Genomic DNA, 71,388 nt, shown 5'->3' with positions numbered 1-71,388 from the left:
ACTCGTGACAAAGCGAGTATAAACACCATGGGACCACGCAGCCGTCATACCGCTCAGGAAGGAGACGCGTTCTGTCTCCTAGAGATTAACGTACTTTGGTGCGAAAAGTGCAAATCAATCCCAGAACAACAGCAAAGGACATTGTGAAGATGCTGGAGGAAACAGGTACAAAAGTATCTATATCCACAGTAAAACGAGTCCTATATCAACATAACCTGAAAGGCCGCTCAGCAAGGAAGAAGCCACTGCTCCAAAACCGCCATAAAAAAGCCAGACTACGGTTTGCAACTGCACATGGGGACAAAGATCGTAATTTTTTTAGAAATGTCCTCTGTTCTGATGGAACAAATATAGAACTGTTTGGCCATAATGACCATCGTTATGTTTAGAGAAAAAAGGGGGTGGCTTGCAACCCGAAGAACACCATCCCAACCGTGAAGCACGGGGTGGCAGCATCATGCTGTGGGGGTTCTTTGCTGCAGGAGGGACTGGTGCACTTCACAAAATAGATGGCATCATGAGGAAGGAAAATGATGTGGATATATTGAAGCAACATCTCAAGACATCAGTCAGGAAGTTAAAGCTTGGTCGCAAATGGATCTTCCAAATGGACAATGACCCCAAGCATACTTCAAAAGTTGTTGCAAAATGGCTTAAGGACAACAAAGTCAAGGTATTGGAGTGGCCATCACAAAGCCCTGACCTCAATCCTATAGAAAATGTGTGGGCAGAACTGAAAAAGCGTGTGCGAGCAAGGAGGCCTACAAACCTGACTCAGTTACACCAGCTCTGTCAGGAGGAATGGGCCAAAATTCACCCAACTTATTGTGGGAAGCTTGTGGAAGGCTACCCGAAACGTTTGACACAAGTTAAACAATTTAAAGGCAATGCTACCAAATACTAATTGAGTGTATGTAAACTTCTGACCCACTGGGAATGTGATTAAATAAATAAAAGCTGAAATAAATCATTCTCTCTACTATTAGTCTGACATTTCACATTCTTAAAATAAAGGGGTGATCCTAACTGACCTAAGACAGGGAATTCTTACTAGGATTAAATGTCAGGAATTGTGAAAAACTGAGTTTAAATGTATTTGGCTGTGTATGTAAACTTCAGACTTCAAGTGTATATACACACATTTAGGGTAAGACAGGAGTCACTATTCCATTCTGAAACATTCTCCATAACAGCTGTAAGCTTGGCAGCCACATGCTTAGCACTCTTTCCATGGGTGTAGATGGCCGTGTTGTCAGAGGAATACATCTGGATCACTCCCTGACACACAGAAGGAAGGTCATTCACGTATAGACTCACTGAACAACAGGGGGCCCAGGATGGACCCTGGAGCACTCCGGTGGACCCCTGGGGCATTCCCATGGTGCACCTCCTTAGTGGTGACAGGACATCGTTTATTCGTACACACTGGACCCGGTCGGCTAGATAGGCCTCCATACAATCAAGAGCACTATGTGAGAGGTTGAACCTGGAGAGGTTAGAGAGAAGGACTTTATGGTTGACGGTGTCAAAGGCTTTCCGTAGGTCGAGGAAGACCACCCCTACAATGCCTCCTTTATCCAACTTGGCCTTGAGCATCTCTAGGAGGTAGCATCATGCTGTCTCTGTCAGTAAAGGCTCCTCAGAGGAGGAAGTGGAGGACCATCCTACTCACTGGATTTCAACAACAAAAAAATTTTGAAACATTAACAAAGTTATCCTTTTTAGAGAAACCTATACAAAATATATTCACATGACCAAATAACTGATTAAAACACACTGTTTTGCAATGAAGGTCTACAGTAACCTCAACAGCACCCTCTAGGGTAGCCCCATGGCGTAGCCAGAGGACAACTATTTTCAATCTTCGTCTGGGTACATTGACTTCAATACAAAACCTAGGAGGCTCATGATTCTCACCACCTTCCACAGTAATTATGACAACTTCCGGAGGACGTCCACCACCCTATCAGAGCTCTTGCAGCATGAACTGACATGTTGTCCATTCAATTAAAGGATCAGAAAATGTATCTAGTACTGAAAGCATTAGCTACAGCTAGCTAGCACTGCAGTGCATAACATGTGGTGAGTAGTTCTCAAAGAGAGAGAAAACTAAGGTGAAGCAGCTGTGTGAGAGAGAGAGAGAAAAGGCGCGCACGAGAGAGAGATATATATATTACATTGTATTTTCATTGTATCATCTTAGTTTACCTTTCACTTAACTTAGCTACTTACTGGGCAGGAATCATGAGGATAATGCAGTGCTCCAGACTGCGACCATCAAGTCGCATTTTGCAACCCTTTAACTTGGCTGTGCAAGTTTTTTAATTGGTCGCACTGGTGCGAGCTTGCGCATTCTACCTGGTCACCTCAATCAAAACTTTCTGTTTTTGGGGCGGCTAAAACTATTAATTTGTTAAACAGTAAAGTGCGTTATCTTCATAATTCCTTTAATAAAAGTGTATGCCCTGCCACTGGCTGTTTCGCTGTAATAAGCCTTTCACACTCTCTCTCCCCCCTCGTGGGTATGTGTGCCCCTCATTACATTTACATTTTAGTCATTTAGCAGACGCTCTTATCCAGAGCGACATACAGTTAGTGAGTGCATACATTTTTCATACTGGCCCCCCGTGGGAAACGAACCCACAACCCTGGCGTTGCAAGCGCCATGCTCTACCAACTGAGCTACAGGGGACTCTCATGATTGTATAACATTTAAAAATGTAATTGCATGAAAAAACAACAACTTTGTAAGCAACTACTTGCCCATATTGAATATTCTTAAAAGAGGGGGAGGGGGGTTCTAACATATGGAATTGTTTTAGGAAGGTCATACCATGGATCATTTAGCTATTTGAGTTAGAATTTTAGGACCCCTTTAGGTATCAAAAATGTATTATTGAAAAATGATTTGATAAAATATTGAATTTGGCCTTTGCTACTATAGCCCATAGTAACACACAGAATAACACATTCATAAATGGCAAAAAAGGGTTAAATCATAAGGAATAAGGTTTTGAAGTGTCTGTTCTATATCTAGGAGATATAAGAAAGCTCAGGAAATATACAGTACCAGTCAAAAGTTTGGACGCACCTACTCATTCAAGGGTTTTTCTTTATTTTTTACTATTTTCTACATTGTAGAATAATAGTGAAGACATAAAAACTATGAAATAACGCATATGGAATCATTTAGTAACCAAAAAAGTGTTAAACAAATCAAAATATATTTTATATTTGAGATTCTTCAAATAGCCACCCTTTGCCTTGATGACAGCTTTGCACAATCTTGGCATTCTCTCAACCAGCTTCACCTGGAATGCTTTTCCAACTGTCTTGAAGGAGTTCCCACTTATGCTGAGCACTTGTTGGCTGCTTTTCCTTCACTCTGTGGTCCGACTCATCCCAAACCATCTCAATTGGGTTGAGGTCGGGGGATTGCGGAGGCCAGGTATTCTGATACAGCACTCCATCACTCTCCTTCTTGGTAAAATAGCCCTTACACAGCCTGAGGGTGTGTTGGGTCATTGTCCTGTTGAAAAACAAATGATAGTCCCATTAATCCCAAACCAGATGGGATGGCATATTGCTGCAGAATGCTGTGGTAGCCATGCTGGTTAAGTGTGCCTTGAATTCTAAATAAATCACAGACAGTGTTACCAGCAAAGCACCCCCACACCATGACACCTCCTCCTCCATGTTTTACGGTGGGAACCACACATGCGGAGATCATCCGTTCACCCACACCGCATCTCACAAAGATACAGCGGTTGGAACAAAATATCTCAAATTTGGACTCCAGACCAAAGGACACATTTCCACCAGTCTAATGTCCATTGCTCGTGTTTTTTGGTCCAAGCAGGTCTCTTCTTCTTATTGATGTCCTTTAGTAGTGGTTTCTTTGTCTGAGATATAGGAACCTCCCATATCTCAGACTCCTGGAGTGGACCACCTACCACCGGCCTGAGGAGAGACACATGGAACGAGGGGTTAATACGATACTCAGGGGGAAGCTGTAACCTATAACATACCTCGTTCAATCTCCTCAGGACTTTGAATGGCCCCACAAACCGCCGACCCAGCTTCTGGCAGGGCAGGCGAAGGGGCAGGTTTCGGGTCGAGAGCCAGACCCGGTCCCCCGGTGCACACACCGGAGCCTCACTGGGGTGGCGGTCGGCGCTCGCTTCTGCCGCCGGCTGCAGGCGTACATGGGCAGCATTCCAGGTCTCCTGCGAGCGCCGAAACCATTCATCCATCGCAGGTGCCTCGATCTGGCTCTGATGCCAAGGTGCCAGAACCGGCTGATAACCTAAAACACACTGGAATGGAGTAAGGTTAGTGGAGGAGTGGCGGAGTGAGTTTTGGGCCATCTCTGCCCAGGGGAGGAACACCGACCACTCCCCCCGCCGGTCCTGGCAATACGACCTCAGAAACCTACCCACCTCCTGGTTGACTCTCTCCAGCTGCCCGTTACTTTCGGGGTGAAACCCTGAGGTCAGGCTGACCGAGACTCCCAGACGTTCCATGAATGCCCTCCAAACCCTCGAGGTGAACTGGGAACCCCGATCAGTCTATATCCTCAGGTATCCCATAGTACCGGAAGACGTGTGTAAATAGGGCCTCAGCAGTCTGTAGGGCCGTAGGGAGACCGGGCAGAGGAATGAGGCAGCAGGATTTAGAAAACCGATCCACAACGACCAGGATCGTGGTATTCCCTTGTGAGGGATCCGTCACGAAATCCACCGATAGGTGGGACCACGGTCATTGTGGAACGGGTAGGGGTTGCAATTTCCCTCTGGGCAGGTGTCTAGGAGCCTTACACTGGGCGCACACTGAGCAGGAGGAAACATAAACCCTCACGTCCTTAGCTAAGGTGGGCCATCAGTACTTCCCACTAAGACAATGCACTGTCCGACCGATGCCAGGATGACCAGAGAAGGGTGACGTGTGAGCCCAATAGATCAACCGATCGCGGACCTCCAGTGGGACATACACACGACCCTCTGGACACTGGGGAGGAGTGGGTTCGTTACGCAACGCCCGCTCGATGTCCGCGTCCACCTCCCACACCACCGGTGCCGCCAGACACGACGTCGGAAGTATGGGAGTGGACTCCACGGAACTCTCCTCCGTGTCATACAGTCGGGACAGAGCATCTGCCTTACCATTCTGAGAACCTGGCCTGTATGACAGGGTGAAACAAAAACAGGTGAGAAACATTGACCACCTTGCCTGGCGAGGGTTTAATCTCTTTGCCGCCCGGATGTACTCCAGATTGTGGTGGTCAGTCAAAATGAGAAAAGGGTGGTTAGCCCCCTCAAGCCAATGTCTCCACACTTTCAGGGCTTGGACCACGGCCTACAGCTCTCGGTCCCCCACATAATAGTTGTGCTCCGCCGGACTGAGCTTCTTAGAAAAGAACGCACAGGGTCAGAGCTTGGGTGGTGTGCCCGAGCGCTGGGAAAGTACAACACCTATCCCAGCCTCCGACCCGTCCACCTCAACCGTGAAGGCCAAGGAGGGATCCGGATGAGCCAGCACTGGAGCCGAGGTAAACAGGTTCTTCAGATGATTGAACGCCCTGTCCGGCTCAGCTGACCACCGCAGAAGCACCGGTCCCCCCTTCAGCAACGAGGTAATGGGAGCCGCTACCTGACCAAAGCCCCGGATAAACCTCCGGTAGTAATTGGCAAATCCCCCAAATTGCTGCACCTCCTTCACCGTGGTTGGAGTCGGCCAATTACGCACGGCAGAAATGCGGTCACTTTCCATTCTCACCCAAGACGGGGACATGTGGTACCCTTGGAAGGAGATGGACTCCTGAAAGAACAGGCATTTCTCCGCCTTGGCATACAGGTCATGCTTCAACAGTCGTCCAAGTACTTTACGCACCAGGGACACATGCTCGGCCCGTAGAGCGGAGTATATGAGAATGTCATCAATATATACCACTACACCCTGTCCGTGCAGATCCCTGAAAATCTCATCGACAAAGGCTTGGAAGACTGATGGAGCATTCATCAACCCGTATGGCATGACGAGGTACTCATAGTGTCCTGAGGTAGTGCTGAAAGCCGTCTTCCACTCATCTCCCTCCCGAATACGCACCAGATTGTACGCACTCCTGAGATCCAATTTCGTGAAGAAGCACGCCCCGTGCATTGATTCCGTCATACATGCTATCAGAGGTAAGGGATAGCTGTACTTGACAGTGATCTGATTAAGCCCACAGTAATCAATGCACGGGCGTAACCCACCATCCTTCTTCTTCACGAAAAAGAATCTTGAGGAAACAGGTGAAGTGGAAGGCCGAATGTATCCCTGTCTCAGAGATTCGGAGACATATGTTTCCATAGCCGCCTTCTCCGCCTGTGACAGATGATACACGTGACCCTGGGGAAGTGCAGCGCCTACCTGGAGATTTATCGCACAATGCCCCGGACGATGGGGTGGTAATTTAGTCGCCCTCTTCTTACTGAAGGCGAGAGCCAAATCGGCATACTCAGAAGGAATGTGCACTGTGGAGACCTGGTTTGGACTCTCCACCGTAGTAGCCCACAAGGAAACCCCTACACACCTCCCTGAGCACTGACTGAACCATCCCTTGAGAGCCCTCTGTTGCCAGGAAATAGTGGGATCATGAGTGGTTAACCAGGGAAGTCCCAACACCACAGGATACGCAGGAGAATCAATCAGATAGAGACTAATCCTCTCCTCATGACCCCCCTGCATCCTCATTAAGAGTGGTGCGGTAACCTCCCTGATTAGACCTGACCCTAGCGGGCGACTATCTAATGCGTGGACAGGGAAGGGCACATCAACACGAACAGTAGGAATCCCTAACCTATGAGAATATTGACGATCAATAAAATTCCCAGCTGCGCCTGAATCTACTAGCGCCTTATGTTGGGAATGAGGAAAAAACTCCCGAAACACAACCTCTATACACAACTGACCAACAGGGAGCTCTGGGTGAGTCGGGTGCCTACTCGCCTGAGATGGTCGACCAGTGCTCTGCTTACTGCCTCGACTCCCTAGGGACCCTCCCCAGCACCCACCCGCAGTGTGTTCTCTGCGGCCACAGTTGGTGCAGGGGACGGCACCTCTCCTGGTCTCCCTAAGCGCAGCACCTCCGAGCTCCATGGGGGTAATGTCGGAGGTGCTGGGGGATGGAATGAATGGGCCCTGATCAGAACGTCCGCGGGTCTCCAACAGGTTATCCAGCCTAATGGACATCTCCACCAGTTGGTCCAGGTTGAGATTGGTATCCCTGCAGGCCAGTTCCCGCCGAACGTCCTCCCTTAGGCTGCACCGATAGTGGTCGATCAGGGCCCTCATTCCATCCGGCGCTAGCTGCCAACGTCCTGAACTCCAGCGCAAAATCCTGGGCGCTCCTCCTCTCCTGTCGTAGGTGCCGCTCTCCCCTCCGGTGGATGATCGAATACCACCCGGAAGCGGCGGGTGAAATCCTCGTAGCGGACCGATGCAGCGTCAATTCCTCCCCACTCGGCGTTGGCCCACTCGAGCGCCTTCCACGACAGACAGGTGATGAGGGCGGACACGCTCTCGTATCTCGAAGGGCGCCGGGTGAATGGTTACCAGGTAGAGCTCTACCTGGAGAAGGAAACCCTGACACCTGGCTGGTGTACCGTCATATGCCCTCGGGAGCGAGAGCCGAATCCCACTGGGCCCAGGTGGAGAAGGGGTGGACTGTGGTATGGGTGGTAGAGTGGTTGGAGGAGGTGTGGGAAGGCCACCTCTCTCCCAACGGTCCATAGTATTCATCACCCTCTCCATGGCGGTGCCGAGCGCCTGGATGATACTCTCCTGTCGTTGAGATTGTTCCTCCATCGATTCGGACTGACGGGCTGTACCTGCTGACTCCATAAATGGTGCGTGGTTCTGTAACGAATGGATCAAGTCAGGCGCAGGACACAGAACTCGAAGAAACGTACTTTACTGAAAATGAGTAAAGAAATAAACACAGAAATACCTCCACACAGGAAGGAACTAACCCGCTCACCAACGACACACGAAACGAAAAACAACCACGCACAACACACATTGGGAGCCACTGGGTAAATAGGGAAGGCGTGATTACAATAATGGGCAACAGGTGTGTGACATAGACAACAGGTGCAACATAGAAACATAGAACATAGATCGGCAGTAGCTAGTATTCCGGTGACGACGAACGCCGCAGCCCGCCCGAGCAAGGAGGAGGGGCAGCCTCGGCAGAATCCGTGACAGAGAGCCAGTTTCATCATAGCGCTTGATCGTTTTTACGACTATTATTGTATAAAGCTAGTTAATTATCTCACATCTCTGAAAAGATTTGTAATGTTGTGCGTGTTCACGTAATTAATGCTGTTATTTTTTTTTTGCTAGCACCCAGTTGACTTCCATTCACTCCTTGAAGGAGAGCACTCCTTGGGAGATACTCAATTGGAAAAAGTCTGTCCTCTCCTCGACTCCTCTGTCAATTCATTAGTAGGAGTACGAAGGAGTCTGCTGCCCACCTCGATTACCTACTTTGACAGAGGATGCACAAGAGTGTCCTTGTATCAAGTAGTGTGGAAGTGTTATAAAATCCTCCAAACCCCCTTTAAATCAACTATTGTTTTCTCAAAGGAGAAAAGCATGCACATATTAAGAAATTATACGCTACTTATTATTTTATCTCTAAAATGTGTGGCACAAGCTAAATGTGTTTGTATCACTTCATACATTTATTTTGGGAATCCACCCCTGTAAAAGTACTTTGCCTGATTATGGAAAAGGAGTCTCATTTCATACAAGCGCATTTGTTTCCTCTCCTCGCCTCCGCTCCTGGATTACCTTTTACCTTTTTCAAAAAGAGGGGAGGCCGGAGGACAGAGAAGGCGAGCAAAACCAATTTACATTCTCCCTTTGTCCAAGAATCGCCCAGAATGCACAGTGCAGCCCATTGACAACATATGGGCAACGTCATAGAGAATGATAGAAGACTCTTATTTTCATCTGTCACATTATGGCGTCTGTGAGCACCCACAGGCAGCCATTGAGGCCATCTCCATTTTAAAGTAGTCTATTTTCTCCTTCTACTACACTGAACAAAAATATAAAATGCAACATGTAAAGTGTTGGTCCCATGTTTCATGAGCTGAAATAAAAGATCCCAGATATGTTCCATACGCACAAAAAGTGTATTTCTCAAAAATCTGCACAACGCCACAGACATCGCAAGTTTTGAGAGAGCGTGCAATTTGCATGCTGACTGCGGGAATGTCCACCAGAGCTGTTGCCAGAGAATTGAATGTTCATTTCTCTACCATAAGCCGCCTCCAACGTCGTTTTAGAGAATTTGGCAGTACGTCCAACCGGCCTCACAACCGCAGACCACGTGTATGGTGTCATGTGGGCGAGCGGTTTGCTGATGTCAACGTTGTGAACAGAGTGCCCCATGGTGGGGTTATGGTATGTGCAGGCATAAGCTACGGACAACAAACACAACTGCATTTTATCAATGGAAATGTCAATGCACAGAGATACATTGGACGAGATCCTGAGGCCATTCATCCGCCACCACCTTTTATTTGTCACATGCGCCTAATATAACAGGTGTAGACCTTACAGTGAAATGCTTACTTACAAGCCCTTAACCAACAATGCAGTTTTAAGAAAGAGTACCAAAGAAAATCACAAAATTATACAATCTAGAATAATACAAAATAAAAGTAACTAATAATTAAAGAGCAGCAGTAAAAATAACAATAGCGAGGCTATATACAGGGGGTACCGGTACCGAGTCAATGTGCGGGGGCACCGGTTAGTCGAGGTAATTGAGGTAATACAGGAGAAGAAACGGTCACTACCTCAAGAAGTCTAATAAGAAGCTGAGCTGAGACTAGATGGTGAAATTCGTACGCAAGCTACCTGGATAGCTACTAAACAATGGCTGGAACGACCTAGCGAACAGACGCGAACTGGCTGAGTCAATTCAGTGGCTAGCTTTGCATTTGGCTAGCTAACAGTAGCTGCTAGGGGTAAGTTATAACCTACATTTGTGTTTTGTTTTTACATACTGGTAGCCAGAGTCGTTCAAGGGAATTCGGGACATGGGTGACTAGTTAACGTTAGCTTGGCTCTCTCTGTGTGTTCGTGCCGTGGGAGGAGGGGTTTCTTCTTTGTCTGAAAGCAATGGCTAGCTAGTATGCTAACTATTCTAGCTAACTAACTGGCTGAATAAGTTGAACGATGGACTCACTCAAGCTGTCGGGACTAACCCACAACGTTAGACACGGACACGAATGATCTGCTTGGCGTGTTGACACACTGGTGGTTTGTTGTGGCCGAGTATTGGTGCTAAACCGTGTTGTTGGAGTCCGGCATGCTAGTTGGCTGTGGCGGCATATGACTAGGTGCCCTGGACGATTTTCACGGAAGTTAGCTAGCTGAATAAACTAAGTTAGTCTATTCCTAGAAAACATTGAACCGCTGTAGTTTACAACAATTATAGTTTCTGAGGTGGAAGTTGGGAGAGTTATATTTGGGTGTTTCAATGAAATGTAAGTGAGGGAGGCTCTCTCCTTTCCCAGATGTTTAGTTCATTTCATTCCGATCTCCTTTGCATTATTGTAGCCATTTTCTGTAGCCTGTCAACTATGCCTCTGTCTATCCCTGTTCTCTCCTCTCCGCACAGGCTATACAAACGCCTCACACCGCGTGGCTGCTGCCTCTCTAACCTGGTGGTCCCTGCACGCACCACCCACGTGGAGTTCTAGGTCTCAGGCAGCCTCTGAAACTGCCGTTCTGCTGCCAACAAGGCAGAGTTCATCTCAGCCTATGCTACCCTCCAGTCCCTCGACTTCTTGGCGCTGACGGAAACATGGATTCCCACTGAAAATACTGCTACTCCTACTGCTCTCTCCTCGTCTGACCATGTGTTCTCGCATACCCCGAGAGCATCTGGTCAGCGGGGTGGTGGCACAGGAATCCTAATCTCTCCCAAGTGGACATTCTCTCTTTTTCCCCTGACCCATCTGTCTATCTCCTCATTTGAATTCCATGCTGTCACAGTCACTAGCCCATTCAAGCTTAACATCCTTGTCATTTATCGCCCTCCAGGTTCCCTTGGAGAGTTCATCAATGAGCATGACGCCTTGATAAGTTCCTTTCCTGAGGATGGCTCACCCCTCACAGTTCTGGGTGACTTCAACCTCCCTATGTCTACCTTTGACTCATTTCTCTATGCCTCCTTCTTTCCACTCCTCTCCTCTTTTGACCTCACCCTCTCACCGTCCCCCCCTGCTCACAAGGCAGGCAATATGCTTGACCTCATCTTTACTAGATGCTGTTCTTCTACTAATCTCACTGCAACTCCCCTCCATGTCTCCGACCACTACTTTGTATCCTTTTCTCTCTCGCTCTCCTCCAACACTACTCACTCTGCCCCTACTCAAATGGTAATGCGCCATCGCAACCTTCGCTCTCTCTCTCCCGCTACTCTCTCCTCTTCCATCCTATCATCTCTTCCCTCTGCTCAATCCTTCTCACTCCAATCTCCTGATTCTGCCTCCTCAACCCTCCTCTCCTCCCTTTCTGCATCCTTTGACTCTCTATGTCCCCTATCCTCCTGGCCGGCTCGGTCCTCCCCTCCTGCTCCGTGGCTTGATGACTCATTGCGAGCTCACAGAACAGGGCTCCGGACAGCCGAGCGGAAATGGAGGAAAACTAGACTTCCTGCGGACCTGGCATCTTTTCACTCCCTCCTCTCTACATTTTCTTCATATGTTTCTGCTGCTAAAGCCACGTTCTACCACTCTAAATTCCAAGCATCTGCCTCTAACCCTAGGAAGCTCTTTGCCACCTTCTCCTCCCTGCTGAATCCTCCTCCCCCCCCTCCCTCTCTGTGGTTGACTTCGTCAAACATTTTGAAAAGAAGGTTGACGACATCCGATCCTCGTTTGTTAAGTCAAATGACACTGCTGGTCCTGCTCACACTACCCTACCCTATGCTTTGACTTCTTTCTCCCCTTTCTCTCCAGATAAAATCTTGCAACTTGTGATGGCCGGCCGCCCAACAACCTGCCCGCTTGACCCTATCCCCTCCTCTCTTCTCCAGACCATCTCCGGTGACCTTCTCCCTTACCTCACCTCGCTCATCAACTCATCCTTGACCACTGGCTATGTCCCTTCCGTCTTCAAGAGAGCGAGAGTTGCACCCCTTCTCAAAAAACCAACACTCGATCCCTCTGATGTCAACAACTACAGACCAGTATCCCTTCTTTCTTTTCTCTCCAAAACTCTTGATCGTTCCGTCTTTAGCCAACTCTCTTGCTATCTCTCTCAGAATGACCTTCTTGATCCAAACCAGTTAGGTTTCAAGACTGGTCATTCAACTGAGACTGCTCTTCTCTGTGTCACGGAGGCTCTCCGCACTGCTACACAAATCTGAAACATTTAGCTCGATGTCTCAACCATTGATGTGTATAAACCTTGGATAACTGACAGGGGGTGCTGTATTGAAGCCACCGGGCAGCCATATTGGCACTCCTTCTCAGTTATAAAAACTATTTTGGAAGCTATAGCAATGCATTTATTAATGTCTGCATTCGTTTTTGACACTTTTATTTTATTACAGACACCTTAATGCATACTTTTAAATTATATTATGTGAGCTAAACATAAATATGAAAAATATATAAAAACATTTTCCTTAAAGTATTTTTTCAGAGAGTATTAATGTTACAGTCCTCACTACAGCAAAAAAAATCTTTAATACATGTAATTTTGTCCTTGTAAAATTGTATTGAAATAATGTAGAATTCCATTCATTCCCATAGAGTACCACAGCATGAGTCATAATAGCCATAAAACGTAGCAGTCAAACAGGGAAATGGTTCCAATCGTCTTTCCACCATTAATCTTTCCCATAGGGGATTTTAGAAACCCTTAAAATAAGGGCTGTGTTTCGTGTAGGCTTACCCTGGCTTGACGTTTTGATAACCATGTAAATCTATCTAGGACGTGGTGACTTTTATCAATATATTTGTCTGTATTTACCCCCCAAAATGAAATGCTAATTAGCTGCTAATGTGGCTATAATAAAGAACTGCAAATGCCATGATGATCTGGATCGAGTTAAAGGTAAGAATCTCTGGATTAACTATCTAATGTTAGTTAAATGTAGTAATTAATAAATTGGCTAAATTTATTTAAATGGACAATTCTGTGAACTGTCTTGTGCAAGTTTTAAATTGACACAATACCTGTTAGCAAAGGTGTCAGCTAGAAATGAAGTGCAGGAGCTTGCAGGGATTTGTCATTTTGCATGATGTCTATTTTGACACTAATTATCATTTTCTATTCTTTTTTTATTTATTTATTTGATTTCACCTTTATTTAACCAGGTAAGCCAGTTGAGAACATGTTCTCATTTACAACCGCGACCTGGCCAAGATAAAGCAAAGCAGTGCGGAAAAAACAACAACAACAGAGTTACATATGGAATAAACAAAACGTACAGTCAATAACACAATAGCAAATCTATATACAGTGTGTGCAAATGTAGTAAGTTATGGAGGTAAGGCAATGAATAGGCCATAGTGCAAAATAATTACAATTATAATTTAGTATTAACACTGGAGTGATAGATGTGCAGAAGATGATGTGCAAATAGAGATACTGGGGTGCAAATGAGCAAAATAAATAACAATGTAAATAACAATATGGGGATGAGGTAGTTGGGTGGGCTAATTACAGATGGGCTGTGTACAGGTGCAGTGATCTGAGAGTGAATAGAGCTGAATATATTGATAAAAGTCACCTTGTTTGAGAGAGATTTACATGGTTATCAAAATGTCACACCAGGGTAAGCCTACACAAAATACAACCCTTATTTTAAGTGTTTCTAAAATACCCTATGGGAAAAATGAATGGTGGAAAACCGATTGGAACCATTTCCCTATTTGACCTCTAGGTTTTATGGGTATTATGACACCTCCACTGTGGAGGACTGCTGCTCCTAGGGAGTGCCAATATGGCCAGTACATAGGATCAGCATTCCAGGGTTTATTTACGTCATTGCTCTAAACCATGCATCACCTCAAAATGTCATTTTTTAGGATACGGTTTTTCATGAGTGTACGGTAATGCCTACTACGCATGCGCAATGTCCTCAAGCGTCCTCAACGGTGCTTGGAAGGGAGGATATAAAGTTGGATCTATTTTTCCTTTGTCATATTGTCGATTGGTTTATCTACAGTGTTCATACGTGTCGGTTGTCGTTTATAACAAACAGTGTTTCGTTATCGAAGAGTTCAATATCCTGATTTCAGCGACTGCACGGTACGTAACGCTAGCTAGCTAGCATTACTAGCCTAGCTGGCACTTGAGCCAAAGATATGTGCTTGAGCTGTAGGTTAACGTTAGCGAGCTAGTGTTGTATTCAAGAAGGAAGCTTTATGAGGATAGCGACGATTGTTAGTTAGCCGGCTTTGTACTGTAACGTTAGTTATGCTACACATTATGGTCTAACCTTAGTGGTATTGTAATAGTAGTCGAGGTAGCTAGATTACCTACATTCTAAAGCTTTTGGTAGCAATCAAGCTAACGTTAGCTAGCTAAACCTCAAGTGGTAGCGCGGTAAAGATGGTTTCCCATTCACGGTGTGGTTGGTGTGCTCCTTGACTTTCCTCGCGCCTGTCTTGTTTAACTGCCGTATTTGTTGATAGTGAGTAGCTAGGTTACTATTTAATTACTAGCTAGAAAAATGATCATCCTTCAGAAGCTAGTTATGGACTTAGCCACTGGTTTACAGGTATGTATGATGCTGCTGACTGACGTACCGGTACGGCAGTAGATAACTAGTTGTCACTGATAATGTGACTTGGTAACGTTAAACTTAAGCTAATGCTGTTCGTGTTACAGTTGAATATCTGGCAGGTACAGTTTCCCATATCCATCGTGTGATCTTCTCCGCAGCGAACCCATGGCTGACTCGGTGGAGACGTTCCAGACCCATCTAACCTCTGTCATGGACAGTTTGATCCGCGCATCGGTGTGCGAGATCACCAAACTGTTCCAGGACACGGTGAATGACTACCTGGTGGAAATATCGCTGAACAGGAAGGAAATGGACGCTCTAAAACTCCGACTCCGATTGACCGAGAACAAACTGAGAAATGAACGCAAGTACGGGATGGGGTGGGCAGAGAATCGCCGCAATGCTGGTTTGATAGTGTCGGAGGACGGTGGGCGGAAAAAGCGGAAAATTGAAGTGCCTCGTAAGTGTTCATATTTAGTAAGTACAGCCACAAAAGCATCACATACCATAAAGTAGTTTGTTACACATTTGTCTTTCCCTATGTATAAAACTGACATCATTCATCATATTATGATTGTTGAAATGATATGTGATTGCATTTCAAATCAACACAAGTTGATTTCTTGTGTACCATTAAGTCGAAAGCCTGTAATGCTTGTGTGAAGAGGTACTTGTTATGTTGGAAGCCATCTGGCAGAGGCTGAGCTGTCTCCTCTCTCCTTCCCTCTCTACTCCTCCGCTCTCCCTCCCCCACCTCCTCTTCATGTTCTCTCTTTCACCTCCCCCACTCCTATCTCCGCTCTCTTCTCTGCTTCCCTTCATCACGACCTCTCTCCTTCTCCCTACCCCCACCTCCTCCCTCCGCTCTCTTCTCTCCCTCCCTCTCTGCTCTTCATCACGCGCTCTCCTTCTCCAATTCTCTATTTGCTTTCCTCTCTCCTTTTCACTCCCACCCCCTCCGCTCTCCTTCACTCTCTCCCTCTGCTTCCTCTCCCGCTCTCTACTCCGCCTACTCTCCTTCATGCGCTCTCCCTTCCCCCAACTCCTCCACTGTCACTGCTCCCCTCTCACCCCCTCTCCTTCATGCTCTCTCCCGCGCCATACTGGCCCTCCTCCTCCCGCTCTCCTCCAACATGCTTTCTCCCTTCCCCCAACTTCTCCACTTCTGTCACTGCTCCCCTCCCTCCCTCATGCTCTCTCCCACGTTCCCCCTCTCCTCCGCCTCTCTCCCGCTCCCTGCCATCTCTCCTCTTCTGTCTGCTTCCCTTCCTCTCCTTCATAATGCTCTCTCCCTTCCCCCTCTATCACCGCTCCCCTCTGTCCCTCCCACTCTTCTCTCCCTCTTTCCTTCATGTTCCCTTCTCCTCTCACCCCATCCACTCCCCTCCCTCTCTCCCATCCTCCGCAGGAGGAAAGCAGACGCTGGCCCCTGCCTTAGGAGTCGCGTGGGAGGAAGGAGGCGGAGGAGCAGCAGCAAGGGTAGTAACGGGGGGAGGGTGGAAGGAGGCACGCGAGCTCTACCTTATCCAGTTCCCTGGGGAGGAGGAAGGAGAACTAGAGGAGGAGGGGGGCTGTGTTTCGGGAGAGGGGGAGGAGACTGACAACATCAAAGAGGAGGTGAGGGAGACGAGGAGTCTGAATGTGGCACACACAACGTCACTGCATCAGAGACGACTACACTGAACAAAAATATAAACGCAGCATGCAACAATTTCAAAATGTTACTGACTTGCAGTTCATATAAGGAAAACAGTCAATTGAAATAAATTCATTAGGCCCTAATCTATGGATTTCACATGACTGTAAATACACATGTGCATCTGTTGGGCACAGCTACAGCACCTTAAAAAAAGGTTGGGGCGTGGATCAGAAAATCAGTCATTATCTGATGTGACAACAATTTGCCTCATGCAGCGCGACACATCTCCTTCTCATACAGTTGATCAGGCTGTTGATTGTGACCTGTGGAATGTTGTCCCACTCCTCTCCAATGGCTGTGCGAAATTGCTGGATATTGGCAGGAACTGGAACACGCTGTCATACAAGTCGATCCAGAGCATCCCAAACATGCTCAATGGGTGACATGTCTGGTGAGTATGCAGGCCATGGAAGAACTGGGAAATGTTCAGCTTCCAGGAACTGTGTACAGATCCTTGTGACATAGGGCCGTGCATTATCATGCTGAAACATGAGTTGATGGCGGCGGATGAATGGCACAACCGTGGGCCTCAGGATCTAGTCACGGTATCTCTGTGCAATCCAAATTGCCATCAATAAATTGCAGTTGTGTTCGTTGTCTGTAGCTTATGCCTGCCCATACCCCACCACCACGGGGCACTGTTCACAACGTTGACATCAGCAAACCGCTCTCCCACACAACGCCATACACGTGGTCTGTGGGTGTGAGGTCGGTTGGACATACTGCGAAATTCTCTAAAACAACGTGGGAGGCAGCTTATGGTAGATAAATAAACATTCAATTCTATGGCAACAGCTCTGGTAGACATTCCTGCAGTCAGCATGCCAATTGCACGCTCCCTCAACTTGAGACATCTGTAGCATTGTGTTGTGAAAAAAAACTGCACGTTTTAGTGACCTTTTTTGTCCCCAGCACAAGGTACACCTGTGTAATGAACATGCTGTTTAATCAGCTTCTTGATATGCAACACCTGTCAGGTGGATGGATTATCTTGGCAAAGGATAAATGCTCACTAACAAGGACGTAAACAAATTTGTGCACAACATTTGAGATGTTTTTCTGTGCATATGGAACATTTCTGGGATCTTTATTTCAGCTCATGAAACATGGGACCAACACTTTACATGTTGCGTTTTATATTTTTGTTTAGTGTAGTTTATCAAAATAACAATGTGTATCTGCATGTGGTGAGACAGAACAATGTTCTTAAACTGCTGTGTTTGAGTGACTGAGACACTGCAGCAGTGGTCTGGTAGATGGTGTGGATGTTGGAAACACAATTTGATATTCAGGTGCAGAAGTGCTTGTTCAGTAGGGCACTCAAGTGTGGAACATTGTAGTCACTAAACATGAACATAATTTTAGGAGGGAACAGTTTTGTATTCTACCAAGTGATTGAAAGAATACAATTACATTTCTTCATGTCATCTTAAACTGTCTAAACGTATGTTTACAGAAAATGCCCAGTGTAAAACTTGACCAGTGTTCTTTGTGGCACTTGTGACTTGGGGATACTTGTGACTTGTAAATACTTATGAAAGTGCACTTTGCATGAAATGCTGGGTGTGGTACTGCACTCTGCATTGCAATCATGTGTACTGTATTGTAATCTATAGGGCTGTAGTGGTGTGTAATGTAGTTATTTTTGCTCTGTCTGTAGTCCGGTGACATGGTGGAGGGGGGCTACCAGCCTGCGTCTCTGCGGCTGATCAAGGAAGCCCTGAAGATGGACCCGCCCAACCAGAACCGCCATGCTGGATCCAGAACCCACAGCGAAGGTACTGACACCAGCTCAAAGCTCGGAACCAAAAACATTATTACAACTTTTGGATAGACCAATAAATTCAGTGTTCCCATTGGGGTTTTCTTGTAGGTTTCACAGGACACTTGTTAAGGCCTTTGGCTCTGTACAGTGTTGTGTCTGCAGTACATTGTTTGCATATGCCCTCATAGTACTGCTCCTCTAAAAGACCCTCTCTCTCTCCATCTCTCTGCCCAGTAGGAGACATGGAGTTCAGCCCTATGGCCCAGGAGGCCCCGAAGCGTCCCCCAGCCGGGAGGCCTGAAGAGGAGGATGAGGAGTGGGACGTGGGGTCCCCTCCAACAGAGGTGTCGGAGGGGGGGCTGAGCGTGGAGGACCTGAGTGGGCTGGAGACGGCCCTGAGGGCAGAGAGGGGGCGCGAGCAGGCAGCCCTGAGGATCCCCCCCACAGCAGGCTCCATGACCCCTGACCCGGAAGTAATGGCAGGCAGCGAGTTCAGCCTGGGCCAGAAGTACATTGGTCTGGATGGTTTGGAACAGGAGGGGCAGCTGGGGAGTCCCACACCCTCAGAGAGGGACTCTAGTGATGCCCTGCAGGGTCCTGGTGCCCATCTGAAGGAAGGTCAGAGGGCACTGCCAGGGGGGGCTGGAGGAGAGCTGCAGCCACGCTGGCCCAAGAGGCTGAGGGACGGTGAGGGGATGGGGGAGCAGGGCGGCTCAGACGAGGGCCTACATCACCCGTCTGCTCCGGGTAGCGTGGATGACAGTGGTGAGGAGGAGACAGGGGACCTGATGCATTTCTGCATGCAGTGCGGGGGGGGCTTTGCCAACGAGGCTGCGCTGGAGGAGCACCCCTGCCCCCTGGGGGACGCCCACCTACAGGGAGGAGGGACGGAGGACACCCTGTTCCCCTGCGCCTCGTGCGGCCACGCCTTCAGCCATGACTGGGCCCTGAAGAACCATGAGTGTGTGTGCGCAGCCGAGCGGCCCCACCGCTGCGAGCTCTGTGGGAAGGGCTTCACACACTCACGCTCGCTCGAGAGGCACCAGGTGGTTCACACTGGAGAGAGGCCACACCGCTGCCAGCAGTGCGGGCGGAGCTTCAGTCGCCTAAGCAACCTGGAGAGGCACCAGCGGATCCACACAGGCGAGCGTCCGTACGGGTGCGAGGTGTGCGGCAGGCGCTTCAGCAGGGTAGAGTACCTGAAAAGACACCAGCTGATCCACAGTGGAGACAGAGACAAGGCCGGCAGCGCTCACCAGTGCTCCCAGTGTGGAAAGAGCTTCAGCGAACCCGAGCAGCTCAAAAACCATGAGTGCTTTTTATAATTTTATGCGTTTGATAATTGAGATTTACCATGATTTCTTTGGGGAGGGAAAGTTGGAAGAAATTCCTGCTCAAGGTAGAAGTTGCTCCCTAACAGATCTAAGATCATTTTAACCTAGCCTCAATCCTAAAGTCTAAAGCTCTGACCTTGGGTCAGTGGTTAGGGACAACTTCTACCTCCTCTCAAAAAGAGGGGGGAAAAGACTATGGTGATCATCCAGGTTGAGATGATGTCGAATTGTACGTGGAGAAAGTTGTTGTGCGTTTTGTATGTTTCTCAAATGTACATTGTGTCTTTATATTATTAAATTAGTATTTTCACTTTGAAAACATCAATCATGGCCTTGTTTATCTTTACTTTATCGATGATGATAACAATTGGGTATTTTGTACTATTCGTTTGTTTTCTGTATTATCCATCAGGAATAAACACTTGACTTTATTCAGTGACCAATGGTCTCCTTTCATATACTGTCAGTCCTCTCCATACTGTCAATTGCCATTGAAGCTAGAAAATTGTGTTTAGTTATGTCCCAAACATTCACACAAGCTGTCCATTTGTCACAGTTAGTTTGTTTTATATTGGATATTTTATTTTCTCTCGTCAATAGCTATTGAAGCAAGCATGCCATGACGAACATTTTATATTTTGAATCTGAGGATGGAGAACAATCAACACCTTTATTGTGTGAATATTTTATTTATTCTGATTTCAATATTTTTAAAAAATCAAATTCAATACATAAAAGTGTGGATTGTTCTCCATCCACTGATTCAGAATATACCATTTTCATTGTCATGACATGCTTGGTTCAATAGCTATTGACGAGAGAACTGAATATCCAATATAAAACTAATTTGACCTTGGCGCCAAACCAACCTACTGGCTCTAAAAAGTGAGAAACAACATTTTCCTGTGGATATTTTGTCTCGAGCAGCTGAAAGAAAAAACGCACAGACAACTGGTAGAGTAAGTTTAAATGTGATTTTATTCATCATTCTTGCTTGTAAGGAACATTTCCACGATTTAGCAGGCATTAGTTTCAGGCTTTATATACCAATATGTACAGCCTGATTAATCAGACCAACTTAATGCTCTCCATCTCTCTCCCTACAGAAGCAGTGCAAACTTCTGTACTATAGTCACACACACAACAATTTTGGTGGACTACAAAATATAGGAAGAGGGGTGTGTTCACATCAGCTCCTCTAGGTCCTTGTACCAGAGCAAAGATCAACTCAAGGTGAGCGTCTACAGACAGAGCGACGCTGACAGACAGTGATGTGGATATAGAGGGAGGGTTGGTTGATCAGCTGGGCCTAGAGAGAGCCAGGTGCCAGGGAGCGGTTGGGATGGGGAATCCCTGTCCTGACTGTGGGAAAACATTACGGTCAAACTATGGTCTGACTGCCCACAGGGTTGTACACCACACCAGGAGAATTTACCTGTTTTTTTTTGGCCGTACCTGATATTTGGCAGGCTGATTGATCACGAGAGAACCCATGCTATTTTGACCAGCGCAAGTGTATCATCTTTAAAGCCAGGTCAAACACCAAGCAAGGGTAGAAAGAACTAGCTCATGTGACACATGTTCAGAAAGGACTTGTTGTCATACCCTGTTGGTTTACAGTGTGTATATTGGTTGTATGGTTTTTTGGTTTGAGAAATTGAAAATGTATAATGTAAAGAAGAACCAGTTCAGTGTTTACTCTGCTCAACTTACTTGTAATGCTATTTAGGTGAGTGAGTGTTCTGGTCCTGGTCTGACAACCTCAAGAAGTGCTGCCATGACAATGGGATTTTCTTCCCAGTCACCAACGGATTCACAGCGTAGATCTATAGGAGGATTTTCCCCTTTTCCTAAGTAACCTCATCTCAAAATACATGTGATTTGCATTTATCGGTGACCTTGACACATGCTGCATGTGAACAAGGTTTCATTTGTATTTGGAGAAGATTCCATTCAAAGCTGAGAAGCTCTGTGTTGAGTGAGTGTGTTTTGTTTTCATTCATGCGGTTATCATACTTAAACAATTTGTATCTGCTTTTATCTTTGCTCGTGTAATTATTCAACGCATGTCCTCATCTTCACGAAACAAGATATTCTCTAGCAACCATTAAAACAGATTAGTGCTCAGTGGGTGTGTGTACTGTAACTGGTGTGAAAACGGTAGCATTTTATTTTCCGCTGAATATGGACAGTCCATAACAATCGCACGAACTAACACACCTGCTCACCGACATTGGGTGTGAAACAGGCTGATGTGGATGCCCAGTCTCTGCTGTAGAATAGTCTCCACGGTGTCCAGGGGCATCTGCCTCACATCATACCCCCGAACAGAGGCCTTCACCTGGGGGTCCACCGGCACAATCTCCCCTCCACTCTGGGGGCCATTCCGACCCACAGTGGAATATGATGGGAAGTAGGGTCTCAGGCGGGGAGACTAGAGTTGTAGGAGGGGCAGCAGTAGGCAGACCACGTGTACTCTGGCACCGCCACCCGGTTGGCCATCCAGTGCTCAGAGAGGTATGGCAGTGGCCCTGTCACCACATACGCTGGCCCCATGCAGTAGTCACCCATCCGGGCCCTCATCTCAACCTCCAGCTGAGCCCAGGGGCCGGAGTTTGAGGCTGCCTGCTGAGGGACCACGTTGCTGAGGGTGAAGGTGGCCCGGTGGTCCTCTGGGGCCTAGTGGTGCAGGCTGGGGTTGAGGTGACCCTTGGTATAGGAGGAGCTGGTGTGGTCCTAGAGCACCTCCTGGCTCTCCACCACGTTCTGGTCCACGGAGCCATGCTGCGGGAAACAATGCATCTCTGGACTGGCACCAGAAAACGCCAACTTAGAACACAGAGAGAGAGAATATAACCAACACAGAGAGAACGATGTTTATACTTTTTTTTTTACAGTGCTTATTACAGTGTAATAATTCTACCACTGGTAATTACTCTGAGCTGTTGGGTATAAGAATATAATTTAGAAAAAGAAGAACAAACACAGTCCTGAGCATCAAGTTATGATCCAGTCTTTTTATTCCTGGAAATCACTAGGTAGTGGTTTGAGTTTAAAATGGAACTGACAGCGTTTTAACTACTTTGCAGATATGAAACAAACAGGCAATCGTAATATTAGTAAAAAATATCAAATTCCCAGTTTATGCTTCAAAACCAACTTTATAAGAGGTTTTAAAAATAGGTTCTATTTGACTCAAAATTCCATAATGTAAAGTGAGGTATTGTTAGCAGAATAGATGGATGCAGTTCAACGCATTATTAATATAATTCACCAATACATTTCTTGGTAGTCCAAAAAATATTGCTATCTGGTTGTAAATCACAGCTGGCCTGGTACATTGTTTGCTGCCTCCACCCATTAGGGATGCACTGTTTCAGTTTCAATTACTCAATGTTTTGAACAAAAACGGCCGACTGTAACTAAGGCTGGAAATGTCAATACAATGAAACTAGCAAGGGCAATGATCACAAGTCAGTCATAACATGTCTAATAGGCTAGCGCACGTGTCAAATACAAGGCCCGCGTGCCAAAACAGAGCAAGTATAAATGAGTCAACCTGTTGAGGCATCTACTGCGCTGGCATCAGTGAATTCAACTTCAATTGCGCTGCTTTCGTGTGTCCGGTTTACAACGCGCAGCAGAGGGAAAGTGTACAGTCCTAACTAGGCTACTAAAATATTGCAGTCTGGCTTCGGTTTTTTAAAGCTTGACAATGGATAACCAAAAAATAAAACCTGCAACAAAGCACCATCAATGGAGAAAAATGTAGGCCTATTACAGCAACATTTGAGCAGTAGCCTAGGCTGGCTACTCAACTACAATACATTTTGAGTGCACTGTACAGCAATGCTGCATTCAACCCCACCAGGGATCCATGCAGTGCAAAAAAAAAGGAAAAACATGTTTTAAGTTAAAATTTTACAACAATCCTATAGCTACGTTTTTGTTATTAAATATTGTCTATTAATGTTAAGGTTTGTATCATTTGATTTACACAACATGCCTACCACTTTGAACATGCAAAAAAAGTTTTATTGTGAAACAAACAAGAAATAAGAAAAAAAAACAGAACTTGAGCGTGCATAAATATTCTCCCCCCCAAAGTCAATACTTTGTAGAGCCACCTTTTGCAGCAATTACAGCTGCAAGTCTCTTGGGGTATGTCTCTACAAGCTTGGCACATCTAGCCACTGGGATTTTTGCCCATTCTTCAAGGCAAAACTGTTCCAGCTCCTTCAAGTTGGATGGGTTCCGCTGGTGTACAGCAATCTTTAAGTCATACCACAGATTCTCAATTGGATTGAGGTCTGGGCTTTGACTAGGCCATTCCAAGACATTTAAATGTTTCCCCTTATACCACTCGAGTGTTGCTTTAGCAGTATGCTTAGGGTCACCTCCGTCCCAGTTTCAAATCTCTGGAAGACTGAAACAGGTTTCCCTCAAGAATTTCCCTGTATTTAGCGCCATCCATCATTCCTTCAATTCTGACCAGTTTCCCAGTCCCTGACGATGAAAAACATCCCCACAGCATGATGCTGCCACCACCATTTTTTTTCCAAGATGGCGTAGTAGTGCAGTTGTGTTTTTATCGTATGTCTGTAAATAGCCTGTAAATACCCTATTTTTCTGTATTTTTCGTACATATTTCCATATCAGACTTTTCATCCTTCTACAAAATATACTTTCCTGCAACCCGCCTCACTCAATGTGGAACGGATTCTATTATTGACTTACCTTTATCTAGAATCTAGAATCTCCAGTTGAAACTGTCTAGCCAGCTAGCCAGCTAACTAGCTACTTGCTATTAGCCTCAGCTAGCGGTATTTCACCCAGAACATTGGATTTTTTCTGCGGGATTAATTTTAATCACTGGACATTAATCACCGGATATTCGGCCAGTCTGCACAGCGCGTTATCGACCCAGAACATATCAGTTTTTCCGCCGGAATCACTGAATCACTGGACCTTTAACTCCGGATTCATCGCTATCAGCTAGCTACAACAAAACGGACGCTGTGGTCTGGCTAATCATCCTGAGCTAGGCCCATCTCCCGGCTATCTACCTCTCTGTCAACCGGACGGGACCACCTAGTGTTGACACTGAGCCCCGCCGATCCTACACGACTGGTCTGCCGACGAAATCGTCTGATGTGGTTACGACGTTAACCACGAAGATTCCATCCATCTGCTAGCCCCGGCCCGCTAGCACACGCTAGCCGTGGCCTCTTACTCACTAGTTTACCACCGGACCTTATGATAACTCAGCTATACAGCTGATGTCTGCTGGACTGTTCCTTTTTACGGTACTACATCCTGTTTATGTTTAGCCTCAGCCCAAACATGGTTAGTTTATTGTTGTTTCGGTTATTTCTAATTTTACTATATCACTGTAGACCCCCCAGCCTAGCTAAACCTGCCTTAGATAGCTCCTTTGCCCCTCCCCTATACACGCGGAGACCGACTCAATTGATGCCTCCAGCGATGCTATCTCTTTCATTGTTACCCAACGCTTAGGTTTACCTCCACTTTACTCATATCCTTCCATATCCTTGTCTGTACATAATGCCCTGAATCTTTTCTATAACACCCGGAAATCTGCCCCCCTTTATTCTATGTACCCAACGCACTAGAAGACCAGTTCTTAAAGCCTTTAGCCGTATCCTTATTCTAGTCCTCCTCTGTTCCTCTGGTGATGTAGAGGCTAACCCAGGCCCTGCAGCCCTCAGTATCACTCCTACTCCCCAGGCGCTATCATTTGATGACTTCTGTAATCGCAAAAGTCTTGGTTTCTTGCACATAAATATCAGAAGTCTACTTCCTAAGTTTGAGTTATTCACTGCGTTAGCACACTCTGCCAACCCTGATGTTCTAGCAGTGTCTGAATCCTGGCTCAGGAAGGCCACCAAAAATTCTGAAATTTCCATCCCCAACTATAACATTTTCCGTCTAGATAGAACTGCCAAAGGGGGTGGAGTTGCAATCTACTGTAGAGATAGCCTGCAGAGCTCTATCATACTATCCAGGTCTGTGCCCAAACAGTTTGAGCTTCTACTTCTAAAAATCCACCTTTCCAGAAATAAGTCTCTCACTGTTGCCGCTTGCTACAGACCCCCCTCAGCCCCCAGCTGTGCCCTGGACACCATATGTGAATTGATTGCCCCCATTTATCCTCAGAGTTCGTACTGCTTGGTGACCTAAATTGGGATATGCTTAATACCCCAGCCATCCTACAATCCAAGCTAGATGCCCTCAACCTCACGCAAATTATCAACGAACCTACCAGGTACAACCCTAAATCCGTAAACATGGGTACCCTCATAGATATCATCCTGACTAACATACCCTCTAAATACACCTCAGCTGTCTTCAACCAGGATCTCAGCGATCACTGCCTTATTGCCTGCGTCCGTAACGGGTCCGCGGTCAAACGACCACCCCTCATCACTGTCAAACGCTCCCTAAAACACTTTAGCGAGCATGCCTTCCTAATTGACCTGGCCCAGGTATCCTGGATGGATATAGATCTCATTCCGTCAGTAGAGGATGCCTGGTTGTTCCTTAAAAAGTAATTTCCTCTCAATCTTAAATAAACATGCCCCATTCAAAAATACAGAACTAAGAACCGATATAGCCCCTGGTTCTCCTCAGACTTGACTGCCCTTGACCAGCACAAAAACATCCTGTGGCGTACAGCATTAGCATCAAATAGCCCCCGCGATATGCAACTTTTCAGGGAAGTTAGGAACCAATATACACAAGCAGTCAGGAAAGCAAAGGCTAACTTTTTCAAACAGAAATTTGCATCCTGTAGCACTAACTCCAAAAAGTTTTGGGACACTGTAAAGTACATGGAGAATAAGAGCACTTCCTCCCAGCTGCCCACTGCACTGAGGCTAGGAAACACTATCACCACCGATAAATCTACAATAATCGAGAATTTCAACAAGCATTTTGCTACAGCTGGCCATGCTTTCCATCTGGCTACCACTAACCCGGCCACCAACTCTGCACCCTCTGCTGCAACTTGCCCATGCCCCCCCCGCTTCTCCTTCACACAAATTCAGACAGCTGATGTTTTGAAAGCCCTACAAAATCTGGACCCCTACAAATCAGCTGGGCTAGACAATCTGGACCCTTTCTTTCTAAAACTAGCCGCCGAAATTGTCGCAACCCCTATTACTAGTCTGTTCAACCTCTCTTTCATAACGTCTGAGATCCCCAGAGATTGGAAAGCTGCCGCGGTCATCCCCCTCTTCAAAGGGGGTGACACTCTAGATCCAAACTGCTACAGACCTATATCCATCCTGCCCTGCCTTTCGAAAGTATTTGAAAGCCAAGTTAACAAACAGATCACCGACCATTTCGAATACCACCGTACCTTCTCCGCTATGCAATCCGGTTTCGAGCTGGTCACGGGTGCACTTCAGCCACGCTCAAGGTCATAAACGATATTATAACCGCGATTGATAATAGACAGTACTGTGCAGCCGTCTTCATCGACCTGGCCAAGGCTTTCGACTCTGTCAACCACCGCATTCTTATTGGCAGACTAAATAGCCTTGGTTTCTCAAATGACTGCCTCGCCTGGTTCACCAACTACTTCTCAGATAGAGTTCAGTGTGTCAAATCGGAGGGCCTGTTGTCTGGACCTATGGCAGTCTCTATGGGGGTGCCACAGGGTTCAATTCTTGGGCCGACACTTTTCTCCGTGTATATCAATGATGTCGCTCTTGCTGCTGGTGACTCTCAGATCCACCTCTACGCAGACGACACCATTTTGTATACATCTGGCCCTTCATTGGACACTGTGTTAACAAACCTCCAAACGAGCTTCAATGCCATACAACAATCCTTCAGTAGCCTCCAACTGCTCTTAAACACTAGTAAAACTAAATGCATGCTTTTCAATCGAACGCTGCTGGCACCCGCCCACCCGACTAGAATCACCACTCTCGACGGGTCTGACCTAGAGTATGTGGACAACTACAAATACCTAGGTGTCTGGTTAGACTGTAAACTCAACTTCCAGACTCACATAAAGAATCTCCAATCCAAAGTTAAATCTAGAATCGGCTTCCTATTTCGCAACAAAGCCTCCTTCACTCATGCTGCCAAACATGCCCTCGTAAAACTGACTATCCTACCGATCCTTGACTTCGGCGATGTCATTTACAAAATAGCCTCCAACACTCTACTCAGCAAATTGGATGTAGTCTATCACAGTGCCATCCGTTTTGTCTCCAAAGCCCCATACACTACCCACCACTGTGACCTGTACGCTCATGTTGGCTGGTCCTCACTACATGTTCGTCGTCAAACCCACTGGCTCCAGGCCATCTATAAATCACTGCTAGGCAAATCCCCGCCTTATCTTAGCTCATTGGTCACCATAGCAGCACCCACCCGTAGTCTGCGCTCCAGCAGGTATATCTCACTGGTCATTCCCAAAGCCAACACCTCCTTTGGCCGCCATTCCTTCCAGTTCTCTGCTGCCAATGACTGGAACGAATTGCAAAAATCTCTGAAGCTGGAGACTCTTATCTCCCTCAATAACTTTAAGCATCAGTTGTCAGAGCACCTTACCGATCACTGCACCTGTACACAGCCCATCTGAAATTAGCCCACCCAACTACCTCATCCCTATATTGTTATTTATTTTGCTCTTTTGCACCCCAGTATCTCTATTTGCACATAATCTCTTGCACATCTAGCATTCCAGTGTTAATACTATTGTAATTATTCTGCACTATAGCCTATTTATTGCCTTACCTCCATAACTTGCTACATTTGCACACACTGTATATATATTTTCTGTTGTATTTTTGACTTTATGTTTTTTTACCCCATATGTAACTCTGTGTTGTTTTTATTGCACTGCTTTGCTTTATCTTGGCCAGGTCGCAGTTGTAAATGAGAACCTGTTCTCAACTGGTTTACCTGGTTAAATAAAGGTGAAATAAAAATAAATAAAAAATGCTTCACTGTGGGGGTGGTGTTCTCAGGGTGATGAGAGGTGTTGGGTTTGCGCCAGACATAGCGTTTTCCTTGATGGCCAAAAAGCTCAATTTTAGTCTCATCTGACCAGAGTACCTTCTTCCATATGTTTGGGGAGTCTCCCACATGCCTTTTGGCGAACACCAAACGTGTTTGCTTATTTTTTTCTTTAAGCAATGGCTTTTTTCTGGCCACTCTTCTGTAAAGCCTATTTCTGTGGAGTGTATGGCTTAAAGTGGTCCTATGGACTGATATTCCAATCTCCGCTGTGGAGCTTTGCAGCTCCTTCAGGGTTATCTTTGGTCTCTTTGTTGCCTCTCTGATTAATGCCCTCCTTGCCTGGTCCGTGAGTTTTGGTGGGTTTGTTGTGGTGCCATATTCTTTCCATTTTTTAATAATGGATTTAATGGTGCTCCGTGGGATGTTCAAAGTTTCTGATATTTTTTTTATAACTGAACCCTGATCTGTACTTCTCCACAACTTTGTCCCTGACCTGTTTGAGAGCTCCTTGGTCTTCATGGTTCCCCTTGCTTGGTGGTGCCCCTTGCTTAGTGGTGTTGCAGACTCTGGGGCCTTTCAGAACAGGTGTATATATACTGAGATCATTTGACAGATCATGTGACACTTAGATTGCACACAGGTGGACTTTAACTAATTATGTGACTTCTGAAGGTAATCGGTTGCACCAGATCTTATTTAGGGGCTTCATAGCAAAGGGGGTGAATACATATGCACACACCACTTTTCCGTTATTTATTTTTTAGAATTTTTTGAAACAAGTTATTTTTTTCATTTCACTTCACCAATTTGGACTATTTTGTGTATGTCCATTACATGACAACCAAATAAAAATCCATTTAAATTACAGGTTGTAATGCAACAAAATAGGAAAAACGCCAAGGGGGATGAATACTTTTGCAAGGCACTGTAAAGGTAGATCTACCAATTAGTTAGTGTTTTTACTGATATCAAGTTTTTAAAACAAATTATTCCGTGATTAAAACTCGTAATTCTGTTACCAAATCGGTAACGTAATTACCGAATAATCTTCAAAGGAATTACTGCAATTGAATTGGCTACATTGGGAAATACTGCCATACTGTTATGTTCAGCTAGCTCATAACTGTTTTCTTTCTCTTTCTGTCATCTGGTGGACAAAGCAAGACTGTGAAAACAGTCTGGACAACCCCTCACTCTCCCTCTCTCTCTCTCTGCCGCTCTCTCTCTCTTCTCTCTCTCTCCAGTTAATGTCACCTCTCCTGGCTCTTACTGACACCTACCATGACACCTACCACCTACCCTCTTTCCATTTACTGTAACAAGTATCCTCGCCCACTGAGCACCGACCGACACCGGACGTCCATGGACGTTGAAAAGTAGTTGAAATTTGGTTAGTCCGCCCTGGCCGGACCAAATCTGAACCAATCATAGACGTCTATGTTTCACAAGTTTGGACAGCACAGTACAGAACAGTACAGTAAAATAGAGTACAGTACAGTATTGTAAACTAGAGTAAAGTTCAGTACAGTAAAGTAAAGCACACTAGAGTGCAGTATAATTTATCAATAAGGCCTGAGGTGGTGTGGTATACAGTGCATTCAGAAAGTATTCAGACCCCTTGACTATCTCCACATTTTGTTACGTTACAGCCTTATTCTAAATTTGATTAAATCCTTTTTTTCCCCTCATCAATCTCCACACAATACCCCATAATGACAAAGCAAAAACTGTTGTTTTTTTGTGTGCAAATTTATAAATAAATAAAAACTGAAATATTACATTTACATAAGTATTCAGAAACTTTACTCAGTACTTTGTTGAAGCACCTTTGCTAGTGATTACAGCCTTAAGTCTTATTGGGTATGACGCTACAAGCTTGGCACACCTGTATTTGGGGAGTTTCTCCCATTCTTCTCTGCAGATCCTCTCAAGCTCTGTCAGGTTGGATGGGGAGCGTCGTTGCACAGCTATTTTCAGGTCTCTCCCGAGATGTTCGATCAGGTTCAAGTCCGGGCTCTGGCTGGGCCACTCAAGGACATTCAGAGACTTGTCCCGAAGCCGCTCCTGCGTTGTCTTGGCTGTGTGCGTAGGGTCGTTGTCCTGTTGGAAGGTGAACCTTCGCCCCAGTCTGAGGTCCTGAGCGCTCTGAAGCAGGTTTTCATCAAGGATCTCTCTGTACTTTGCTCCGTTCATCTTTCCCTCGATCCTGATTAGTCTCCCAGTCCCTGCCGCTGAAAGATATCCCCACAGCATGATGCTGCCACCCCCATGCTTCACCGTAGGGATGGTGCCAGGTTTCCTCCAGATATGACGCTTGGCATTCAGGCCAAATAGTTCAATCTTGAGAGATCTTGTCCTTCTGGAAGGTTCTCCCATCTCCACAGAGGAACTCTGGACCTCTGTCAGAGTGACCATCGGGTTCTTGGTCACCTCCCTGCTCCCCCGATTGCTCAGTTTGGCCGGTCGGCCAGCTCTAGGAAGAGTCTTGCTGGTTCCATTCTTCTTCCATTTAAGAATGATGGAGGCCACTGTGTTCTTGGGGACCTTCAATGCTGCATAAATGTTATGGTACCCTTCCCCAGATCTGTGCCTCGACACAATCCTGCCTCGGAGCTCTACGGACAATTCCTTCGACCTCATGGCTTGGTTCTTGCTCTGATATGCATTGTCAACTATGGGACCTTTATATAGACAGGTGTGTGCCTTTCCAAATCATGTCCAATCAATTGAATTTACCGCAGGTGGACTCCAATCAAGTTGTAGAAACAGCTCAAGGATGATCAATGGAAACAGGATGCACCTGAGCTCAATTTCCAGTCTCATAGCAAAGGGTCTGACTATTTATGTAAATAAGGTATTTCTGTTTTTATTTGTAATACATTTGTAAAAATTTATAAAAACCTGTTTTCGCTTTGTCATTATGTGTAGATTGATGTGGACATTTTTTTAGTTAATCAATTTTAGAATAAGGCTGTAACGTATCAAAATGTAGAAAAAGGGAAGGGGTCTGAATATTTTCAAATGCACTGTATGGCCAATATACCATGGCTAAGGGCAGTTCTTAATCACGACGCAACCCGGAGTGCCTGGATACAGTCCTTAGCCATGGTATATTGGCCATATACCACAAACCCCTGAGGTGCCTTATTGCTATTATAAACTGGTTACCAACGTAATTAGAACAGTAAAAATAAATGTTTTGACATACCCATGGTATACCACGGCTGTCAGCCAATCAACATTCAGGGCTCAAACCACACAGTTTATAATATACTGGATTGTACTATACTATACTGTACTGAACATATCTACTTTACTGTACTCTACTGTACTGAGCTTTACTCTACTGTGCTGTACTGTACTGTGATGTCCAAACTTGTGAAACATAGACGTCTATGATTGGTTCAGATTGGGTCTGGTCCGGACCAACCAAAGTGGTCTTGTTTGGGGGCGGAGCTCATTCGAATAATAGCCAGTGTGTAGAATGATACCCAAATATGCCAAAGAAGGATATTGCATATTTCTACCTTTTTGTACTTATTCAGGTGTCACGGAATCAGCAGAGGCTGCCCCTCCTCCTTGCTCGGGCAGGCTTCGGCGTTCGTCGTCCCCGGAGTACTAGCTGCCACCGATCTATGTTTCGGTGTTTGTCTAGTTTGTCCTGATTGTTTTCACCTGTTTCCCATTATGTTATATTGTATTCCCTTTATAACCCCCTGTCTCTCATTGGTTATTGTGTGTGATTGTTTTCCGTGAGGTCGGCAGTGTTCGGGTGTATGCGTATTTTGTTTCCTCCCTGTATGGAGGTTTTGTTTGTATTTTGATTACTGTGCTAGTAAAGTTCGTCTGCCAGTAGCTCGGTGTCCTGCGCTTGACTTCGCTCACCGCATACACGTCGCCCTGACATCAGGATACATCACCATGAAAATAATGTTATTCTTATCCATAATTATGCATTTCTGTGTAGTACAGGTCAGGGACCCATGATGTTATTCAATTTCCATAATTCTGTTACCGGATGCAAATCCACTTCACCTACTGTAGTTCAATAACCAAAACTCAAGGTGTCATGTCATAGCTGACACTGGGGACTGACTGGGGGACAAGCACTGACCTGAAGCTGACCATAGAATAACCAAAAATGTGACAGATAACAGGTTTCATTTGTAGACCCATAGGTATTTCCCCGTTCCCCCTTGGTGGAATGGAATGTGCTGACTTCCAACTGATGGATGGGTTAAAGGTCCAATGCAGCCATTTTTATCTCAATATCAAACCATTTCTCGGTAACAATTAAGTTCCTTACTGTGATTGTTTTAAATTCAAATGGTCAAAAAGAAACAAAAATAACTTCTTAGCTAAGAGCAATTTCTCAAGCAAGAATTTTGCTAGGACTGTCTCGGAGTGGTCTGAGTGGGGAGGGGAAAACTGAAAACCAGCTGGTATTGCCAGAGAGGTTTGGAACTCTCTTTCTTATTGGTCTATTAACTTATTTACTGCCTGATGATGTCACCAGGCAGGTCAAAACTCCATCCCACCAAAACAGGCTGAAATTTCATGCGCTTTTCAAACAGCTCTTACACTAAAAGGGCATTATCATAATTTTAACAATTTCACAGTATTATTCCAAGCTCATAGTGTGAAAATATACACTGTGTATACAAAACATTAATAACACCTGCTCTTTCCATGACATAGACTGACCAGGGGAATCCACGTGAAAGTTATGATCCTTATTGATCCACAGTTTCCTGTGTGTATCAAGAATGGTCCACCACCCAAAGGACATCCAGCCAACTTGACACAACAGTGGGAAGCATTGGAGTCAACATGGCCCAGCATCCCTGTGGAACGCTTTCGACACCTTCCAGAGTCTATGCCCTAATGAATTGAGGCTGTTCTGATGGCAAAAGGGGGGGGGGTTCAACTCAATATTAGGAAGGTGTTCCTAATGTTTCATATATACTCAGTGTATATAAAATACAGGAAAATCACATTTTTGGCTGCACTGGGCCTTTAAGGTTAAAGACTTTAATCAGAGTGCTGACTCCTTTTCAAGGCAGTGTTCTGGAACGTTTCAAACCTTCAGGACAACACCTGGTTTAAAGCCTAGTCACAGACCCCTCTGACACTATTACATTACATTATTACAGTTAGGCCTACACCACATTTATGCAGCTCCTTTAACCCTATGGCTCCACCCATCCCTCAAATACAACCTAATTAAAATTCAAGCATACATTTGATTTCACCTATTCAGTCCTTTTAGATGTATGATTGCTTCAGGGGTGCATTAAAGGAGGAACCAGGAACCGAAATGGAACTGGGCCAGAGCAATACCTGGTTCACTACGTGTCTGCCCACGGGGCTCTGTGGACATGTAGACACAACGTTCCAGAACACTGCCTTGAAAAGGTGAGGCTCGTACATACCGCCCCAACAGATCCAGGACAACACAATTGCCATGGCACTGCACACTGCCCTATCCCACCTGGACAATGTAAGAATGCTTTTCATCGACTACAGCTCAGCCTTCAACACCATAGTGCCCTCCAAGCTCATCACTAAGCTCAGGGCCCTGGGTCTGAACCCCTCCCTGTGCAACTGGGTCCTAGACTTCCTGATGGGCCGCCCCCAGGTGGTGAAGGTAGGCAACAACACCTTCGCTACGCTGATCCTCAACACGGGGGCCCCTCAGGGGTGTGTGCTCAGCCCCCTCCTGTACTCCCTGTTCACCCATGACTGTGTGGCCACGCACGTCTCCAACTCAATCATCAAGTTTGCTGACGAAGTGGTAGGCCTGATTACCAACAATGACGACACAGCCTACAGGAAGGAGGTGACAGACCTGGTGGAGTGGTACCAGGAAAATAACCTCTCCTTCAACGTCAACAAAACAAAGGAGCTGATCGTGGACTTCAGGAGACAGCAGAGAGAGCACGCCCCCATCTCCCATCCACATCGACAGCGCGGCAGTGGAGAGGGTCAAATGCTTCAAGTTCCTCGGCGTACACATCACTGAGGACCTGAAATGGTCCCTTCACACCGACATCGTGGTGAAGAAGGTGCAACAGCACCTCTTCAACCTCAGGAGGTTGTAGAAATTAGGCTTGGCCCCTAAGACCCTTACAAACTTCTACAGATGCACCATCGAGAGCATTCTATCGGGCTGTATCACCGCCTGGTACGGCAACTGCACCGCCCGCAACTGCAGGGCTCTCCAGAGGGTGGTGTGGTCAACACAACGCATCATTGGGGGCCCAATGCCTGCCCTCCTGGATATCAACACACCAGGTGTCACAGGAAGGCCAAGAAGATCATCAAGGACCTCAGTTACTCGGAACGCACAACTCATTGGTCCTTGTCACGGATGGGCTATTGCAGCAGAAGACCACACTGGGTTCCACTCCTATCAGCTAAAAACAAGAAGAAGTGGCTCCAGTGGGTCTTAATTTCTTGTTATTTTTTAACTTCTGGATTATGTGTGTATTGTTATTGTATTGCTAGATATTTCTGCATTGTTGGATCTCGAAACATAAGCATTTCGCTGCACCTGCAAAACTGTACACGACCAATAAACGTTGATTTCATTTGCACGTCTTCACCCTCTTCCGTGTAAACAGAGGAGTCTACTGCCTCAGACAGACCACACCCTCCTCGCCCTCTCACATACGGAAGAGTGAACGTTTCCCCTGCAGCCGCCAGCTACTTTCTGAGCGCAACCCCCTATCCTTTCAGTATGCGGACGGCTCGGAATGGCTACTGACGCCAGCGCGCTTGAGGAGCTACACAGCGAGCTCACCTGTCCAGTGTGCCTCGAGCTCTTCCGTGAGCCAGTGATTCTCGAGTGCGGACACCACTTCTGCCGCGTGTGCATTACGCAGTGCTGGGAGGCCAAGTCCGATGAGCACCCGACCTGCCCGAAGTGCCGGAAGACATGCCCTCGGAAGCTGCGCCCCAACTCGCTTCTGTGTAACGTCGTGGACAGCGTGAAGAGAGCTCGAGCCATGGATGGAAAACCCGGGGATCCGGAGAGCGCACAGGAGGATACTGAAGAACGGCAACGTGGGGCCATTATGCCCAGCTCCGGGTTCAGTTTCACCGGTTCTTCTTCGCGCCTCGAGTCGGACCTGTGCGAGGAGCACGAGGAGAAGTTGAAGCTATACTGTGAGGATGATCAGCTCGCGATCTGCCTGGTGTGCGGAATGTCCCGAGACCACAAGACGCACAATGTCATCCCCATCAACGAGGCGTTCGAGAACTACAAGGTAACACTTTTAGAACACTATTTTGTATTTATGTATAAACCTATGTAGGTGTTTAGAATACATATAGCCGGGTTAGTACATCATTGTCACAGGGACCTGACGCATTGGAATGCATAAGGTATTGCATAACCTGTCCATAAATCTCAAACTGAACAAAGTTCAAAAATTACTATTCAATCAGATATTTTAAGTCTTGTAATATAAATGTGGACCCAAGACAATTTAGTCTTTCACATGCTAGAGCGCGAGACATGAGCAGACACTTAAGTCATTGTGGGTGTAGCCTATACTTGGAGTTCGAGAGGAATTTGGCATGCTGGTGTCAGGGCTTAGTTCCCAGACATATTTAACCTTTTATATTTGCCTTGAATGTTTGATGACATACATCAGACACCACACTGTTTTCACAAATCTTACCCTTCTACATTGTAACTTTTTGGGGGTTAATTTGGGTAACTTGTTGAAATGAAGCCAGTTAGTTGGAAAGGCCCGCTGATCATATGAGTCATATTAAGCTTGTTGTCAGACTACAAAGGATCCAAAACAGAAAATCTAATATTGACAAGAGAGTTGGGCCTAATTCAATTAATCTCTGTATAACGAAAAAAACGCTCTGTTTATCAGTTCAACTCTCGTAACTTCAAGCTGTGTGTGACTTATTTTTCCTCTTCCTCTTCTGCAGGACAAACTGTCCATAGCCCTGGAGAGAGTAATGATCCAGACTGAACAGGCTTCTTTCTATCAGGTCCAGACCAACAACAAGATCATGCTCATCAAGGTATATTGACTGTGCGTGTGTGTTCGTGCTGTCAGCGAGAGGCTTCTCATTTACAGTGCCCATCATCCTTGAAACATTTCAAGTGGCCAGTCGACATTCTGCTGCGTTGTCTCACCCAGGCACATTCAAATGAGTTAAATTATACAGGGTTTGTCAATGTGATTATGTTGTTACAGGTGTAACGTCAGTATTGGACTGTTGGGAATGTCTAATGCACAATGACACTGAGATTATGACTAATTATGAATAGTGTTTTTACCCATTCTTTCTCTCAGACACAGTGCAGACACACACACACACACACACACACACACACACACCCTAATGTAAACGTACACAGCATGACATAAAATACAGGCCTTAGTACTGATAAGATCAGTGATAAAAATGTAGGATGGTCCCAGGTCTCTCCCTCTCTGTTCTAACACAGGCTTCACCTCACAAGGCTTTGTGAAGTAAATAAGAAATGTACAGGCTCTACAGTGTTCGTGTGTGTGAGGTAGATACCGAATGTGTCCGATGTCAGCGGGGCGGTGGAGTCCTGCGTTTAAGATAACCACAGCACAGACATCGGGACCCCATTAAGGAGGCATGCCCTGTGTGTCTGTTTGTCTGTCACATGTTGAAACACTCTCTCCTCCAATCACTTGTTCTATCACTTCCCTCTGTCTCTCTGTGGGGCACAGGAAGTGGGTACGAGCAAGGATGTGTGTCAGCGATCTAGCAATCACGTAACAGATGTGGCAAATGTTTATGTGTGTGTTACTGTGTGTATGTTCATGTTGCTGTGTGTGTGTGTGTATGCAGCGGAGGTGGTTAGGTGTTCATGTGACGAGTGACTGTTTCTGAGAACTGAGAGGACTTTGTTTCTATTGACTCGTTTTAGTAAACTGACTGAGATTTGAATCATGAGATTTGAATCATGAGATTTGAATCACTATGTGTTGATCTCCTGCCTCCATTATCATTTAATGCGCTGTTGCCGTGTATCTGTCTCATTGTGTTTCGTGATGTCTTTGTTTTGTATTGTTCTAAATCACTGTTGTCTCTGCCTCTTGATAGCCCGTCATTGTAAGTAAGAATGTATTCTTAAGTGACTTACTTGTATCATTTTAAAGGTTAAATAAAATAAAACAAACTTGACTAAAGCTCAGAGGGCTAACACAGTCTCTAAGATGTATTCCAACCCAGTCGGTAAAATTTCAATTTTTCTCTGTCCTACATCAGGAGCGTGCTGGGGACATGGAGGAGAAGGTGAGTGCAGAGTTTGGATGTCTGAGGGAGTTCCTTCTCCAGGAAGAAGAAAGAGTGAAGGAGAGACTGCAGAGGGAGAAGGAAGAGAGGCTCAACCAATTGGAGGAGGTCCTCAAACACACCACAGAGCAAATCAGCCACTTAGAGCAAACTGCCGACCAGCTCCGCATCAAACTCCGAGAGGATCAGAACCCGGCACAACTCAGGGTGAGACGAGAGAGGGGGGGGGGAGAAAGGGACTGTAATGGAGAGAAGAAACAAGGGAGAAAATCTAGATTGTAGAGGAGGAAGGGAGAGGGGTTAAGGGTGGTGGTGGGGGGGGATAAAGAAATAGAGGGACAGTGAAAACGGAAAGAGAAAGGGGTGAATTAAAACAAGAATAAAGTAAAGGGTTTTTGAGGAGGAGAAGAAGTGTGTGCATGTCTCAGCAGGGCCTTATCACTCTGTTATTCTTTCTTTCAGGGAATCAAGGATTTTATTGGAGGGTAAGTAAAACAATCCATGCTTCTTATCTGATGCTACGGTTCATAGAGCTCTGCAATATCCACATGACTCCATATGAAAAAAAAAAAAAACAGTAACCCAATGTTCCTCACAGTGTTTCGTTATTATTTACAGTGCATTCGGAAAGTATTCAGACCCCTTGAGTTTTTCCACATTTTGTTAAGTTACAGCCTTTTTCTGAAATTGATTAAATTGTTTTTTTTCCCTCATCAATCTACACACAATACCCCATAATGATAAAGTAAAAACAGGTTTTTAGACATTTTTGCTAAGTTATTAAAAATAAAAAACGGAAATATCACACTTACATAAGTATTCAGACCCTTTACTCTGTACTTTCTTGAAGCACCTTTGGCAGCGATTACAGCCTTGAGTCTTCTTGGGTATGACGCTACAAGCTTGGGACACCTGTATTTGGGGAGTTTCTCCAAATCATGTCCAATCAATTGAATTTACCACAGGTGGACTCCAATCAAGTTGTAGAAACATCTGAAGGATGATCAATGGAAACAGGATGCACCTGAGCTCAATTTCGAGTCTCATAGCAAAGGGTCTGAATACTTATGTAAATAAGATATTTCTGTTTTTTATTCGCAACATTTTCTAAACCTGTTTTTGCTTTGTCACTATGGGGTATTGTGTGTAGATTGATGAGGAACATTTTTAATTCAATCCATTTTAGAATAAGACTGTAACGTAATAAAATGTGGAAAAAGTCAAGGGGTCTGTATACTGTCTGTATGCACTGTATTCATACTATAAGGCAGTGGTCGCCAACAGGTCGATCGCTGGTCGATCTTCAAGGCATTCCTAGTCGATCACCAGACATTTCTGTAGAAAAGCCAATGATAAAGGCTTGCGCTCCTTTTTTAATTATTGGTTTTGTGCTGTTGGCGGTAGGTACACTTGATTCAGAAGCCCTGCGCACCTGGTAGGCAAAGTGTTTACATTTTGAACCATTTCATTTGTCTGAAAAGACTAACTCCGCCCACCTGGCGGACTGGGAGATCTGTGGCTAAATCGAGTGCGCCTACTGCGTTGGCCAATCGGATAGCTCAAATCACTGTGCCTACAGAACTTCCCCGGCCACAGCAAAGTTTGATACTAGCCTACATAAGATTGAATAACTTTTAAAACCAAGACCACAGAGAGACTATCAAATAATACAGCAAAGAGTTGCTGTTTTTATGAGTGAGTTTATGTCTAAGTTTTTATTTAGCACTGTCAACGCTGTTTTATTCAACACTATTACAAAACATAAAACACAGTTTTCCATACTTGCGCTGCAGCTGCAATGAATGAGTAACCAAGTGTAGGCCTATCGATAGCCCTGCATTTTTATTATTATTAGCAGCTCGTCGTGTCTACTTTAATATTGAGGAACATTTCACATTCTCTGGTCATAGGAGCAACATTCATTTGTGCATGATTGAGGCAGATGCGGTGCGACTCGAGTTTCCCCATCAGGTGGATGACTGTGTCCCCTCTCTGATCAGTCTCACCGGCGGAAAGGAAGAGGAGAGCAGGGAGCGTGAGAGGCAGACCATCTGCTGCGCTCTCCCTCCGCTGAGACTAATGCCGTGTTCAAAACAACTTGGAACTCAAAAATCTCAGACTTCAGTGCGTTCAAGACAAATTGGAACTCGGAAAAAAACTAGATCCGAATGGGAGAAATCGTTTTGAATGGTCATCCAACTCGCAATTCCAAGTCGGAAACTCTGGCATCTTTCTAGAGCTCCGACATTCCGACCTGAAGATCATGATTTGACCTCGTTTTTTTTTCTGAGTTCCCAGTTGTCTTGAAAGCACCATGACCATCAGATGTAGGTACCATCAGTCCAGTAAAATAAAACATCTAATTATTTAAATTAATGGTCCACAGTGCCTCACAAGTGCTACACCAACTGATCTATTTTGTTATCAAAGCTTGAGTTTTGAAATATAATATGGTCTGAGAATAACAATATTGGCAGGCCAGGTATATAGCCAATATGCTGTGATAATGTTTTAGTCCTAGTGCCCAAACATCATTCCTACAGAACTGTGCTTATCTGTTTTTATTAGGTTAATGTTACATTGTTTAAGTCATGTTTAAAAACAAATCTGAGCGGTAGAGCTCGGCTTGCTTTTTGACTGCGAAAGGGATCTTGACTCAGAAAAGGTTGGTGACCACTGCTATAAGTGTACTTTCCAATTAGGGAAAGACTCAGAAACCGGCCTTTCTAGGTAAATGGTGTAAACAAACGTTCTCTCTCTCTCGCTCCTTCGCTCTCAGAGCGGAGATTATGTTTGAAAGACCCCAGGAGGTGTGTGTGGATCTGCCGGAGGGGGACTTCCTGGGACCACTGCAGTACCGCACCTGGAGGAGGATGAACGCTGTGCTTCAGCCAGGTAAAACCACAGCAATATAGAGTTAGACCACACCTGACCAAATATAGACAATACCTGACCACATATACAGTGCATTCGGAAAGTATTCAGACCCCTTGACTTTTTCCACATTTTGTTATGTTACAGCCTTATTCTAAATTTGATTAAATTGGTTTTCTCCTCATCAATCTACACACAATAACCCATAATGACGAAGCAAAAACAGGTTTTAAGATATTCTTGCAAATTTATAAAATATTAAAAAACGGAAATATCACATTTACATAAGTATTCAGACCCTTCACTCAGTACTTTGTTGAAGCACCTTTGGCAACGATTACAGCCTCGAGTCTTCTTGGGATATGACGCTACAAACTTGGCACACCTGTATTTTGGGAGTTTCTCCAATTCTTCTCTGCAGATCCTGAGTGCTCTGGAGCAGGTTTTCATCAAGGATCTCTCTGTACTTTGCTCCGTTCATCTTTCCCTCGATCCTGACTAGTCTCCCAGTCCCTGCCGCTGAAAAACATCCCTGCATGCTGCCACCACCATGCTTCACCGTAGGGATGGTGCCAGGTTTCCTCCTGATGTGACGCTTGGCATTCAGGCCAAAGAGTTCAATCTTGGTTCCATCAGACCAGAGAATCTTGTTTCTCATGGTCTCAGAGTCATTTAGGTGCCTTTTGGCAAACTCCAAGTGGGCTGTCATGTGCCTTTTACTGAGGAGTGGCTTCCGTCTAGCCACTCTACCATAAAGGCCTGATTGGTGGAGTGCTGCAGAGATGGTTGTCCTTCTGGAAGGTTCTCCCATCTCCACATATGAACTCTGGAGCTCTGTCAGAGTGACCATTGGGTTCTTGGTTACCTCCCTGACCGAGGCCCTTCTCCCCCGATTGCTCAGTTTGGCCAGGCGGCCAGCTCTAGGAAGAGTCTTGGTGGTTCCAAACTTCTTCCATTTAAGAATGATGGAGGCCACTGTGTTCTTGGGGACCTTCAATGCTGCAGAAATGTTTTGGTACCCTTCCCCAGATCTGTGCCTCGACACAATCCTGTCTCGGAGCTCTACGGACAATTCCTTCAACCTCATGGCTTGGTTTTTGCTGTCAACTGTGGGACCTTTTATGCACTGTCAACTGTGGGACCTTTTATAGACAGTTGTGTGCCTTTCCAAATCATGTCCAATCAATTGAATTTACCACAGGTGGACTCCAATCAAGTTGTAGACGCATCTCAAGAATGGTCAATGGAAACAGGATGCACCTGCGCTCAATTTCCAGTCTCATAGCAAAGGGTCTGAATACTTATATAAATAAGGTATTTCAGTTTTGTATTTGTAATACATTTGCAAACATTTCTAAAAACCTGTTTTTGCTTTGTCATTATGGGGTATTGTGTGTAGATTGATGAGGACATTTTTTATTTAATCCATTTTAGAATAAGGCTGTAACGTAACAAAATGTGGAAAAAGTCAAGAGGTCTGAATACTTTCTGAATGCACTGTAGACCACACCTGACTCCATTAGACCACAGCTCTCACATATCTGACCACATTCCACCACAGGATCCACCTGATTGCATTCTATCAAACCTGATTGCACCTGACAGTATCCTACCACACCAATGTGTTGACCGCATACAGCCTGTCCTTTCTTTCGTATTTCAATGCCTCTGTCTCTCCCTAGGTGTGACAGTGGTGACTCTAAACCCAGACACGGCCTACCCCAGGCTGTGGGTGTCCCCGTGCTGCACCCAGGTCAGTGTCGGGGACATCCAGCCCAACCTGCCCAACAACCCTGAGCGCTTCACCCGCTACAACATCGTCCTGGGAAGCCAGGCCCTCACCTCAGGGCAACACTACTGGGTGGTTGAGGTGGGCACTAAGACGGCCTGGGGGCTGGGGGTGGCAGCCGCCTCGGTCAACAGGAAGGAGGAGATCTGCCTGTGTCCCGACGACGGCTTTTGGACCCTGGTGTTAAGAGAGGGGCGGGAAGGGAGTGAGTACGAGGCCTGCACCAACCACGAAGAGAGCCTGTTGCACCCCCCTCGCCCCCCCAGGAGGGTAGGGGTGTATCTGGACTACAGGAGGGGTGTGGTGGCATTTTACGATGCAGGGGATATGAGTCACCTGTTCACGTTCTCCGACGCCATGTTCAAAGAGCCGGTGTTCCCCTACTTCAACCCCTGGCCAATCATCAAAGGGAGAAACCGTGAGCCTCTAATTATTGTTAGCCCTGACCCGGAGATATGAAAGAACTGTTAAGATCTGTCAGAGAACACTGAGAACCAAAGACAAGAAAGTAGAACAAGATAGAGAACCTGTGAGAGAAACAGCAATGTCCTATTCACTAATGTACTAACACTTGACTATTGTTCACAGTTTTGTCATTTATGAACATTTCCTGTAAATATGTTGCCATGGAGAATATATGAGTGTTTTGTGTTTAAAGAGAGCACATGCCAGAGGACTCTGAAGTAAGCCACATGGATAAACTCATTGAGAAGCACCTTAAACATGACATTCTTATCCTTACAAATGAGCATGGCCAAAGAATGAAATGACAATTTCATACTATATTTATATAAAGTATATATAGTATGCTGACACTGTTTTACAGTGTATTTTACATTTTAATAACAGAGTATATACCTCGTCAAATCAGATCATGCCTCCATTCTGCTCCTCCCCACCTATAGGCAGAAACTTAAGCAGGAAGCACCCGTGGTAAGGACTGTTCAACGTTGGTCTGACCAATCAGAATCTATGCTTCAAGATTGTTTTGATCACGCAGAATGGGAAATGTTCCGGGTCGCCTCTGAGAATAGTATCAACGTATACACTGACTCGGCTAAATGACTAAAATGTAAATGTAAATGTGACTGGGTTCATCAGGAAGTGCATAGAGGATGTTGTTCCCACTGTTAAGATTAGAACTTATCCAAACCAAAAACTGAAAGCATGAACCACCGCATTTAACCACGGCAAGGTGACTGGGAACATGGACATGTATAAACAGACCAGCTATGGTTGCAATTCAACAGCTCAAATACGAAATGATAATCACAAATTATAAAGGGAACGCCAGCCACGTCGTGGACACCAACACCTCGCTCTCGGACAAGCTAAACACCTTCGCCCGCTTCGAGGAAAACAACATTGTGCTGACAACGCAGGCCCTTGCCGCTCACGAGGACTGTGTGCTCTCGTTCTCCGTGGCCGATGTGAGTAAGACATTTAAGCGTGTTAACCTAGCAAGGTTGCCGGCATCCCAAGCCGTGTCCTCAGAGCATGTGCAGATTAGCTGGCTGGACTGTTTACAGACATATTCAATCTCTCAATCTCTCCATATCCCAGTCTGTTGTCCTGTACCCAAGAAAGCGAAGGTAACTAAACAAATTAAATGACTGGAATAGAGAAATACCTATGTAAGAATGTTGTTCGACTAAATCTCAGCCTTCAACACCCTAGTGCCCTCCAAGAAGCTCATCACTAAGCTCAGGTTCCTGGGTCTGAACCCCCCCCCCTAGACTTCCTGACAGGCCAACCCCCAGGTGATGAAGGTAGACAACCACACCTCCGTCACTCTGATCCTCAACACGGGGACCCCACAGGGGTGCGTGCTCAGTCCCCTCCAGTTCACCCATGACTGCGTGGCCACGCACGTCTCCAATTCAATCATCAAGTTAGCAGACCACAACTCAATAGTAGGCCAGATTACCAACAATGACAAGACAGCGTACAGCAGGTTTTTCCAACTGGCGGACTGTGGGCCAAATTAAAAAAATATATTTTTGGACATAAGACTGTAAAAACACCTGCAAATCCGCTCCAAGTGATTTTAATTTTGGAAATCTGTTCCAAAGTATTCCCACTCATAATAGAGAGATATATGTGACCGTATACAAACGTAAGCAAGGTTTGAAATTATTATGTTTTTGTCAAATATTCTACCTGTTTGGGCTTCTTACTGTCAATTTTCAGTCTACAAATTATTTGCAACTACTAAACAGTCACCATTAGCCTTAGTCACTGTTCTAACCAGCTACCACCCGGTACTCTACCCTGTACCTTAGATACTGCTGCCCTATGCACAGTCATTGAACACTGGTCACTTTAATAATGTTTTCATACTGTTTTACCCACTTTATATGTATATACTGTATTCTAGTCATGGCTCATCCTATATAACTACTGCTGTACACACCTTTTCTATTCATATACTGTCTACACACACCATTATATACAGTATATACAGTGCATTCGGAAAGTATTCAGACCCCTTGACTTTTTCCAAATTTTGTTACGTTACAGCCTTATTCTAAAATTGATTAAATTGTTTTTTCCCCTCATCAATCTACACACAATACTCCATAATGACAAAGCAAAAACTGAAATATCACATTTACATAAGTATTCAGACCCTTTACTCAGTACTTTGTTGAAGGACCTTTGGCAGCGATTACAGCATCAAGTCTTCTTGGGTATGACACTACAGGCTTGGCACACCTGTATTTGGGGAGTTTATCCCATTCTACTCTGCAGATCCTCTCAAGCTCTGTCAGGTTGGATAGGGAGCGTCGCTGATCAGCTATTTTCAGGTCTCTCCAGAGATGTTCGATCGGGTTCAAGTCCGGGCTCTGGCTGGGCCACTCAAGTACATTCAGAGACTTTTCCCGAAGCCACTCCTGCGTTGTCTTGGCTGTGCGCTTAGGGTCATTGTCCTGTTGTAAGGTGAACCTTCGCCCCCAGTCTGACGTCCTGAGCGCTCTGGAGCAGGTTTTCATCAAGGATGTCTCCGTACTTTGCTCCGTTCATCTTTCTCTCGATCTTGACTATTCTCCTAGTCCCTGCCGCTGAAAAACATCCCCACAGCATGATGCTGCCACCACCATGCTTCACCGTAGTGATGGTGCGAGCTTTCCTCCAGACGTGACGCTTGGCATTCAGGTCCAAGAGTTCAATCTTGGTTTCATCAGACCAGAGAATCTTGTTTCTCATGGTCAGAGTCCTTTAGATGCCTTTTGGCAAACTCCAAGCAGGCTGTCATGTGCCTTTTACTGAGGAGTGGCTTCCGTCTGGCCACTCTACCATAAAGGCCTGATTGGTGGAGTGCTGCAGAGATGGTTGTCCTTCTGAAAGGTTCTCCCATCTCTACAGAGGAACTCTGGAGTTCTGTCGGAGTGACCATTGGGTTCTTGGTCACCTCCCTGACAAAGGCCCTTTGCCACCGATTGCTCAGTTTGGCCAGGCGGCCAGCTCTAGGAAGAGTCTTGGTGGTTCCAAACTTCTTCCATTTAAGAATGATGGAGGCCACTTTGTTCTTGGGGACCTTCAATGCTGCAGAAATGTTTTGGTACCCTTCCCCAGATCTGAGCCTCGACACAATCCTGTCTCAGAGCTTTACGGACAATTCCTTTGACATCATGGCTTGGTTTTTGCTCTGACATGCACTGTCAACTGTGGGACCTTTTTACATAGATGTGTGTGCCTTTCCAAATCAAGGATGATCAATGGAAACAGGATGCACCTGAGCTCAAGGTAGTGTACAGGTAGTAATGTACAGTGGGGACTGAGGATACAGTGGTCTGGTGGAAACATTGACAGACTGTATCAAATCAAATGTTATTGGTCGCATACACAGTTTTGCAGTTGTTATCGCAGGTGCAGCGAAATGCTTATGTTTCTAGCCCCAACAATGCAGCAATATCTATAGTCTTAGAAAAAAAAAAGGTGCTATCTATAACCTGAAATGGTTAATCGGCTGTCCCCATAGTAGAACCCTTTGAAGAATCCCTTTTAGTTCCAGGGAGAACCTTTTTGGTTTCAGGTAGAACCCTTTTGGGTTCTATGAAGAACCCTTTCCACAGAGGGTTCTACATGGAACCAAAAAGGGTTCTACCTGAAACCAAAAAGGGTTCTACCTGGAACCAAAATGGCTTCTCCTATGGGGATAGTTGAAGAACCCTTTTGGAACTTTTTTCTACGAGTGTAGCAGTACAATAACAATACACACACACAATCCCCCAAAAAGACAAACAAGAAGTTAAGACATATCAGAATGAGCAAAATCAGAATGAGCATTAGAAAAGGTGTGTACAGCAGTAGTTATATAGGATGAGCCATGACTAGAATAAGGTATATACACTGAATAAAAATATAAACGCAACCTGTAAAGTGCTGGTCTCATGTTTCTTGAGTTGAAATAAAAGATCCCATAAATTGTCCATATGTACAAAAAGCTTATTTCTCTCAAATGTTGTGCACAAATTTGTTTACATCCCTGTTGTTGAGCAGGGGGGGTGCAGAGGAGTATTTCTGTCTGTAATAAAGCCCTTTTGTGGGGAAAAACTCATTCTGATTGGTTGGGTCTGGCACCCCAGTGGGTGGACCTATGCCCTCGCAGACCCACCCATGGCTGCTCCCCTGCCCAGTCATGTGAAGTCCATAGATTAGGGCCTAATGAATTTATTTTGACTGATTTCCTTATATGAACTGTAACAACATCTTTGAAATTGTTGCATGTTGCGTTTATATTTTTGTTCAGTGGGTTAAACCGTATGTAAACATTATTAAAGTGGCCAGTACTCAATGACTCTATGTACATAGGGCAGCAGTCTCTAAGGTGCAGGGTAGAGTACCGGGTGGTAGCAGGCTAGTAACAGTGACTAAGGTTCAGGGCAGGGCCCTGGGCGGAGGCTGCCTAGTGATGACTGACAAAGTTGGCTAGGAGCTAGAAACAGGGCGACTGTCTGTCGGCACCATCTTGTGTCATCTATAATAAAAATGTGTTGTGCTACCTCCACAATGTAGTCGTTCTACAGATAGATCACACAAATTGTTGTTTGGGAACATGCAGATAATGAACTGTCTGGCTGCCTGTTGGAGCTTGACTCTGGTGTATTGAGACTGTTGTTCTCTTTCAGTCCACTGGAGGGTGATCAAACAATATCCACCCTATAATTCATTCTCACACTGGTGACCACAAAAGAGAATGAGCTTTAGAAGATGAAGTGCTGCACTTAAGAAATCATTGATTAAAATCCATAATCCGTGATCAATTATTTTTGGTAGAACTAACAGCTCAGAAAGGGTTTCAGATTAGAGCAGAGGGTCAAGGTGGTGCTGAGCTACTGAGAGAGCACCACATGATCATGTGTGTCTCTGTGTGTGCTGTGTGTGTGATCAGGAACAGGTGAGTGTGGTGTGTATTAGCAGGAAGTGTGTGTTGTGTGTTAGGATTATCACCCAGACATTGTTTCAGCCTTCTACCTCTGACACGTTAAACTTGATAAGCCAGGAGCTACCAGCCTATACCACAATACCATATGAAAAAATACAAAATCTGTTAAATACTTTCAATATTTGGCGCTGGACATGTATACGCTTGTGTATTACATAATTTATACATTACAAGTGTCGTATCTGATGAATGGTGGTCATTATTGCTGTCAACAAAGAGTCAGTTTTATGCTGCATCGTGTTAGAGGCTTTTATTAAAATCACGAGGTTACAGCATAAATGACAGGTGACATGACACCCGGAGAACGGCTCCCCCGATTGCCATGGCCGTTCTGACGTCTTCCTCGCCTAACCCCCCTATTTATAAACAACGAAGCTGACCTCTTCTGGCCAATCCCCAGTCTCCAAGACACTTCCGGTCTGCTGGATGTGGCGTTACACCTAAAACCTTCCCTCTGGATACTAACATAAACACATTCCATTTCTTCATGAAAACCATTTAACAAAGGCATAATCTTCAGATACTATACAAGTCTATTACAACATAACAACACAGGCTATAGACCCCTTTCTGTGTTTGCAAACATTTCCACATGAGGGCGATGTGCGCAAGTTGGTGGCAGAACAAGGGGGAGTTCTTATAGAATGGCAGCAAAAAAATACTATATTTACATGTTGCTTATGAGTGTATTCCACACTACTTTTGGATTATAATTAGATTTTAAGGCTCGTTTGAATGTCATGCTTAATATAATGTTTGTGTCATCATTGTAAATCAACTGCATGATACTTAAAAAACACTTCATCTTCAACCAGTCTCTTTGGCTAGCTTTTATTACAGCCTATATCAATTAGTGTTAGCATTCTAGCTAACAACTGCTGTATCCAAAATAGTTATTTTGCAAAGATCACAACCAAATATAATCTTAGCGACTGTTCAAGCAAGACTCAAAACATCATTGTAAGCGTATGAGAACCCCAAAAAGTTATTTTATTTAGAAGTGATAAAAACTTCAATCTAGGCTATGTTGAATGGACGCAGATGGCGATGGCTTTCTTTCTGCCTCCAAGAGTCGCGTGCATCAGTGCGTGACGTCAGTGTGTTGTGTACTGGAAAAGGGACTATTGTATCCTCAGACGGGCACACAACTATTATAAGGCCTATTCAGACTTGAGATAAGTTGACTTAACATGGACTTAAGTAAAAAAAAGTCCATGTTAAGTCTACTTATCTAAAGTCTGAATCGGGCCCATCGTGAGTTCATTGTCTATTCCTTCTTTAATTAACAAACAAATTAATGATGAAGGTTCATCTAGTTCAGCCCCTCTGTCTATCGTATCTGTAATTAGTAATTAGATATCACTCCGAGGCTAATCTATTTGCAGTAACAGGAGCCTTCCGTTTTACATGACTGTTTATCCATCTATCCATCACCTCCCTCTCTCCTTTCTTCCTTCCCTCTCTCATTCTCTCTCTGTAAAAGGAGAGATAACACGTCGTAGGCTTACAGGTAGATCTCTGGGATCAAGGAGAGGACTTTGTTTAATGATTGGAAGAGTAAACAACCTTGGATATAATTTCAGATATATTTTCCAGTGTTTAATAAACGTCATTCAGAGCCTCACACCACTAAACCTGGATCCCATAATCATCAGAGAGGCCTAAATCACCTCACCTCTGGATACTCCTAACTTGCCCCCCCCCCATCCCCTCTCCTTTAACTACCTGTCTAACTCTCATAATTTTTCTCTCGGGCCCCTGAGTTATCACTTCTTAAAATACGTCCCTCTATTTTTAACCCCCAGTGTCTCTCTGGATGTTTTTACCATAATTGATCTCCTTTCTCCCCCAGTCTGGGTTTATGCTCCCCCATCAATAATAAATGACTGCATGAGGGAGAGAGATAGGCTTAAAGTGATTAATGGAAACCTCATTAGGAACTGGAGAAATGTTTGGCAACATACGCTTACCCTTCGGCTTGCATGCTATCAACTTCTCTTACAGCCGGAAAGGGGTTAATACTGGCTAAGAAAGGTGAATTGAGGGGTCAGAGGTCAACAGTGAAGAGGCGACTCCGGGATGCTGACCTTCTAGGCAGAGTTGCAAAGAAAAAGCCATATCTCAGACAGCCCATCTTAATCTTTTCTTTTTATTGGCCAGTCTGAGATATGGCTTTTTCTTTACAACTCTGCCTAGAAGGTCAGCATCCCGGAGTCGCCTCTTCACTGTTGACATTGAGACTGATGTTTTGCGGGTACTAATTAATGAAGCTGCCAGTTGAGGACCTGTGAGGCGTCTGTTTCTCAAACTAGACACTCTAATGTATTTGTCCTCTTGCTCAGTTGTGCACCGGGGCCTCCCACTCCTCTTTCTATTCTAGTTAGAGCCAGTTTGCTCTGTTCTGTGAAGGGAGTAGTACACAGCGTTGTACGAGATCTTCAGTTTCTTGGCAATTTCTCGCATAAAATAGCCTTCATTTCTCAGAACAAGAATAGACCTACGAGTTTCAGAAGAAAGTTCTTTGTCTCTGGACATTTTGAGCCTGTAATCGAACCCACAATTGCTGATGCCCCAGATACTCAACTAGTCTCAAGAAGGCCAGTTTTATTGCTTCTTTAATCAGCACAACAGTTTTCAGCTGTGCTAACATAATTGCAAAAGGGTTTTCTAATGATCAATTAGACTTTTAAAATGATAAACTTGGATTAGCAAACACAACGTGCCATTGGAACACAGGACTGATGGTTGCTGTTAATGGGCCTCTGAATGCCTATGTAGATATTCCATTAAAAATATCAGCCGTTTCCAGCTACAATAGCCATTTACAACATTAACAATGTCTACACTGTATTTCTGATCAATTTGATGTTATTTTAATGGAGAAAAAAAATGTTTTTCTTTCAAAAACAAGGACATTTCTAAGTGACCCCAAACATTTGAGCGGTAGTGTATATACACATAGTAGATGTAGGAAGTAGAACAAACAGTATGAGGCTAGGTTGTATTTTATAGTCCTTGTTTAGTGAACTGAAACTGATTGGAGATAGGCCCAAGTGATAGAGTGAGAGAGAGTGATGCTCACCATTTATCCTTGAACTATTGTATTTGAGCACCTTCACGATCTTATGAGGACTAAGTCAGTGGAAGCTTGTGGGAGGAGCTATAGGAGGACGGGGTCATTGTAATGGTTGGAATGGTATACATGGAATGGTATCAAACACTTCAAACATATGGAAACCACATGTTTGACTCCGTTCCATTTATTAATTTCAGCCATTACAATGAGCCCGTCCTCCTATAGCTCCTCCCACCAGCCTCCACTGGACTACGTACAGTTCTGGAATTGGAATGAGAAGACGAGTTGGCGAGGAAGAGCAGAGGTAGTGTTATTTATAGAGGCTTTTAGTTTAATTAAATATCTGTGGAGCCGTCAAGCATGTCCGTATAAGGACGAGCTTATAGTTACATTGTAGAGTCTAAACATGAAACGCAGGCAAGCTGTGTGTGTGTTTTGAAACACTATACCCTCAGTAGGCAGGATGTGTGTGTGTGTGTGTGTGTGTGTGTGTTTAGTCGTGCCTATATGATGTATTTATCCATGCATGCATGTTCGTGTTTGATGGTGATGACACGTCATGTTTTTAACTCCTATGCAGCAAAACAGCCTTTGAATCTGTATGCAGCCCCTCTTCCCTCCTCCTCCTCCTCCTCCTCCTCCTCCTCCTCCCTTAGCAAATGAAAGGCTGACCTGAACACCTCACTGAGAATCCAATTTGCGTTCCAACAAAGGCCAGGAATATGACAGGGTAGAGGATTGGGGACAGATTGAGCGACAGAAAAAAGGGGGAGAGAGAATAAACGCAGAGGATTATTGTCAGGGCGAGCCACAGAGCGTCACAAAAGAGAGGGATGGAGGGAGTAGGTTAAACACATGTCAACCTGGGTAGACAACATATCACTACACAAAACAGGTCACAGGCAGGCAACATGAGAGGGAGACAGGAAAAAGGGGAAAGGAGAGAGAAAGAGAGTGTGAGAGAGAGAGAGAGAGAGAGAGAGAGAGAGAGAGAGAGAGAGAGAGAGAGAGAGAGAGAGAGAGAGAGAGAGAGAGAGAGAGAGAGAGAGAGAGAGAGAGAGAGAGAGAGAGAGAGAGAGAGAGAGAGAGCGAGAGATAGAGATAGAGATAGTGTGACACCTGAGGGACTCAGAGACAGCGAGAAGGGCAGAGAACTCAATCCCTGAGCTACAGGACACCTGATGATAAAAGCCACTCACCTGGACACAGGACAAGAGATGGAGAGAGGCACGCGCTAACATCCACCGAACGGGGATAGATGGAGACGGGGAGACGGGGAAAAGAGTAGGGGAGGGAAATCGAGGAAGTAAAAAGGTGGACGATTTTATTTAGAAATATTCAAGTCAGTTTGAGGTATCTCTAAAATAAATCCACTAGGAAATCTAGAGAGGAGAGGGAGGAAGAGAGAGAGAGAGAGAGAGAGAGAGAGAGAGAGAGAGAGAGAGAGAGAGAGAGAGGAGAGAGAGGGAAAGGGAGGGGCAGCAAGAGAGTGAGCGTGTAAGCAAACAACACCGAGATGTTCATGATCATTCAGAAAGACTCTTCCGTCGGAGAAAGCGTTACAGAAGGGATGAGCACGCCGCATGAGAAAACTGCAAAACAGGTGTGTGTGTGTGTGTGGTTTGTGTGTGTTTGTTTTCATGTGAATGCTTCATTTACAGTTAATTACACAATGTATTTAGAATGTGGCTGATATATTAATTATACTGTGTCATTTCTCTACCTCTAATAAACAAACTTTGATGTTTTAGCGTCTTTTTGTTTTTCAGATTATATTATGTGGCTATATGTCTGTCTGTCTGTCTGTCTATGATTGAGGGGCTCACTGCTGTGTATTAGGGGGAGTTGAGGGGTAGAAGATGAGAGGATTGATATAGAATGAGGTGGGGGTAGGGATTTTCTTGCAGGTATGGTATATGAAACCAGTGAATCTTAAGGGTTTTGGCAGAGGTTATGGGATGAGATACATTTTTTGAGAATTTTACCTGTGAATTTAACCTCAAACACTAATTTATTCATTAATCAATTACTGTTAATTATTCAGTGTGAAATAATAACATCTTATTAGTTTAATAGTTTTTATGAAACTTTAGTATGGAAATTGACTCAGTCCCTGACTATCAGTATTAATGTTGTTATAATGGATCTCTCACCTGTACTTTCCCCATGCAGGTAAAAGCAGCGATCAGTAAGAAGGTTCAGAGGCAGCAGAAGAAGCAGAGGAGGTGGTCCAGTGAGCAGAGTGGAGTCTCAGAGGTCTCAGCGGCTGGAGTCAAGCCCCCCCATGGTAGGAGGTACACTCCCTTCCCCGTGACAGCGAGAGACAGAGAGAGGGGTACAGGGGATGAAGAGGAGGAAGAGGAGGACCTGGATGTGGAGGAAAAGGTGGCAGAAATGATGAAGACGGGTAGTCAGAAGCAGGAAGAGAAGGAGCCCATAGACCTGCTGCCTATAATGGACCCAGCGTTCGGACCGGTAAGAACCAGGATGACCTGGCATAGACCTGCTTTAGCCGTGAGTGTGAGTGTGTGTGTCCATCCATGCCCATCCATCAAGGCATGATTGAAATCTACCCAGGTCCCAATTGAAATTCTAAGCCCCCCTGCTCCAAATATAAACGCTGACTCTGTCCCAATACTCTACGGTAGCTGCTTATGCTATATCCTATGGCCCATGGTATATTCTGACCTAAGCCACACTGACTGGACAGGTTATAGTGTGCATTTTGTTTAGCGCTCATGCTAATAGTCAGACTGGACCTTGATATAATGTTAGCCTTAATGCTAACAGAGTTGTGTTGTTTATCTATGTGTTCAGGGTTCATGTGGTAGAAGCATGAGGATGTAAGCTCCTTTGTTGGCATCCTCTACATTATGAAAGTGTAATCCATAACAAATATCATGTTACGCCCCAGGACTTATTAACACCAAACAGTTCTCATCCCCACCCATTGTATCAGCGGCTATCACCACCCTCCCACACGATAAAAGCATGACACGACACACTATACAACTCAACATCACAACATCTGCCCATGGCTTCAGAGTCTTGGAGGCCACGGTTTGCCCTCAGGAGGCCGGTTCTTCCTCCCTGCCTGCCCTGCCTGCCTGCCTGCCCTGCCTGCCTGCCCTGCCTGCCACATCCTGGCCTGCTCTCCCCCTTGCCCGTACTCAGCTCTGGTTCTGAGTTACTGCAGACTTCCTGTAGTCTGAAACATCAAAGACAATGACTCACAACTAATAATAAAGACTCATACACCTGGATAGGTCAACTCATTGATTTTGTTGGAGAAAATAGATTGATTCTGTTGGAAAGATAAAGAGAGCTAGGAATGATAAAGAAAGCTAGGAAATCAATGGAAACGGAAAATGGTAAATATGGTGAGAGTTTGAGAGAGGGAGAGAAGCCGAAGGGTGGAGGAAGGAGAGGAGAGAAGAGAAGCTCATGTGGTGCTCTAACGGACAGATGTTATAAATGTCCAGTATGCCGGTGATATGCGTGTGAGAGCCGTGTAGTAAGTGTGTGGTGTGTAGTGACCCCCCTGCCCCTCATATAATCAATTTGTCAACCATTTACGGACAACATACTAAGAATTGAGAACATGTGAGAACAGATTGGTGCTTGCATAAACATCCACACCTACACAAACAAAACAAGCTCACATACAAACACACAAACAGTCTATATTTTCCCCTCAAAAACATACATAGTAATACAGTAATATCCATACTCATCCTCTCAAGCTTTCCCTCTTTTTTATCGTTCTACCAGTGGAGGCTGGTAAGAGGTGCTGTAGGAGGATGGGCTCATTGTAAAGGCTGGAATAGAATCAATGGAAAGGAGTCAAACGTGGTTTCCATATGTTTGAGGTGTTTGAAACCGTTCCATTTATTCCATTACAGCCATTACAATGAGCCTGTCCTCCTATAGCTCCTCCCACCAGCATCCACTGCTTTTTACTGTACCTTTTATTTTGTATCTTTCTCAGTCTTTCACTCCCTCTCCTTCCTCCCTCTCAATCTTTCACTCCCTCTCCTTCCTCCCTCTGTCTTTCACTCCCTCTCCTTCCTCCCTCTGTCTTTCACTCCTTCTCCTTCCTCCCTCTGTCTTTCACTCCCTCTCCTTCCTCCCTCTCAGTCTTTCACTCCCTCTCCTTCCTCCCTCTCAGTCTTTCACTCCCTCTTCTTCCTCCCTCTCAGTCTTTCACTCCCTCTCCTTCCTCCCTCTGTCTTTCACTCCCTCTCCTTCCTCCCTCTCAGTCTTTCACTCCCTCTTCTTCCTCCCTCTCAGTCTTTCACTCCCTCTCCTTCCTCTTCTTCTTCTTCTCTTTCTCTGTTTCTGATAGACAGGTTGAGTTACTGGATACTGGTGTCAGTATCTAAGACCTGATCAGAACACAATAGCTCAACATAATTACCGGCTCCTACACGCATATCGCCATAGTGACCAGAGTCTTACTTCCAGTCAAGGGTTAGAGTAATGTTGCATGACGCATGTCTACCTGAGTCTGTCACAATATGTGTGTGTGTGTGTGTGTGTGTGTGTGTTTGTGTGTGATACCTAACAGAGATCAGATCCTGTTGAGAACACACAGAACCAGAAACCCAACAGTCACATGATTAATTGACACTATCAATACTTAAATAACAATTATATAGATAATCAGTCTTAATCGCATTGGTTGCATCAGTGACTAGTCCTCAAATCCAATTTGATTTGTCACATGCTTGGTAAACAACAGGTGTAGACTAACAGTGAAATGCTTACTTACGGGTCCTTTTCCAACAATGCAGAGTTAAAGATAAAATAATATAATGAAAATAGAAATAGTGACACGAGGAATAAATGAATACTATATATAATAATATTCCTGAGTTTAGCCCTGGGTCTAGACCTGATTAATCCTCAGTACTAGAACCATCCTCTTAGGCAGTAACTCTATCATGGCTAGGAGACAAATGTAGTTACTGGTCCTAATGCAACCACTGGTCTGTGTCCAAGGAGAGAGCCTCATCACTTGAACTGGGACCAAATGTTGTTTACCAACTAGGCCGGCTAAGAGTTTTAATGAAGCACCATATTGGCATAATCTGTGGTGTGGTGTGGTGTGGTGTGGTGTGGTGTGTCGTGTATGTGTGTGTGGTATATAAATAGCATTCTTAGCAGGATATATTCCATGAACACTTAAAGATGAGGGGATTACCAGTTTTAATTTGGCTTTAAATTCTGCCAAATATTTACGGGATAAGTACTGTACTATATTTTGGACAGAAGCTGCCCTCTACTGGTAATACATTGACACTGCAGCATAGAAATGACCTCAATATGCCCCTGACTAGGCACCCTGTCACTGCTCACATAGAAATACATTTGATTGGTAAATTGAATTGTAAATAGAGTTAGTGTGTCAGCGCAAAAAGCTAAACAAAAAACAATACTTTGATACTAGGCCTGTACTTGCTATAGTTAGATACTAGTACTTACTGAGGATTTATCCAAAATGTTCATTTGGCCCCAAAGCCCAAATCTGTCCACAAAAGTATACAGTGAGGGAAAAAAGTATTTGATCCCCCGCTGATTTTGTACGTTTGCCCACTGACAAAGAAATTATCAGTGTATCGTTTTAATGGTAGGTTTATTTGAACAGTGAGAGACAGAATAACAACAACAAAATCCAGAAAAACACATGTCAAAATTTTTATAAATTGATTAGCATTTTAATGAGGGAAATAAGTATTTGACCCTCTCTCAATCAGAATGATTTCCGGCTCAAAGGTGTCTTTTATACAGGTAACAAGCTGAGATTAGGAGCACACTCTTAAAGGGAGTGCTCCTAATCTCAGTTTGTTACCTGTATAAAAGACACCTGTCCACAGAAGCAATCAATCAATCAGATTCCAAACTCTCCACCATGGCCAAGACCAAAGAGCTCTCCAAGGATGTCAGGGACAAGATTGTAGACCTACACAAGGCTGGAATGGGCTACAAGACCATCACCAAGCAGCTTGGTGAGAAGGTGACAACAGTTGGTGTGATTATTCGCAAATGGAAGAAACACAAAAGAACTGTCAATCTCCCTCGGCCTGGGGCTCCATGCAAGATCTCACCTCGTGGAGTTGCAATGATCATGAGAACGGTGAGGAATCAGCCCAGAACTACACGGGAGGATCTTGTCAATGATCTCAAGGCAGCTGGGACCATAGTCACCAAGAAAACAATTGGTAACACACTACGCCGTGAAGGACTGAAATCCTGCAGCGCCCGCAAGGTCCCCCTGCTCAAGAAAGCACATATACAGGCCCATCTGAAGTTTGCCAATGAACATCTGAATGATTCAGAGGAGAACTGGGTGAAAGTGTTGTGGTCAGATGAGACCAAAATCGAGCTCTTTGGCATCAACTCAACTCGCCGTGTTTGGAGGAGGAGGAATGCTGCCTATGACCCCAAGAACACCATCCCCACCGTCAAACATGGAGGTGGAAACATTATGCTTTCGGGGTGTTTTTCTGCTAAGGGGACAGGACAACTTCACACATCAAAGGGACGATGGACGGGCCATGTACCGTCAAATCCTGGGTGAGAACCTCCTTCCCTCAGCCAGGGCATTGAAAATGGGTCGTGGATGAATATTCCAGCATGACAATGACCCAAAACACACGGCCAAGGCAACAAAGGAGTGGCTCAAGAAGAAGCACATTAAGGTCCTGGAGTGGCCTAGCCAGTCTCCAGACGTTAATTCCATAGAAAATCTGTGGAGGGAGCTGAAGGTTCGAGTTGCTAAACGTCAGCCTCGAAACCTTAATGACTTGGAGAAGATCTGCAAAGAGGAGTGGGACAAAATCCCTCCTGAGATGTGGCAAACCTGGTGGCCAACTACAAGAAACATCTGACCTCTGTGATTGCCAACAAGGGTTTTGCCACCAAGTACTAAGTCATGTTTTGCAGAGGGGTCAAATACTTATTTCCCTCATTAAAATGCAAATCAATTTGTAAAAAATTTTATATGCGTTTTTCTGGATTTTGTTGTTGTTATTCTGTCTCTCACTGTTCAAATAAACCTACCATTAAAATTATAGACTGATCATTTCTTTGTCAGTGGGCAAACGTACAAAATCAGCAGGGGATCAAATACTTTTTTCCCTCACTGTAGAGGAACAGTGGTCAATTGATCTTGTAACGGACATCTGTCACCCAGTCAATCTTAGCACTCGTACTTCTTATCTACTACTATCACCATACTTCCAGGTTTGTGTGGCCGTGAGCGAGAGAGAGAGAGAGAGAGAGAGAGAGACATTACCAATCTACAGTACTGTATAATCAAATATTGAATAAATATTTGGCAGAATTTGAAGCCAAGTTACATCGGATAATCCTCATCTTCGAGTGTTCATGGAATGTCACATAATTTATATCCCACTGTTGTAACACACACACACACACACACACACACACACGCACAAGTGTGCACACACACACATTACCCAATAGCCTGGAAGTTGCCAAAGTACTTAGTTCACAGCTGTGCATCATACCAAGTCCCAGCTGGAGGACCAGGCCTATCCCAGAGTTCACCCCTCTGTTGACCTCTGCCCTGACCTCTGAGGGTATGGAACTCTCTGGACGGTAGTTGGGTCCCGCTAGGCACCAATGGGCATAGATCTGGCATCAGCTTAACTTCTGCCAGTCCTAAGCTAAACCATATGGGGGTGAAACACAAATCTGACCTTACACCAGCGTCTATGGACCCTTGCCTTAGCCTTATACCCCAAACTAACGTTCATCAGAAGGACAATGGCATAGAATGGTATGCATTAGTTTTCAGATCTACAAAGTCAAGCTACAGTATGTTAACATCTGCCCTTGTTGACAATACAGAAATCCTATAGGTATCTCTCTCTCTCTCTCTCTCTCTCTCTCTCTCTCTCTCTCTCTCTCTCTCTCTCTCTCTCTCTCTCTCTCTCTCTCTCTCTCTCTTTCTCTCTCTCTCTCACTCAGCCTGTCCTTATACAACATGTAATTCCCATCACTAGTCATAGTATTTATTTATTCATGTGAGTCAGTGTTGTGGCACAGAAACACAGTTTTGTCCTGGAGTGTCTGATATTATGGCTTGTGTCTCTGGATTAGAACCTCTGTAATGTTGTTATCATGCACCAATCAGAGAGAATACTACATTTGACATCCAATGATAGCCTGAAGCCTTTATCAATGCTAAAACAGACCAATCAGAGCAGTCTACTGTGATGTGTGTATTTAGAATTGGATACGGTTAACACACACATACACACATGCAGTTAAACACACACACACACGCTCATCCAATGGTAGCCCAAGACCGCGGCTTCCAGGCTGTTTGAGCATCTGTTTCACTCTTGGCTCTTTTCTTCCTCGTTCATTTTCTCTTTCTTTCGCTGTCTCTCTGTTTTGTTCTCTTATAGCTTTCCCATTGCTTTTCATCCCTTGACCAGTTTCATTTTCTCTTTCCTTGTCACTCTGAAATGTCCATCATCTCTCTCTCCACCCTGGACTCAATTTATTCTTTCCCTCAATCTCCTTACTCTATCCGTTTCTCTTCTTACCCCTCCATCTCTCCCTTTAATCTGAAATGCAGGGATTAAATCCCTTGCGTTTTGCCTCCTCTAATTCTCTCTATCTATCTCGCCCTCTCTCGCTCCGTCTGCCTCTCAACACCCTACGTATATGTAGTCATTTGAATGGTGTAACAAGCCTTGCTCCAGGGAGAGAGAGAGGGGTAGAGAGATAAGGGGAGAGAGAGAGTGGGAGAGAGAGAGGGGTAGAGAGATAAGGGGAGAGAGAGAGTGGGAGAGAGAGAGGGGTAGAGAGATAAGGGGAGAGAGAGAGTGGGAGAGAGAGCGGGGTAGAGAGATAAGGGGAGAGAGAGAGGGGTAGAGAGATAAGGGGAGAGAGAGAGTGGGAGAGAGAGAGGGGTAGAGAGATAAGGGGAGAGAGAGAGGGGGAGAGAGAGAGGGGGAGAGAGATAAGGGATTAAAAGAAGGGGTACAATTGAGGGTTGGTGAGTGAGTAGGAGAGAGAGAGACAGAGTAATGCACGCATGGACAAAATGTCATGCAGCTCTTTTCTGTTCAGACATAGAAGTGGGCTAGGTTCATGTTTGTTTTAGGCAACCGTAGTAAAAAAAAACATCACTCTTCAGACCACGATGTGAATGGGTGATAGGATGTCCTGGACCCCTCCTCCGAACTCCAACGTTGGGTGGGACCTTTAAAACTCCACAGACAGGGGTGGAGGGAGAGAGAAGGACAGAAAATAGAGTAACAAGAAAAAGAGAAGCGAGAGGGAGGGAAGAGAGAGGGAGGGAAGAGTGTTACTTCACACTGAGGATAGGGGATGGGAAATTGTACCAAGCCATCCATGAAAAACAAAATGAAGAAGGTAAGAGCAGTTCAATTTGCTTTGTTTTTTCAAAGATATGGGAGGAGAGAAGCCTTTGCTCGCTTGCTTGCTATTGCCTTGTGTTTATGTATGGAGTATCATGAAGATATTGACAAAATGTAGTTGTTCTGTATTTGTTCTCAATTTACAAAAGGACCTGTGTATTTATAAGCAACTTTGCTATTGATCTAAATGATTGTCACAACATTGATCTGAAACAATATAAAGTCATTCTTCTGAATATCTCAAGTAGAGACAATCTGTGACGTCTCTTCTTCGCCTATCTGCCTAATGTTTCTGCATCTGCAGTATTGTACAATGGAGACCTTTCTTTGATTATCTCAGATAAGAAGGAGCAGTGTTATTTCCCAGAGTTCTTTATCCCTGTGTTTCCTGAAAGGGCAGGCCCCGAAACGAGATCAATGGTATCTGGTTTTATCAACTCAATACTCAAGTTACGTGTAGAGTAATTATTGACCAGACGTACTCTGTAAGTGTGTTATGTAACATTGTGCTAAGTCCCTGCGGTGAGCTGAGTGTTCTTTGGTCTGAACACTTAGCAGAATGAACACCCCAATCCAACACTGAACGAAGACTGAGCATCGAAAAACAGAGTGAGAGAAAGAGAAAGAGGAACAGGGACAGAGAGGGGGGGGGGGGGCATGGCTTTTTGTAACCAATACATATACCGCCATGTAAACAGACAGAGAGTTCTACTTATTAGGCTAATGGGCCACTGGCTGATAGGGTTTTGCTATGTAGCTAAATGACTAAAAATAAATAAAATAAATAGACAGGCAGAGTTAAACTTCTTAAAAGAGAAGAGATTGCCAATCCTGTCCTGTACTGTGTGCTGATGCAACATCTGATCTCCCTGAGGACTAGTGCTGTGGACAGCTGGCTGTCAGACCCCAGCAGACAGAGAGGGAAACAGAGTGTGAAACTAACGACTGTTGGGTTCACTAGTTCTGTATAATTCGGGTTCTAAGGGGGCCGTCGAGCCCCACGGGGGAAAGGGGGGGGCAGGGGGCCAGGAGGGGCCACGGTCGGAGGGCGAGGAGGAATCGGGCGAGGACAAGGAGTTTAAGGCGCCGCTGTCTGCATTGGTCCAGAACTGCACCGTGTTACACAGCATCGTGGGCCCCGCCTGCATCTTCCTCAAACAGGGCTTTGCAAGCAGCCAGATCGTACGTACACACACTAGTGAACACACACACACACACTCATCACACTTACAATTACATACTAAATCATTCATGCACACAACGACACTAACACACACACACCCCCCCACACACACACACATCATCATCTTCATGTCACTTCATTTTCACCACATAACATTCTCTCCACAATTAAGGTGTCATTTCACTTTCATATTCATCATGGGACAACCAATCAAACTTGATATATAAATGATATACTGTAAAGTAGTCTGAGAGGAGCCGAACCAAACTTTGATGTGGTGGTGCACTGTGTACACTGAGTGTACAAAACATTAGGAACATCTTCCTAATATTGAGTTGTATCCCCTCTTGCCCTCAGAACAGCCTCAATTCGTCGGGGCATGGACTCTATAAGGTGTCGAAAGCGTTCCACAGGGATGCTGGCCCATGTTGACTCCAATGCTTCCCACAGTTGTGTCAAGTTGGCTGGATGTCCTTTGGATAGTGGACCATTCTTGATACACACAGGAAACTGTTGAGCGTGAAAAACACACTCAAACCAGTGCGCCTGGCACCTACTACCATACCCTGTTCAAAGGCACTTAAATATGTTGTCTTGCCCATTCACCTTCAGAATGACACACATACACAATCCATGTCTCAATTGTCTTAAGGCTTAAACATCCTTCTTTAATCTATCTCCTCCCCTTCATCTACACTGATTGAAGTGGATTTAACAAGTGACATCAACAAGGGATCATAGCTTTCACCTTGATTCACCTGGTCAGTCTATGTCATGGAAAGGGCAGGTGTTCATAATGTTTTGTACACTCAGTGTAGCTCATATACAGGGAGATTCCAAGAAGAACATCTATAGTAAAGACTAAAAGGAAAAACAGATCTACAGGGATTTTCTCTTCCCATATTTCTCTGCCATCAAAGCACTCAACCTTACAATCTGCCACACCGAAACAGGCACTACCTACCACACCGAAACAGGCACGACCTACCACACCAAAACAGGCACGACCTACCACACCAAAACAGGCACGACCTACCACACCAAAACAGGCACGACCTACCACACCAAAACAGGCACGACCTACCACACCGAAACAGGCACGACCTACCACACCAAAACAGGCACGACCTACCACACCGAAACAGGCACGACCTACCACACCAAAACAGGCACGACCTACCACACCGAAACAGGCACGACCTACCACACCGAAACAGGCACAACCTACCACACCAAAACAGGCACGACCTACCACACCAAAACAGGCACGACCTACCACACCGAAACAGGCACGACCTACCACACCAAAACAGGCACGACCTACCACACCGAAACAGGCACGACCTACCACACCGAAACAGGCACGACCTACCACACCAAAACAGGCACGACCTACCACACCGAAACAGGCACGACCTACCACACCGAAACAGGCACGACCTACAGTGTGTGTGTGCAAACAATGCACATTATGTGTACAAGGGTCTCACTCACACTAAACATCCCTAATCTCCTAATATCCAGCCATTGCCAGGGGCAACCCCCCCTACGGTAATTTACATTTTGTAAAAGTGTTTTACCGGTTCCATAATAGAAAAATGGCTCATACAATGTAATCTGTATAGATTTAGATTCAGAGATATTCCATCCTTTAGACTTAATGTACTAGATAGATATACTATTTAGTCTAACTTTGCAGAGCATCCTGGTTTACTCTTTCTAATAATGTGTGTCTACTGGCATGCTGCAAATCACATGTACTGCCCTGCCTTTGTATCTGAATCCTTTAAAAAGTGTTATCTTTTATCAAGGAAAACCAAATGGCAGACTCTCTCTCTTTCCATCCCTTCTTTTCTCACACCTCTTTCTTTCTTTGGCTAATTGGTTCCCATGGTCTTTGTGATTGAAGCTCATTGTGCATGCGCATTTCATAACATCAGTGGTTGTACATTGTGTGTTTGTCGATCGTTAGATTTGCATCTGTGTGTTTGACTGCAGTTTTTGTATCAAGATAAAAGCATGCGCGTATGGTGTTTGTCTGATTGTGGGTATGTGTGTAAACAGATTGTGTGTTTGTGATGTACATGTACGTATGTGAGTGAATGAGTGAGTGAGTGAGTGAGTGAGTCACAAGCTGGGCTTGAACTCAGGTCTCAGATGTGGAGAGTTGGGTGTTCTACCCCTTAGCCACAGAGGAGGTATAGTAGGACCCAAACGAAACACCCAAGGCAATACTCCAGGCAAAGTAGATTTAATATGAAAAAAAGGTATTTCTTTGCACTTCAAAAATAATCCAACAAAAGTTCTTCTCAGAAAGAGGTATACTAACAGAGGTACAGTAAACAAAACAGGAGGACAAAACAAAATAACTCCACGAGGGGAGAAAAACCAAATAAAGATAACTTAGAAAAGCTTACTCGGAAAGACTCTGTGGGACACAGCAGGAGACACATAGCCAGGACTCATAAACCAAGTGAGGAACAAGGGGAAAAAACACAGCTAAAATACTCTAGGGGAAACAAGGCACAGGTGACCTGGATAAAGCTAATAAGGACACACGAGGAAGAACTAAGGCAGAGGGGAACACAGATGACCTCTAGAGGCCCGGAGACAAACAGGAGGCAGGAAGCTGACAGAGTGAGTGAGTGAGTGAGTGAGTGAGTGAGTGAGTGAGTGAGTGAGTGAGTGAGTGAGTGAGTGAGTGAGTGAGTGAGTGAGTGAGTGAGTGAGTGAGTGAGTGAGTGAATGAGTGAGTGTGTGTGTGTGTTTCTGGTTTTACTATCCTTGTGGGGACCAGATGTCCTCACAAGGATAGTAAAACAAGGAAAATCCGGACAGGTGTTGAAACTTCACCGGTCCCCACAAGCAAAAAAGCTATTTTAGGCTTAGGGGTTAGAGTTAGGGTTAGGGTTAAAATTAAGATTAGAATTAGGGTTAGGTTTAGGAGTTAGGGTTAGGTTTAGGGTTAGGGGTTTGGGGTTAAGCTTAGGGTTAGGGTTAGGTTAAGGAAAATAGGATTTTGTTTGGTTCCCACAAGGATAGTAAAACAAATGTGTGTGTGTGTGTGTGTGTGTATGTGTGTGTGTTCATGTGCAACTACCAGTCTGCTTATGTGTGTCCCTCTGCTACCTCCAACAGGACAGGGACCTACGACCAGAGGAGATTGAAGGTAGATTATACCCCTCTATCTGACATAGTCGTAATCAGACCATTACATGTTTTACAATATAAATGATCTAATTCTTACCCTGTGTGTGTGTACTTGTATGTCTGTGTTTGTGTGTGTGTACGTACGTGCGTGCCTGTGTGTGTGCAGAGCTTCGCGAGGCGTTTGCGGAGTTTGATAAGAAGAAGAATGGCTACATCAGCTATAAGGACCTGGGAGAGTGCATGAGGACCATGGGCTACATGCCCACAGAGATGGAGCTCATCGAGCTGGGCCAGTCCATCTGTGAGTCTGATGGCATCGTCAACATGAGGCAGGGGAAACACCACAGAATCATAGAATATCTGAAACTCTAGAGTGCTATGGCAGAAACTAGGTTGATTATTACAACGAATTATGAACCAAGGAAGCACAAAGTCAGGAAATATTTAGGCGAAGAAAGGTATTATCCATATCCATATTGTACTATGAGTAATAGTAGTCATGTTTTTATCTGGTCTGTAGGTGGCGGCAAACTAGACTTTGAGGACTTTGTGGAGCTGATGGGCCCAAAGATGCTGGCAGAGACAGCAGACATGATCGGAGTGAAAGAACTGAGAGATGCATTCAAGGAGGTCAGTCTCTCTCTCTCCCTTAGATTGTGTTGGCTCAAAGCTGACAGAGATGGTTGCTGTCTCTCTCATGTGAGTAAATGTCGCTATATCCTCCCTCCCCTCTCTCGCCCTTTATCTCTCTCTCTCTCTCTCTCTTTGTCTTTCTCTATCTCTCTGTCTCGCTCTTTCTCTCTCTCACTCTCTCTTTCTTACTATTTCTTGGACTCTGTCTCTTTCTTTTTCTCTGTCTCTCTTTCTCTGTCTCTGTCTCTCTCTCTCTCTCTCTCTCTCTCTGTGTCTCTTTCTCTGTCTCTCTCTCTCTTTCTCTGTCTCTCTCTCTCTCTTTCTCTGTCTCTGTCTGTCTCTCTCTCTCCGTCTCTTTCTCTGTCTCTTTCCCTCTCTCAGTTTGATGCTAACGGTGATGGTAAGATCAGTATAATGGAGCTGAGGGAGGCCATGAAGAAGCTGATGGGAGAACAGCTGACCAACAGAGAGATTGACGAGATCCTCCGAGATGTGGACCTCAACGGGGACGGACTGGTCGACTTTGAGGGTGTGTGTGTGTGTGTGGGTTGGTTCTTCTATCCTTGTGGGGACCTAAAATCCCCAAATGTCCCCACAAGGATAGTAAAACAAGGAAAGGGCTATTTTAAGCTTAGGGGTTAGGTTTAGAGTTAGGGTTACAATTAGAGTTAGGGTTACAATTAGGGTTATGGTAAGGATAAGGGGTTAGTGGTTAGGTTTAGGGTTAGGGTTAGGGTTAGGGTTAGGAGTTAGGTTTAGGTTTAGGTTTAGGTTTAGGTTTAGGTTTAGGTTTAGGGTTACGGGTTAAGGTTAGGGTTAGGGTTAAGGTTAGGGCAAGGTTAGGGTAAAATCAAATCACATTTTATTTGTCACATGCGCCGAATACAACAGGTGTAGACCTTACAGTGAAATGCTTACTTACAAGCCCTTAACCAACAATGCAGTTAAGAAAAATAAGTGTTAAGTAAAAAATAGATAAGTAAAAATAAAAAATAAGAAAAATAAAAAATAATTAAAGAGCAGCAGTAAAATAACTTAGTGAGTCTATGTGAGGCTATGTACTGGTACAGAGTCAATGTGCGGGGACACAGGTTAGTCGAGGTAATTGAGGTCATATGTTCTTGTGGGTAGAGGTAAAGTGACTATGCATAGATAATAAACAGAGAGTAGCAGCAGCGTAAAAAGAGGGGTTGGGGGGGGACAATACAAATAGTCCGGGTAGCCATTTGATTATCTGTTCAGGAGTCTTATGGCTTGGGAGTAGAAGCTGTTAAGAAGCCTTTTGGACCTAGACTTGGCGCTCCGGTACCGCTTGCCGTGCGGTAGCAGAGAGAACAGTCTATGACTAGGGTGGCTGGAGTCTTTGGCAATTTTAGGGCCTCCCTCTGACACCGCCTGGTATAGAGGTCCTGGATGGCAGGAAGCTTGGCCCCAGTGATGTACTGGGCCGTACGCACTACCCTCTTTAGTGCCTTGCGGTTGGAGGCCGAGCATTTGCCATATCAGGCGGTGATGCAACCAGTCAGGATGCTCTCGATGGTGCAACTGTAGAACTTTTGAGGATCTGAGGACCCATGCCAAATCTTTTCAGTCTCCTGAGGGGGAATAGGCTTTGTTGTGCCCTCTTCATGACTGTCTTGGTGTATTTGGACCATGATAGTTTGTTGGTGATGTGGACACCAAGGAACTTGAAGCTCTCAATCTGCTTGGTCCTCCTTTTCCTGTAGTCCACAATCATCTCCTTTGTCTTGATCACGTTGAGGGAGAGGTCAGGATTAGGTTTAGAGTTAGGGGTTAGGAAAAATGGAAATTAATTTGAGGTCCCCACGGGGATAGAAGAACCTAATGTGTGTGTGTGTGTGTGTATGTGTGTGTGTGTGTGCGCATGCAAAGTTTCAGTGTTGATTTATGTTTGTCAGAAACCGTGGCTTCAGCTTTTTCGTTGGTTTGTGTATAGGATAATAATTTCTCCTTTTTGTCTTTCTGTCACTATCTCTCCCTCTTTTCACAGAATTTGTTCGAATGATGTCACGCTGAGATAAACAGATGGAGTCATTGTGTAACAACTGGAAAAGGGACCACTACATTTGTAGTGAACATTCTTGCACCGTTCTAATGACTGAGCATCGATTTTATAACGTTATTGTTGTTAAGCAGCACTTATAATGTTAATTTTGTTAAGCAGCACTTACAGTAAATTGAGTGAACACCTAAGGTAGTTCTACAAATCTTATAACTCAAGCTGTGACAAACGTGCATAAAGATGGCAGAATTCAGATATGACGTAATTGTTTTAGCACTATGCACTCGGTAGCGGTGCGTGGGTAAAATCACTGGGGAAGCCAAGCCAGGAAAAAAAAGCCATATTACAACTTATGTGTTGTGATAATTGCGTTGGTTGCTCTATAACCTGTTTGTTATATGCCGTGCCACCTTGATATATAGGCCTAAGGCCGGTGAAGTCCACAAAGTATTTTGCATGTAACAAACAGTTACATGACCTACAGCATGGTTAAGCAAGTTAATGTTTCCAACATTTTCGGACCACTAAACAACTATTGATTTAGAACCACGGTGAGTTACCGCAAGTCGAAAAGAAAACAGGAGCAGCCTCCACTATTCCAGCACCATTTCAACTTCAACATTTAAACAATATGTGGTCCTCTGTAGCTCAATTGGTAGAGCATGGCGCTTGTAACGCCAAGGTAGTGGGTTCGATCACCGGGACCACCCATACATAAAAAAAATGTGTGCGCACATGTCTGTAAGTCGCTTTGGATAAAAGCGTCTGCTAAATGGCATATTATTATTATTATCAAATCACATCCCCAAAGCTTAGTTTAATACAGTGACAACTAAAATATTTCAAAAACTATTTAGTCCAATCAACGTAAGCTAAATATGATGTGGCTGTCCATGGTTCTGATTTGTGTGCGTGTGTGTGCAAGTAGAAAAAGCATGTAGACTCATCCTACTTGTATAGAAATGCCAATGACATCTTACTCTCTTTCATGTTGCTGAAACGGTCTATGACCGTCATACAGTACATGCTTTTAGTTTTTGTTGTTCTTGGCTACCAGGCTAAAATGCTTGCTAGCTAGCCTAACTTCCCTTCATGGGCAACGATGCGCCAGGCCAGCTAGTTAACATTAGCCTACTACATCTAGCTACAAATTGAACTTCCATCCTATCAGGCCAGGGGCACAATGTATGAATTTATGGTTGGATCAGAATCACCGTTATAATCATTGGCCAGTACGGAGAATTAACTAAAAACCACAAGTCCAAATCCCTATATCCATCCATGGCTAATTTAGGAAAGGGACTATTTTAGCTATCTAGCTAGCCACCAGGGGACAATGACACAACGAGATGCAACAATTCAAGTTTTTTTCTCTAAATGACATTCTGCTTTTGATGTGATGTGATTGGAGTGAAGCCAAATCCAAACTGGCTTGACCCTGTTTTTTTGGTGCACCAGGACCATTCACAGTTGAGCTCACTCAGTTTAGCTCAATGCTGATTGGCTATAATTTATTTACTTTTTTTATCAAGGGAGGCCAAATGCTTGCTGGCTTCCCTTGCGTTCAATGCTATGGGCGGCAACAATGTCATACTCTTTTTGACCAGTCAACATCAGCTGGGCTACACATACTGAGAAAGAGAGGCGCTGTTTCACTCGTTCGGATGCTTTCTCCAGTGAGATACATTCAGCCTCTTGTGAATTTAAGGAAAATTATGAAACACAGAGAGACAAAGGTAATAAAAACATACACTACCGTTCAAAAGTTTGGGGTCACTTAGAAATGTCCTTGTTTTCTAAAGGAAAACATTTATTTTGTCCATTAAAACAACATCAAATTGATCAGAAATCAGTGTAGACATTGTTAATGTTGTAAATGGCTATTGTAGCTGGAAACGGCTGATTTTTTATGGAATGTCTACATAGGCGTACAGAGGCCCATTATCAGCAACCATCAGTCCTGTGTTCCAATGGCACGTTGTGTTTGCTAATCCAAGTTTATCATTTTAAAAGGCTAATTGATCATTAGAAAACCCTTTTGCAATTATGTTAGCACAGCTGAAAACTGTTGTGCTGATTAAAGAAGCAATAAAACTGGCCTTCTTGAGACTAGTTGAGTATCTGGAGCATCAGCAATTGTGGGTTCAATTACAGAATCAAAATGGCCAGAAACAAATAACTTTCTTCTGAAACTCGTCAGTCTATTCTTGTTCTGAGAAATGAAGGCTATTCCATGCGAGAAATTGCCAAGAAACTAAAGATCTCGTACAACACTGTGTACTACTCCATTCACAGAACAGCGCAAACTGGCTCTAACCAGAATAGAAAGAGGGGTGGGAGGCCCCGGTGCACAACTGAGCAAGAAGACAAAATACATTAGAGTGTCTAGTTTGAGAAACAGACGCCTCACAGGTCCTCAACTGGCAGCTTCATTAATTAGTACCCGCAAAACACCAGTGAAGAGTGAAGAGGTGACTCCAGGATGCTGACCTTCTAGGCAGAGTTGCAAAGAAAAAGCCATATCTCAGACTGGCCCATAAAAAGAAAAGATTAAGATGGGCAAAAGAACACAGACACTGGACAGAGGAAGATTGGAAAAAAGTGTTATGGACAGACGAATCAAAGTTTGAGGTGTTCGGATCACAAAGAATAACATTTGTGATACGCAGACCAAATGAAAAGATGCTGGAGGAGTGCTTGATGCCATCTGTCTAGCATGGTGGAGGCAATGTTATGGTCTGGGGGTGCTTTGGTGGTGGTAAAGTGGGAGATTTGTACAGGGTAAAAGGGATCTTGAAGAAGGAAGGCTATCACTCCATTTTGCAACGCAATATCATACCCTGTGGACGGCACTTGATTGGAGCCAATTTCCTCCTACAACAGGACAATGACCCAAAGCACAGCTCCAAACTATGCAATAACTATTTAGGGAAGAAGCAGTCAGCTGGTATTCTGTCTATAATGGAGTGGCCAGCACAGTCACCGGATCTCAACCCTATTGAGCTATTGTGGGAGCAGTTTGACCGTATGGTACGTAAGAAGTGCCCATCAAGCCAATCCAACTTGTGGGAGGTGCTTCAGGAAGCATGGGGTGAAATCTCTTCAGATTACCTCAACAAATTGATAACTAGAATGCCAAAGGTCTGCAAGGGTGTAATTGCTGCAAATGGAGGATTATTTGACGAAAGCAAAGTTTGAAGGACACAATTATTATTTATATAAAAAATCATTATTTCTCACCTTGTCAATGACTACATTTACTATGCATTTTGCTATATTTCCTATTCAAACTCATTTCAAGTATGTTTTCATGGAAAACAAGGACATTTCTAAGTGACCCCAAACTTTTGAACGGTAGTGTATATATTGGTAAATGTTTTGGGGAAGCCTGGCTTCCCTTGGCATCCAAGCCACTGTATCCACTGAGTATTTAAACTACCACGCGTGATATGGTTCAATTAATCAATAAATCAGCACAATTGTTCCGTTTTTCAAATTGCCGGTGCCTTGATGCAAAAATTGAGATCATGTATAGTATACTCTGCTCAAAAATGTAGCAAAATTAGGAATGTGTGGTAAGTGCATCTTTATGCACCTCCGCTATTGGAATGAACATTGATCGGTTGTAACATATCAAGATCCTAATGCATGGCTGTCATTATTATATCTGATCTTTTTTAAGTAATTTTTTTTAGAAGTGAATGTTTTTACTCTGGTTTTATGTATGTTCAAGGTTTTAACCTTGTTTGTAAAATGTGACGTTATTTTCAAATAAAAAGCACTCTGTGTTGTTTCTATTGCTGTTTATATGGTATCTCAAATGTAATCGTTTATAAGACAGTTTTTGACAAATTAATTTAATTGATGATAATTTGATAATAAAATGAGACACAT

General features: G+C 44.7%; 3 protein-coding genes and 1 pseudogene across 6 annotated transcripts; 3 read left to right on the top strand and 1 right to left on the bottom strand.

Annotated features, from left to right (window-relative positions):
• The first annotated feature begins 14,123 nt into the window (after positions 1 to 14,123).
• LOC121533883 (zinc finger protein 696) lies at positions 14,124 to 20,040 on the top strand. 3 transcript variants are annotated; one of them, XM_041840214.2, is made up of 5 exons: positions 14,124 to 14,325; positions 14,962 to 15,263; positions 16,212 to 16,420; positions 18,163 to 18,280; positions 18,505 to 20,040. In XM_041840214.2, exons 1-5 carry the CDS (start codon positions 14,150 to 14,152, stop codon positions 19,590 to 19,592), a joined length of 1,893 nt encoding a protein of 630 aa, XP_041696148.1. In that variant the 5' UTR covers positions 14,124 to 14,149; the 3' UTR covers positions 19,593 to 20,040. The 3 variants fall into 3 exon arrangements, with proteins under 3 accessions (XP_041696148.1, XP_041696138.1, XP_041696158.1); XM_041840204.2 differs by having other exon boundaries at positions 14,125 to 14,325; positions 18,502 to 20,040; XM_041840224.2 differs by having other exon boundaries at positions 14,237 to 14,325; positions 14,908 to 15,263; positions 18,502 to 20,040.
• A 293-nt stretch (positions 20,041 to 20,333) lies between these two features.
• On the bottom strand, positions 20,334 to 34,028 carry LOC121535778 (annotated as a pseudogene).
• A 1,267-nt stretch (positions 34,029 to 35,295) lies between these two features.
• Positions 35,296 to 43,374, top strand: LOC121535771 (zinc-binding protein A33-like). The gene is made up of 6 exons (XM_045205896.1): positions 35,296 to 35,866; positions 36,549 to 36,644; positions 37,872 to 38,105; positions 38,361 to 38,383; positions 40,678 to 40,793; positions 42,455 to 43,374. Exons 1-6 carry the CDS (start codon positions 35,354 to 35,356, stop codon positions 43,018 to 43,020), a joined length of 1,548 nt encoding a protein of 515 aa, XP_045061831.1. The 5' UTR covers positions 35,296 to 35,353; the 3' UTR covers positions 43,021 to 43,374.
• A 9,220-nt stretch (positions 43,375 to 52,594) lies between these two features.
• LOC121536929 (calcium-binding protein 2-like) lies at positions 52,595 to 67,966 on the top strand. Of its 2 annotated transcripts, XM_041844585.1 has the most exons (7): positions 52,595 to 52,689; positions 53,259 to 53,561; positions 64,827 to 64,857; positions 65,005 to 65,139; positions 65,359 to 65,468; positions 65,853 to 66,000; positions 67,483 to 67,966. In XM_041844585.1, exons 1-7 carry the CDS (start codon positions 52,603 to 52,605, stop codon positions 67,506 to 67,508), a joined length of 840 nt encoding a protein of 279 aa, XP_041700519.1. In that variant the 5' UTR covers positions 52,595 to 52,602; the 3' UTR covers positions 67,509 to 67,966. The 2 variants fall into 2 exon arrangements, with proteins under 2 accessions (XP_041700519.1, XP_041700528.1); XM_041844594.1 differs by lacking the exons at positions 52,595 to 52,689; positions 53,259 to 53,561 and adding an exon at positions 60,148 to 60,500.
• Positions 67,967 to 71,388: the final 3,422 nt, after the last annotated feature.

This window comes from Coregonus clupeaformis, chromosome 2, assembly GCF_020615455.1.
Source record: "Coregonus clupeaformis isolate EN_2021a chromosome 2, ASM2061545v1, whole genome shotgun sequence".
In the NCBI taxonomy this organism is placed as follows: Eukaryota; Metazoa; Chordata; class Actinopteri; order Salmoniformes; family Salmonidae; genus Coregonus; species Coregonus clupeaformis.
This window is presented reverse-complemented; position numbering and strand designations above follow the sequence as displayed.

What these genes read in the sequence shown, in the direction of transcription:
- LOC121535771 (XM_045205896.1), top strand. Translation starts at nt 35,354, where the DNA reads ATGGCTACTGACGCCAGCGCGCTTGAGGAGCTACACAGCGAGCTCACC. An exon ending in AGGCGTTCGAGAACTACAAG is followed by an intron (nt 35,867 to 36,548) that starts GTAACACTTTTA and finishes CCTCTTCTGCAG; the next exon opens with GACAAACTGTCCATAGCCCT. An exon ending in ATCAAGGATTTTATTGGAGG is followed by an intron (nt 38,384 to 40,677) that starts GTAAGTAAAACA and finishes CTTCGCTCTCAG; the next exon opens with AGCGGAGATTATGTTTGAAA.
- LOC121536929 (XM_041844585.1), top strand. Translation starts at nt 52,603, where the DNA reads ATGTTCATGATCATTCAGAAAGACTCTTCCGTCGGAGAAAGCGTTACA. An exon ending in ACGACCAGAGGAGATTGAAG is followed by an intron (nt 64,858 to 65,004) that starts GTAGATTATACC and finishes GTGTGTGTGCAG; the next exon opens with AGCTTCGCGAGGCGTTTGCG. An exon ending in TGAGAGATGCATTCAAGGAG is followed by an intron (nt 65,469 to 65,852) that starts GTCAGTCTCTCT and finishes TCCCTCTCTCAG; the next exon opens with TTTGATGCTAACGGTGATGG.
- LOC121533883 (XM_041840204.2), top strand. Translation starts at nt 14,150, where the DNA reads ATGTCCTCAAGCGTCCTCAACGGTGCTTGGAAGGGAGGATATAAAGTT. An exon ending in GCGGAAAATTGAAGTGCCTC is followed by an intron (nt 15,264 to 16,211) that starts GTAAGTGTTCAT and finishes CATCCTCCGCAG; the next exon opens with GAGGAAAGCAGACGCTGGCC. An exon ending in ATCCAGAACCCACAGCGAAG is followed by an intron (nt 18,281 to 18,501) that starts GTACTGACACCA and finishes CTCTCTGCCCAG; the next exon opens with TAGGAGACATGGAGTTCAGC.